We start from the raw sequence: 72,089 nt of genomic DNA, 5'->3' as shown, positions 1-72,089 counted from the left end.
CACTATAGGAAACATCTCTCCCCATCCACTCTATCTGTGTCTTCTGGTCCTAGACTCCCCTCTATAGGAAACATCCTCCACATCCACTCTATCTGTGTCCTCTGGTCATAGACTCCCCCGCTATCGGAAACATCCTCTCCACATCCACTCTCTCTGTGTCCTCTGGTCCTAGACTTCCTCTATAGGAAACGATCCTCTCCACATCCACTCTATCTGTCTGCTGGTCCTAGACTCCCCCACTACAGGAAACATCCTCTCCACATCCACTCTATCTGTGTCCTCTGGTCCTTGACACTCCCACTATAGGAAACATCCTCTCCACATCCACTCTATCTGTGTCTTCTGGTCCTAGACTCCCCCACTACAGGAAAGATCCTCTCCACATCCACTCTATCTGTGCCCTCTGGTCCTAGACTCCCCTACTACAGGAATCATCCTCTCCACATCCACTCTATCTGTGTCTGGACCTTGACTCTCCCACCAGAGGAAACATCCTCTGCACATCCACTCTATCTGTGTCCTCTGGTCTTAGACTCCCCCTCTATAGGAAACATCCTCTCCACATCCACTCTATCTGTGTCTGCTGGTCCTAGACTCCCCCACTATAGGAAACATCCTCTCCACAATCCATTCTATCTGTGTGTTCTGGTCCTTGACTCCACACTGTACGAAACATCCTCTCCACATCGACTCTATCTGTGTCCCCTGGTCCTAGTCTCCCCTACTATAGGAAACATCCCTCTCCACATCCACTCTATCTGTGTCCTCTGGTCCTAGACTCCCCGACTCTTAGAAACATCCTCTCCACATCCACTCTATCTGTGTCCTCTGGTCCTAGACTCCCCCACTGTAGGAAACATCCTCTGAACATCCACTCTATCAGTGTCCTCTGTTCCGAGACTCCCCCACTGTAGGAAACATCCTCTCCACATCCACTCTATTTGTGTCCTCTTGTCCTAGTGTCTCCCACTATAGGAAACATCCTCTCCCCATCCACTCTATCTGTGTCTTCTGGTCCTAGACTCCCCCTCTATAGGAAACATCCTCCACACATCCACTCTATCTGTGTCCTCTGGTCCTAGACTCCCCCGCTATCGGAAACATCCTCTCAAAATCCACTCTATCTGTGTCCTCTGGTCCAAGACTCCCCTGCTATAGGAAACATCCTCTCCACATCCACTCTATCTGTGTCCTTGGTCCTAGACTCCAGCCACTATAGGAAACATCCTCTCCACATCCACTCTATCTGTGTCCTCTGGTCCTAGTCTCCCATACTATAGGAAACATCCTCTCCACATCCACTCTATCTGTGCCCTCTGGTCCTAGACTCCCCCACTATGGGAAACATCCTCTCCACATCCACTCTATCTGTGTCCTCTGGTCCTAGACTCCTCCTCTATAGGAAACATCCTCTCCACATCCACTCTATCTGTGTCTGCTGGTCCTAGACTCCCCCACTACAGGAAACATCCTCTCCACATCCACTCGATCTGTGTCCTCTTGTCCTTGACTCTCCCACTATAGGAAACATCCTCTCCACATCCACTCTATCTGTGTCTTCCGGTCCTTGACTATCCTCACCAGAGGAAACATCCTCTACACATCCACTCTATCTGTGTCTTCTGGTCCTAGACTCCCCACTACAGGAAAGATCCTCTCCACATCCACTCTATCTGTGCCCTCTGGTCCTAGACTCCCCTACTACAGCAAACATCCTCTCCACATCCACTTTATCTGTGTCCTCTGGTCCTAGACTCCCCCACTATAGAAAACATCCTCTCCACATCCACACTATCTGTGTCCTCTGGTCCGAGACTCCCCCACTATAGGAAACATCCTCTCCCCATCCACTCTATCTGTGTCTGGTCCTTGACTCTCCCACCAGAGGAAACATCCTCTCCACTTCCACTCTATCTGTGTCCTCTGAACTTAGACTCCCCCTCTATAGGAAACATCCTCTCCACATCCACTCTATCTGTGTCTGCTGGTCCTAGACTCCCCCACTACAGGAAACATCCTCTCCACATCCACTTTATCTGTGTCCTCTGGTCCTTGACCCTTCCACTATAGGAAACATCCTCTCCACATCCACTCTATCTGTGTCTTCTGGTCCTGGACTCCCCCACTGTAGGACACATCCTCTCCACATCCACTCTATCTGTGTCCCCTGGTCCTAGACTCCCCCACTATAGGAAACATCCTCTCCGCATCCACTCTATCTGTGTTCTCTGGTCCTAGACTCCCCCACTATAGGAAACATCCTCTCCACATCCACTCTATCTGTGTCCTCTAGTCCTAGACTCCCCGACTCTTAGAAACATCCTCTCCACATCCACTCTATCTGTGTCCTCTGGTCCTAGTCTCCCCCACTATAGGAAACATCCTCTCCACATCCACTATATCTGTGCCCTCTGGTCCTAGACTCCCCCACTATAGGAAACATCCTCTCCACATCCACTCTATCTGTGACCTCTGGTCCTTGACTCTCCCACTATAGGAAACATCTTCTCCCCATCCACTCTATCTGTGTCCTCTGGTCCTTGTCTCTCCCACTATAGGAAACATCCTCTCCACATCCACTCTATCTGTGTCCTCTGGTCCTAGACTCCTCCTCTATAGGAAACATCCTCTCCACATCCATTCTATCTGTGTCTGCTGGTCCTAGACTCCCCCACTACAGGAAACATCCTCTCCACCATCCACTCTATCTGTGTCCTCTGGTCCTTGACACTCCCACTATAGGAAACATCCTCTCCACATCCACTCTATCTGTGACTTCTGGTCCTAGACTCCCCCACTACAGGAAAGATCCTCTCCACATCCACTCTATCTGTGCCCTCTGGACCTAGACTCCCCTACTACAGGAATCATCCTCTCCACATCCACTTTATCTGTGTCCTCTGGTCCTAGACTCCCCCACTATAGGAAACATCCTCTCCACATCCACCCTATCTGTGTCCTCTGGTCCGAGACACCCCCCCCCCCACTATAGGAAACATCCTCTCCCCATCCACTCTATCTGTGTCTTCTGGTCCTAGACTCCCCCACTACAGGAAACATCCTCTCCACATCCACTCTATCTGTGTCTGGACCTTGACTCTCCCACCAGAGGAAACATCATCTCCACATCCACTTTATCTGTGTCCTCTGGTCCTAGTCTCCCCCACTATAGGAAACATCCTCTCCACATCCACTCTATCTGTGCCCTCTGGTCCTGGACTCCCCCACTATAGGAAACATCCTCTCCACATCCACTCTATATGTGACCTCTGGTCCTTGACTCTCCCACTATAGGAAACATCCTCTCCACATCCACTCTATCTGTGTCCTCTGGTCCTAGACTCCCCCACTATAGGAAACATCCTCTCCACATCCACTCTATCTGTGTCCTCTGGTCCTAGACTCCACCACTATAGGAAAAATCCTCTCCACATCCACTCTATCTGTGTCCTCTGGTCCTAGTCTCCCATACTATAGGAAACATCCTCTCCACATCCACTCTATGTGTGTCCTCTGGTCCTAGTCTCTCCCACTATAGGAAACATCCTCTCCCCATGCACTCTATCTGTGTCCTCTGGTCCTAGTCTCCCCCACTATAGGAAACATCCTCTCCACATCCACTCTATCTGTGCCCTCTGGTCCTAGACTCCCCCACTATGGGAAACATCCTCTCCACATCCACTCTATCTGTGTCCTCTGGTCCTAGACTCCTCCTCTATAGGAAACATCCTCTCCACATCCACTCTATCTGTGTCTGCTGGTCCTAGACTCCCCCACTACAGGAAACATCCTCTCCACATCCACTCTATCTGTGTCCTCTGGTCCATGACTCCCCCATTATAGGAAACATCCTCTCCCCATGCACTCTATCTGTGTCCTCTGGTCCTAGTCTCCCCCACTATAGGAAACATCCTCTCCACATCCACTCTATCTGTGCCCTCTGGTCCTAGACTCCCCCACTATGGGAAACATCCTCTCCACATCCACTCTATCTGTGTCCTCTGGTCCTAGACTCCTCCTCTATAGGAAACATCCTCTCCACATCTACTCTATCTGTGTCTGCTGGTCCTAGACTCCCCCACTACAGGAAACATCCTCTCCACATCCACTCTATCTGTGTCCTCTGGTCCTTGACTCTCCCACTATAGGAAACATCCTCTCCACATCCACTCTATCTGTGTCTTCTGGTCCTTGACTCTCCCACCAGAGGAAACATCCTCTACACATCCACTCTATCTGAGTCTTCTGGTCCTAGACTCCCCCACTACAGGAAAGATCCTCTCCACATCCACTCTATCTGTGCCCTCTGGTCCTAGACTCCCCTACTACAGCAAACATCCTCTCCACATCCACTTTATCTGTGTCCTCTGGTCCTAGACTCCCCCACTATAGGAAATATCCTCTCCACATCCACTCTATCTGTGCCCTCTGGTCCTAGACTCCCCTACTACAGCAAACATCCTCTCCACATCCACTTTATCTGTGTCCTCTGGTCCTAGACTCTCCCACTATAGGAAACATCCTCTCCCCATCCACTCTATCTGTGTCTGGTCCTTGACTCTCCCACCAGAGGAAACATCCTCTCCACTTCCACTCTATCTGTGTCCTCTGAACTTAGACTCCCCCTCTATAGGAAACATCCTCTCCACATCCACTCTATCTGTGTCTGCTGGTCCTAGACTCCCCCACTACAGGAAACATCCTCTCCACATCCACTTTATCTGTGTCCTCTGGTCCATGACCCTTCCAGTATAGGAAACATCCTCTCCACATCCACTCTATCTGTGTCTTCTGGTCCTTGACTCCCCCATTGTAGGACACATCCTCTCCACATCCACTCTATCTGTGTCCCCTGGTCCTAGACTCCCCCACTATAGGAAACATCCTCTCCGCATCCACTCTATCTGTGTTCTCTGGTCCTAGACTCCTCCTCTATAGGAAACATCCTCTCCACATCCACTCTATCTGTGTCCTCTGGTCCTAGTCTCCCCCACTATAGGAAACATCCTCTCCACATCCACTATATCTGTGCCCTCTGGTCCTAGACTCCCCCACTATAGGAAACATCCTCTCCACATCCACACTATCTGTGTCCTCTGGTCCTAGACTCCCCCGCTATCGGAAACATCCTCTCCACATCCACTCTATCTGTGTCCTCTGGTCCAAGACTCCCCTGCTATAGGAAACATCCTCTCCACATCCACTCTATCTGTGTCCTCTGGTCCTAGACTCCACCACTATTGGAAACATCCTCTCCACATCCACTCTATCTGTGACCTCTGGTCCTTGACTCTCCCACTATAGGAAACATCTTCTCCCCATCCACTCTATCTGTGTCCTCTGGTCCTAGTCTCTCCCACTATAGGAAACATCCTCTCCACATCCACTCTATCTGTGTCCTCTGGTCCTAGACTCCTCCTCTATAGGAAACATCCTCTCCACATCCACTCTATCTGTGTCTGCTGGTCCTAGACTCCCCCACTACAGGAAACATCCTCTCCACATCCACTCTATCTGTGTCCTCTGGTCCTTGACACTCCCACTATAGGAAACATCCTCTCCACATCCACTCTATCTGTGTCTTCTGGTCCTAGACTCCACCACTACAGGAAAGATCCTCTCCACATCCACTCTATCTGTGCCCTCTGGTCCTAGACTCCCCTACTACAGGAATCATCCTCTACACATCCACTCTATCTGTGTCTTCTGGTCCTAGACTCCCCCACTACAGGAAAGATCCTCTCCACATCCACTCTATCTGTGTCCTCTGGTCCGAGACTCCCCCACTATAGGAAACATTCTCTCCCCATCCACTCTATCTGTGTCTGGTCCTTGACTCTCCCACCAGAGGAAACAGCCTCTCCACTTCCACTCTATCTGTGTCCTCTGAACTTAGACTCCCCCTCTATAGGAAACATCCTCTCCACATCCACTCTATCTGTGTCTGCTGGTCCTAGACTCCCCCACTACAGGAAACATCCTCTCCACATCCACTTTATCTGTGTCCTCTGGACCTTGACCCTTCCACTATAGGAAACTTCCTCTCCACATCCACTCTATCTGTGTCTTCTGGTCCTTGACTCCCCCACTGTAGGACACATCCTCTCCACATCCACTCTATCTGTGTCCCCTGGTCCTAGACTCCCCCACTATAGGAAACATCCTCTCCGCAACCACTCTATCTGTGTTCTCTGGCCCTAGACTCCCCCACTGTAGGAAACATCCTCTCCACATCCACTCTATCTGTGTCCCCTAGTCCTAGACTCCCCGACTCTTAGAAACATCCTCTCCACATCCACTCTATCTGTGTCCTCTGGTCCTAGTCTCCCCCACTATAGGAAACATCCTCTCCACATCCACTCTATCAGTGTCCTCTGTTCCGAGACTCCCCCACTGTAGGAAACATCCTCTCCACATCCACTCTATTTGTGTCCTCTTGTCCTAGTCTCTCCCACTGTAGGAAACATCCTCTCCCCATCCACTCTATCTGTGTCCTCTGGTCCTAGTCTCTCCCACTATAGGAAACATCCTCTCCACATCCACTCTATCTGTGTCCTCTGGTCCTAGACTCCCCCACTATAGGAAACATCCTCTCCGCATCCACTCTATCTGTGTCTTCTGGTCCTAGACTCCCCCTCTATAGGAAACATCCTCCACACATCCACTCTATCTGTGTCCTCTGGTCCTAGACTCCCCCGCTATCGGAAACATCCTCTCCACATCCACTCTATCTGTGTCCTCTGGTCCAAGACTCCCCTGCTATAGGAAACATCTTCACCCCATCCACTCTATCTGTGTCCTCTGGTCCTAGTCTCTCCCACTATAGGAAACATCCTCTCCACATCCACTCTATCTGTGTCCTCTGGTCCTAGACTCCTCCTCTATAGGAAACATCCTCTCCACATCCACTCTATCTGTGTCCTCTGGTCCTTGACACTCCCACTATAGGAAACATCCTCTCCACATCCACTCTATCTGTGTCTTCTGGTCCTAGACTCCCCCACTACAGGAAAGATACTCTCCACATCCACTCTATCTGTGCCCTCTGGTCCTAGACTCCCCTACTACAGGAATCATCCTCTCCACATCCACTTTATCTGTGTCCTCTGGTCCTAGACTCCCCCACTATAGGAAACATCCTCTCCACATCCACCCTATCTGTGTCCTCTGGTCCGAGACTCCCCCACTATAGGAAACATCCTCTCCCCATCCACTCTATCTGTGTCTTCTGGTCCTAGACTCCCCCACTACAGGAAACATCCTCTCCACATCCACTCTATCTGTGTCTGGACCTTGACTCTCCCACCAGAGGAAACATCCTCTGCACCTCCACTCTATCTGTGTCCTCTGGTCTTAGACTCCCCCTCTATAGGAAACATCCTGTCCACATCCACTCTATCTGTGTCTGCTGGTCCTAGACTCCCCCACTATAGGAAACATCCTCTCCACATCCACTCTATCTGTGTGTTCTGGTCCTTGACTCCCACACTGTATGAAACATCCTCTCCACATCCACTCTATATGTGTCCTCTGGTCCTAGACTCCCCCTCTATAGGAAACATCCTCTCCACATCCACTCTATCTGTGTCCCCTGGTCCTAGTCTCCCCTACTATAGGAAACATCCTCTCCACATCCACTCTATCTGTGTCCTCTGGTCCTAGACTCCCCGACTCTTAGAAACATCCTGTCCACATCCACTCTATCTGTGTCCTCTGGTCCTAGACTCCCCCACTGTAGGAAACATCCTCTCCACATCCACTCTATCAGTGTCCTCTGTTCCGAGACTCCCCCACTGTAGGAAACATCCTCTCCACATCCACTCTATTTGTGTCCTGTTGTCCTAGTCTCTCCCACTATAGGAAACATCCTCTCCCCATCCACTCTATCTGTGTCCTCTGGTCCTAGTCTCCCCCACTATAGGAAACATCCTCTCCACATCCACTCTAACTGTGCCCTCTGGTCCTAGACTCCCCCACTATGGGAAACATCCTCTCCACATCCACTCTATCTGTGTCCCCTGGTCCTAGTCTCCCCTACTATAGGAAACATCCTCTCCACATCCACTCTATCTGTGTCCTCTGGTCCTAGTCTCCCCCACTATAGGAAACATCCTCTCCACATCCACTATATCTGTGCCCTCTGGTCCTAGACTCCCCCACTATAGGAAACATCCTCTCCACATCCACACTATCTGTGTCCTCTGGTCCTAGACTCCCCCGCTATCGGAAACATCCTCTCCACATCCACTCTATCTGTGTCCTCTGGTCCAAGACTCCCCTGCTATAGGAAACATCCTCTCCACATCCACTCTATCTGTGTCCTCTGGTCCTAGACTCCACCACTATTGGAAACATCCTCTCCACATCCACTCTATCTGTGACCTCTGGTCCTTGACTCTCCCACTATAGGAAACATCTTCTCCCCATCCACTCTATCTGTGTCCTCTGGTCCTAGTCTCTCCCACTATAGGAAACATCCTCTCCACATCCACTCTATCTGTGTCCTCTGGTCCTAGACTCCTCCTCTATAGGAAACATCCTCTCCACATCCACTCTATCTGTGTCTGCTGGTCCTAGACTCCCCCACTACAGGAAACATCCTCTCCACATCCACTCTATCTGTGTCCTCTGGTCCTTGACACTCCCACTATAGGAAACATCCTCTCCACATCCACTCTATCTGTGTCTTCTGGTCCTAGACTCCACCACTACAGGAAAGATCCTCTCCACATCCACTCTATCTGTGCCCTCTGGTCCTAGACTCCCCTACTACAGGAATCATCCTCTACACATCCACTCTATCTGTGTCTTCTGGTCCTAGACTCCCCCACTACAGGAAAGATCCTCTCCACATCCACTCTATCTGTGTCCTCTGGTCCGAGACTCCCCCACTATAGGAAACATTCTCTCCCCATCCACTCTATCTGTGTCTGGTCCTTGACTCTCCCACCAGAGGAAACAGCCTCTCCACTTCCACTCTATCTGTGTCCTCTGAACTTAGACTCCCCCTCTATAGGAAACATCCTCTCCACATCCACTCTATCTGTGTCTGCTGGTCCTAGACTCCCCCACTACAGGAAACATCCTCTCCACATCCACTTTATCTGTGTCCTCTGGACCTTGACCCTTCCACTATAGGAAACTTCCTCTCCACATCCACTCTATCTGTGTCTTCTGGTCCTTGACTCCCCCACTGTAGGACACATCCTCTCCACATCCACTCTATCTGTGTCCCCTGGTCCTAGACTCCCCCACTATAGGAAACATCCTCTCCGCAACCACTCTATCTGTGTTCTCTGGCCCTAGACTCCCCCACTGTAGGAAACATCCTCTCCACATCCACTCTATCTGTGTCCCCAAGTCCTAGACTCCCCGACTCTTAGAAACATCCTCTCCACATCCACTCTATCTGTGTCCTCTGGTCCTAGTCTCCCCCACTATAGGAAACATCCTCTCCACATCCACTCTATCAGTGTCCTCTGTTCCGAGACTCCCCCACTGTAGGAAACATCCTCTCCACATCCACTCTATTTGTGTCCTCTTGTCCTAGTCTCTCCCACTGTAGGAAACATCCTCTCCCCATCCACTCTATCTGTGTCCTCTGGTCCTAGTCTCTCCCACTATAGGAAACATCCTCTCCACATCCACTCTATCTGTGTCCTCTGGTCCTAGACTCCCCCACTATAGGAAACATCCTCTCCGCATCCACTCTATCTGTGTCTTCTGGTCCTAGACTCCCCCTCTATAGGAAACATCCTCCACACATCCACTCTATCTGTGTCCTCTGGTCCTAGACTCCCCCGCTATCGGAAACATCCTCTCCACATCCACTCTATCTGTGTCCTCTGGTCCAAGACTCCCCTGCTATAGGAAACATCTTCACCCCATCCACTCTATCTGTGTCCTCTGGTCCTAGTCTCTCCCACTATAGGAAACATCCTCTCCACATCCACTCTATCTGTGTCCTCTGGTCCTAGACTCCTCCTCTATAGGAAACATCCTCTCCACATCCACTCTATCTGTGTCCTCTGGTCCTTGACACTCCCACTATAGGAAACATCCTCTCCACATCCACTCTATCTGTGTCTTCTGGTCCTAGACTCCCCCACTACAGGAAAGATCCTCTCCACATCCACTCTATCTGTGCCCTCTGGTCCTAGACTCCCCTACTACAGGAATCATCCTCTCCACATCCACTTTATCTGTGTCCTCTGGTCCTAGACTCCCCCACTATAGGAAACATCCTCTCCACATCCACCCTATCTGTGTCCTCTGGTCCGAGACTCCCCCACTATAGGAAACATCCTCTCCCCATCCACTCTATCTGTGTCTTCTGGTCCTAGACTCCCCCACTACAGGAAACATCCTCTCCACATCCACTCTATCTGTGTCTGGACCTTGACTCTCCCACCAGAGGAAACATCCTCTGCACCTCCACTCTATCTGTGTCCTCTGGTCTTAGACTCCCCCTCTATAGGAAACATCCTGTCCACATCCACTCTATCTGTGTCTGCTGGTCCTAGACTCCCCCACTATAGGAAACATCCTCTCCACATCCACTCTATCTGTGTGTTCTGGTCCTTGACTCCCACACTGTATGAAACATCCTCTCCACATCCACTCTATATGTGTCCTCTGGTCCTAGACTCCCCCTCTATAGGAAACATCCTCTCCACATCCACTCTATCTGTGTCCCCTGGTCCTAGTCTCCCCTACTATAGGAAACATCCTCTCCACATCCACTCTATCTGTGTCCTCTGGTCCTAGACTCCCCGACTCTTAGAAACATCCTGTCCACATCCACTCTATCTGTGTCCTCTGGTCCTAGACTCCCCCACTGTAGGAAACATCCTCTCCACATCCACTCTATCAGTGTCCTCTGTTCCGAGACTCCCCCACTGTAGGAAACATCCTCTCCACATCCACTCTATTTGTGTCCTGTTGTCCTAGTCTCTCCCACTATAGGAAACATCCTCTCCCCATCCACTCTATCTGTGTCCTCTGGTCCTAGTCTCCCCCACTATAGGAAACATCCTCTCCACATCCACTCTAACTGTGCCCTCTGGTCCTAGACTCCCCCACTATGGGAAACATCCTCTCCACATCCACTCTATCTGTGTCCCCTGGTCCTAGTCTCCCCTACTATAGGAAACATCCTCTCCACATCCACTCTATCTGTGTCCTCTGGTCCTAGTCTCCCCCACTATAGGAAACATCCTCTCCACATCCACTCTATCTGTGCCCTCTGGTCCTAGACTCCCCCACTATAGGAAACATCCTCTCCACATCCACTCTATCTGTGACCTCTGGTCCTTGACTCTCCCAATATAGGAAACATCTTCTCCCCATCCACTCTATCTGTGTCCTCTGGTCCTTGACACTCCCACTATAGGAAACATCCTCTCCACATCCGCTCTATCTGTGTCTTCTGGTCCTAGACTCCCCCACTACAGGAAAGATCCTCTCCACATCCACTCTATCTGTGCCCTCTGGTCCTAGACTCCCCTACTACAGGAATCATCCTCTCCACATCCACTTTATCTGTGTCCTCTGGTCCTAGACTCCCCCACTATAGGAAACATCCTCTCCACATCCACCCTATCTGTGTCCTCTGGTCCGAGACTCCCCCACTATAGGAAACATCCTCTCCCCATCCACTCTATCTGTGACTTCTGGTCCTAGACTCCCCCACTACAGGAAACATCCTCTCCACATCCACTCTATCTGTGTCTGGACCTTGACTCTCCCACCAGAGGAAACATCCTCTGCACATCCACTCTATCTGTGTCCTCTGGTCTTAGACTCCCCCTCTATAGGAAACATCCTCTCCACATCCACTCTATCTGTGTCTGCTGGTCCTAGACTCCCCCTCTATAGGAAACATCCTCCACACATCCACTCTATCTGTGTCCTCTGGTCCAAGACTCCCCTGCTATAGGAATCATCCTCTCCAGATCCACTCTATCTGTGTCCTCTGGTCCTAGACTCCACCACTATAGGAAACATCCTCTCCACATCCACTCTATCTGTGTCCTCTGGTCCTAGTCTCCCATACTATAGGAAACATCCTCTCCACATCCACTCTATCTGTGTCCTCTGGTCCTAGTCTCTCCCACTATAGGAAACATCCTCTCCCCATTCACTCTATCTGTGTCCTCTGGTCCGCGTCTCCCCCACTATAGGAAACATCCTCTCCCCATCCACTCTATCTGTGTCTTCTGGTCCTAGACTCCCCCACTACAGGAAACATCCTCTCCACATCCACTCTATCTGTGTCTGGACCTTGACTCTCCCACCAGAGGAAACATCCTCTGCACCTCCACTCTATCTGTGTCCTCTGGTCTTAGACTCCCCCTCTATAGGAAACATCCTGTCCACATCCACTCTATCTGTGTCTGCTGGTCCTAGACTCCCCCACTATAGGAAACATCCTCTCCACATCCACTCTATCTGTGTGTTCTGGTCCTTGACTCCCACACTGTACGAAACATCCTCACCACATCCACTCTATATGTGTCCTCTGGTCCTAGACTCCCCCTCTATAGGAAACATCCTCTCCACATCCACTCTATCTGTGTCCCCTGGTCCTAGTCTCCCCTACTATAGGAAACATCCTCTCCACATCCACTCTATCTGTGTCCTCTGGTCCTAGACTCCCCGACTCTTAGAAACATCCTGTCCACATCCACTCTATCTGTGTCCTCTGGTCCTAGACTCCCCCACTGTAGGAAACATCCTCTCCACATCCACTCTATCAGTGTCCTCTGTTCCGAGACTCCCCCACTGTAGGAAATATCCTCTCCACGTCCACTCTATTTGTGTCCTGTTGTCCTAGTCTCTCCCACTATAGGAAACATCCTCTCCCCATCCACTCTATCTGTGTCCTCTGGTCCTAGTCTCCCCCACTATAGGAAACATCCTCTCCACATCCACTCTATCTGTGCCCTCTGGTCCTAGACTCCCCCACTATGGGAAACATCCTCTCCACATCCACTCTATCTGTGTCCCCTGGTCCTAGTCTCCCCTACTATAGGAAACATCCTCTCCACATCCACTCTATCTGTGCCCTCTGGTCCTAGACTCCCCCACTATAGGAAACATCCTCTCCACATCCACTCTATCTGTGACCTCTGGTCCTTGACTCTCCCAATATAGGAAACATCTTCTCCCCATCCACTCTATCTGTGTCCTCTGGTCCTTGACACTCCCACTATAGGAAACATCCTCTCCACATCCACTCTATCTGCGTCTTCTGGTCCTAGACTCCCCCACTACAGGAAAGATCCTCTCCACATCCACTCTATCTGTGCCCTCTGGTCCTAGACTCCCCTACTACAGGAATCATCCTCTCCACATCCACTTTATCTGTGTCCTCTGGTCCTAGACTCCCCCACTATAGGAAACATCCTCTCCACATCCACCCTATCTGTGTCCTCTGGTCCGAGACTCCCCCACTATAGGAAACATCCTCTCCCCATCCACTCTATCTGTGTCTTCTGGTCCTAGACTCCCCCAGTACAGGAAACATCCTCTCCACATCCACTCTATCTGTGTCCTCTGGTCCTAGACTCCACCACTATAGGAAACATCCTCTGCACATCCACTCTATCTGTGTCCCCTGGTCCTAGTCTCCCCTACTATAGGAAACATCCTCTCCACATCCACTCTATCTGTGCCCTCTGGTCCTAGACTCCCCCACTATAGGAAACATCCTCTCCACATCCACTCTATCTGTGACCTCTGGTCCTTGACTCTCCCAATATAGGAAACATCTTCTCCCCATCCACTCTATCTGTGTCCTCTGGTCCTTGACACTCCCACTATAGGAAACATCCTCTCCACATCCACTCTATCTGCGTCTTCTGGTCCTAGACTCCCCCACTACAGGAAAGATCCTCTCCACATCCACTCTATCTGTGCCCTCTGGTCCTAGACTCCCCTACTACAGGAAACATCTTCTCCCCATCCACTCTATCTGTGTCCTCTGGTCCTTGACACTCCCACTATAGGAAACATCCTCTCCACATCCACTCTATCTGCGTCTTCTGGTCCTAGACTCCCCCACTATAGGAAACAACCTCTCCACATCCACTCTATCTGTGTGTTCTGGTCCTTGACTCCCACACTGTACGAAACATCCTCTCCACATCCACTCTATCTGTGTCCTCTTGTCCTAGACTCCCCCTCTATAGGAAACATCCTCTCCACATCGACTCTATCTGTGTCCTCTGGTCCTATACTCCCCGACTCTTAGAAACATCCTCTCCACATCCACTCTATCTGTGTTCTCTGGTCCTAGACTCCCCCAATGTAGGAAACATCCTCTCCACTTCCACTCTATCAGTGTCCTCTGTTCCGAGACTCCCCCACTGTAGGAAACATCCTCTCCACATCCACTCTATTTGTGTCCTCTTGTCCTAGTCTCTCCCACTATAGGAAACATCCTCTCCCCATCCACTCTATCTGTGTCCTCTGGTCCTAGTCTCCCCCACTATAGGAAACATCCTCTCCACATCCACTCTATCTGTGCCCTCTGGTCCTAGACTCCCCCACTATGGGAAACATCCTCTCCACATCCACTCTATCTGTGTCCCCTGGTCCTAGTCTCCCCTACTCTAGGAAACATGCTCTCCACATCCACTCTATCTGTGTCCTCTGGTCCTAGACTCCCCGACTCTTAGAAACATCCTCTCCACATCCACTCTGTTGTGTCCTGTGGTCCTAGTCCCCCCCACTGTAGGAAACATCCTCTCCCCATCCACTCTATCTGTGTCCTCTGTTCCGAGACTCCCCCACTGTAGGAAACATCCTCTCCACATCCACTCTATTTGTGTCCTCTTGTCCTAGTCTCTCCCACTATAGGAAACATCCTCTCCCCATCCACTCTATCTGTGTCCTCTGGTCCTAGTCTCTCCCACTATAGGAAACATCCTCCACTCATCCACTCTATCTGTGTCCTCTGGTCCTGGACTCCCCCGCTATCGGAAACATCCTCTCCACATCCACTCTATCTGTGTCCTCTGGTCCAAGACTCCCCTGCTATAGGAAACATCCTCTCCACATCCACTCTATCTGTGTCCTCTGGTCCTAGACTCCACCACTATTGGAAACATCCTCTCCACATCCACTCTATCTGTGCCCTCTGGTCCTAGACTCCCCCACTATAGGAAACATCCTCTCCACATCCACTCTATCTGTGACCTCTGGTCCTTGACTCTCCCAATATAGGAAACTTCTTCTCCCCATCCACTCTATCTGTGTCCTCTGGTCCTTGACACTCCCACTATAGGAAACATCCTCTCCACATCCACTCTATCTGCGTCTTCTGGTCCTAGACTCCCCCACTACAGGAAAGATCCTCTCCACATCCACTCTATCTGTGCCCTCTGGTCCTAGACTCCCCTACTACAGGAATCATCCTCTCCACATCCACTTTATCTGTGTCCTCTGGTCCTAGACTCCCCCACTACAGGAAACATCCTCTCCACATCCACCCTATCTGTGTCCTCTGGTCCGAGACTCCCCCACTATAGGAAACATCCTCTCCCCATCCACTCTATCTGTGTCTTCTGGTCCTAGATTCCCCACTACAGGAAACATCCTCTCCACATCCATTCTATCTGTGTCCTCTGGTCCTAGACTCCACCACTATAGGAAACATCCTCTGCACATCCACTCTATCTGTGTCCCCTGGTCCTAGTCTCCCCTACTATAGGAAACATCCTCTCCACATCCACTCTATCTGTGCCCTCTGGTCCTAGACTCCCCCACTATTGGAAACATCCTCTCCACATCCACTCTATCTGTGACCTCTGGTCCTTGACTCTCCCAATATAGGAAACATCTTCTCCCCATCCACTCTATCTGTGTCCTCTGGTCCATGACACTCCCACTATAGGAAACATCCTCTCCACATCCACTCTATCTGTGTCCTCTGGTCCTTGACACTCCCACTATAGGAAACATCCTCTCCACATCCACTCTATCTGCGTCTTCTGGTCCTAGACTCCCCCACTATAGGAAACATCCTCTCCACATCCACTCTATCTGTGTGTTCTGGTCCTTGACTCCCACACTGTACGAAACATCCTCTCCACATCCACTCTATCTGTGTCCTCTTGTCCTAGACTCCCCCTCTATAGGAAACATCCTCTCCACATCGACTCTATCTGTGTCCCCTGGTCCTAGTCTCCCCTACTATAGGAAACATCCTCTCCACATCCACTCTATCTGTGTCCTCTGGTCCTATACTCCCCGACTCTTAGAAACATCCTCTCCACATCCACTCTATCTGTGTCCTCTGGTCCTAGACTCCCCCAATGTAGGAAACATCCTCTCCACTTCCACTCTATCAGTGTCCTCTGTTCCGAGACTCCCCCACTGTAGGAAACATCCTCTCCACATCCACTCTATTTGTGTCCTCTTGTCCTAGTCTCTCCCACTATAGGAAACATCCTCTCCCCATCTACTCTATCTGTGTCCTCTGGTCCTAGTCTCCCCCACTATAGGAAACATCCTCTCCACATCCACTCTATCTGTGCCCTCTGGTCCTAGACTCCCCCACTATGGGAAACATCCTCTCCACATCCACTCTATCTGTGTCCCCTGGTCCTAGTCTCCCCTACTCTAGGAAACATCCTCTCCACATCCACTCTATCTGTGTCCTCTGGTCCTAGACTCCCCGACTCTTAGAAACATCCTCTCCACATCCACTCTGTTGTGTCCTGTGGTCCTAGTCCCCCCCACTGTAGGAAACATCCTCTCCACATCCACTCTATCAGTGTCCTCTGTTCCGAGAATCCCCCACTGTAGGAAACATCCTCTCCACATCCACTCTATTTGTGTCCTCTTGTCCTAGTCTCTCCCACTATAGGAAACATCCTCTCCCCATCCACTCTATCTTTGTCCTCTGGTCCTAGTCTCTCCCACTATAGGAAACATCCTCTCCACATCCACTCTATCTGTGTCCTCTGGTCCTAGACTCCCCCACTATAGGAAACATCCTCTCCGCATCCACTCTATCTGTGTCTTCTGGTCCTAGACTCCCCCTCTATAGGAAACATCTTCCACTCATCCACTCTATCTGTGTCCTCTGGTCCTAGACTCCCCCGCTATCGGAAACATCCTCTCCACATCCACTCTATCTGTGTCCTCTGGTCCAAGACTCCCCTGCTATAGGAAACATCCTCTCCACATCCACTCTATCTGTGTCCTCTGGTCCTAGACTCCACCACTATTGGAAACATCCTCTCCACATCCACTCTATCTGTGACCTCTGGTCCTTGACTCTCCCACTATAGGAAACATCTTCTCCCCATCCACTCTATCTGTGTCCTCTGGTCCTAGTCTCTCCCACTATAGGAAACATCCTCTCCACATCCACTCTATCTGTGTCCTCTGGTCCTAGACTCCTCCTCTATAGGTAACATCCTCTCCACATCCACTCTATCTGTGTCTGCTGGTCCTAGACTCCCCCACTACAGGAAACATCCTCTCCACATCCACTCTATCTGTGTCCTCTGGTCCTTGACACTCCCACTATAGGAAACATCCTCTCCACATCCACTCTATCTGTGTCTTCTGGTCCTAGACTCCACCACTACAGGAAAGATCCTCTCCACATCCACTCTATCTGTGCCCTCTGGTCCTAGACTCCCCTACTACAGGAATCATCCTCTCCACATCCACTTTATCTGTGTCCTCTGGTCCTAGACTCCCCCACTATAGGAAACATCCTCTCCACATCCACCCTATCTGTGTCCTCTGGTCCGCGACTCCCCCACTATAGGAAACATCCTCTCCCCATCCACTCTATCTGTGTCTTCTGGTCCTAGACTCCCCCACTACAGGAAACATCCTCTCCACATCCACTCTATCTGTGTCTGGACCTTGACTCTCCCACCAGAGGAAACATCCTCTGCACCTCCACTCTATCTGTGTCCTCTGGTCTTAGACTCCCCCTCTATAGGAAACATCCTGTCCACATCCACTCTATCTGTGTCTGCTGGTCCTTGACTCCCCCACTATAGGAAACATCCTCTCCACATCCACTCTATCTGTGTGTTCTGGTCCTTGACTCCCACACTGTACGAAACATCCTCTCCACATCCACTCTATATGTGTCCTCTGGTCCTAGACTCCCCCTCTATAGGAAACATCCTCTCCACATCCACTCTATCTGTGTCCCCTGGTCCTAGTCTCCCCTACTATAGGAAACATCCTCTCCACATCCACTCTATCTGTGTCCTCTGGTCCTAGACTCCCCGACTCTTAGAAACATCCTGTCCACATCCACTCTATCTGTGTCCTCTGGTCCTAGACTCCCCCACTGTAGGAAACATCCTCTCCACATCCACTCTATCAGTGTCCTCTGTTCCGAGACTCCCCCACTGTCGGAAACATCCTCTCCACATCCACTCTATTTGTGTCCTGTTGTCCTAGTCTCTCCCACTATAGGAAACATCCTCTCCCCATCCACTCTATCTGTGTCCTCTGGTCCTAGTCTCCCCCACTATAGGAAACATCCTCTCCACATCCACTCTATCTGTGCCCTCTGGTCCTAGACTCCCCCACTATGGGAAACATCCTCTCCACATCCACTCTATCTGTGTCCCCTGGTCCTAGTCTCCCCTACTATAGGAAACATCCTCTCCACATCCACTCTATCTGTGCCCTCTGGTCCTAGACTCCCCCACTATAGGAAACATCCTCTCCACATCCACTCTATCTGTGACCTCTGGTCCTTGACTCTCCCAATATAGGAAACATCTTCTCCCCATCCACTCTATCTGTGTCCTCTGGTCCTTGACACTCCCACTATAGGAAACATCCTCTCCACATCCACTCTATCTGTGTCCTCTGGTCCTAGACTCCACCACTATAGGAAACATCCTCTGCACATCCACTCTATCTGTGTCCTCTGGTCTTAGACTCCCCCTCTATAGGAAACATCCTCTCCACATCCACTCTATCTGTGTCTGCTGGTCCTAGACTCCCCCACTATAGGAAACATCCTCTCCACATCCCCTCTATCTGTGTGTTCTGGTCCTTGACTCCCACACTGTACGAAACATCCTCTCCACATCCACTCTATCTGTGTCCTCTTGTCCTAGACTCCCCCTCTATAGGAAACATCCTCTCCACATCGACTCTATCTGTGTCCCCTGGTCCTAGTCTCCCCTACTATAGGAAACATCCTCTCCACATCCACTCTATCTGTGTCCTCTGGTCCTAGACTCCCCGACTCTTAGAAACATCCTCTCCACATCCTCTCTATCTGTGTCCTCTGGTCCTAGACTCCCCCACTGTAGGAAACATCCTCTCCACATCCACTCTATCAGTGTCCTCTGTTCCGAGACTCCCCCACTGTAGGAAACATCCTCTCCACATCCACTCTATTTGTGTCCTCTTTTCCTAGTCTCTCCCACTATAGGAAACATCCTCTCCCCATCCACTCTATCTGTGTCCTCTGGTCCTAGTCTCTCCCACTATAGTAAACATCCTCTCCACATCCACTCTATCTGTGTCCTCTGGTCCTAGACTCCCCCACTATAGGAAACATCCTCTCCGCATCCACTCTATCTGTGTCTTCTGGTCCTAGACTCCCCCTCTATAGGAAACATCCTCCACACATCCACTCTATCTGTGTCCTCTGGTCCTAGACTCCCCCGCTATCGGAAACATCCTCTCCACATCCACTCTATCTGTGTCCTCTGGTCCTAATCTCTCCCACTATAGGAAACATCCTCTCCCCATCCACTCTATCTGTGTCCTCTGGTCCTAGTCTCCCCCACTATAGGAAACATCCTCTCCACATCCACTCTATCTGTGCCCTCTGGTCCTAGACTCCCCCACTATGGGAAACATCCTCTCCACATCCACTCTATCTGTGTCCTCTGGTCCTAGACTCCTCCTCTATAGGAAACATCCTCTCCACATCCACTCTATCTGTGTCTGCTGGTCCTAGACTCCCCCACTACAGGAAACATCCTCTCCACATCCACTCTATCTGTGTCCCCTGGTCCTAGTCTCCCCTACTATAGGAAACATCCTCTCCACATCCACTCTATCTGTGTCCTCTGGTCCTAGACTCCCCGACTCTTAGAAACATCCTGTCCACATCCACTCTATCTGTGTCCTCTGGTCCTAGACTCCCCCACTGTAGGAAACATCCTCTCCACATCCACTCTATCAGTGTCCTCTGTTCCGAGACTCCCCCACTGTAGGAAACATCCTCTCCACATCCACTCTATTTGTGTCCTGTTGTCCTAGTCTCTCCCACTATAGGAAACATCCTCTCCCCATCCACTCTATCTGTGTCCTCTGGTCCTAGTCTCCCCCACTATAGGAAACATCCTCTCCACATCCACTCTATCTGTGCCCTCTGGTCCTAGACTCCCCCACTATGGGAAACATCCTCTCCACATCCACTCTATCTGTGTCCCCTGGTCCTAGTCTCCCCTACTATAGGAAACATCCTCTCCACATCCACTCTATCTGTGCCCTCTGGTCCTAGACTCCCCCACTATAGGAAACATCCTCTCCACATCCACTCTATCTGTGACCTCTGGTCCTTGACTCTCCCAATATAGGAAACATCTTCTCCCCATCCACTCTATCTGTGTCCTCTGGTCCTTGACACTCCCACTATAGGAAACATCCTCTCCACATCCACTCTATCTGTGTCCTCTGGTCCTAGACTCCACCACTATAGGAAACATCCTCTGCACATCCACTCTATCTTTGTCCTCTGGTCTTAGACTCCCCCTCTATAGGAAACATCCTCTCCACATCCACTCTATCTGTGTCTGCTGGTCCTAGACTCCCCCACTATAGGAAACATCCTCTCCACATCCCCTCTATCTGTGTGTTCTGGTCCTTGACTCCCACACTGTACGAAACATCCTCTCCACATCCACTCTATCTGTGTCCTCTTGTCCTAGACTCCCCCTCTATAGGAAACATCCTCTCCACATCGACTCTATCTGTGTCCCCTGGTCCTAGTCTCCCCTACTATAGGAAACATCCTCTCCACATCCACTCTATCTGTGTCCTCTGGTCCTAGACTCCACGACTCTTAGAAACATCCTCTCCACATCCACTCTATCTGTGTCCTCTGGTCCTAGACTCCCCCACTGTAGGAAACATCCTCTCCACATCCACTCTATCAGTGTCCTCTGTTCCGAGACTCCCCCACTGTAGGAAACATCCTCTCCACATCCACTCTATTTGTGTCCTCTTTTCCTAGTCTCTCCCACTATAGGAAACATCCTCTCCCCATCCACTCTATCTGTGTCCTCTGGTCCTAGTCTCTCCCACTATAGTAAACATCCTCTCCACATCCACTCTATCTGTGTCCTCTGGTCCTAGTCTCTCCCACTATAGTAAACATCCTCTCCACATCCACTCTATCTGTGTCCTCTGGTCCTAGACTCCCCCACTATAGGAAACATCCTCTCCGCATCCACTCTATCTGTGTCTTCTGGTCCTAGACTCCCCGTCTATAGGAAACATCCTCCACACATCCACTCTATCTGTGTCCTCTGGTCCTAGACTCCCCCGCTATCGGAAACATCCTCTCCACATCCACTGTATCTGTGTCCTCTGGTCCAAGACTCCCCTGCTATAGGAAACCCTGTCCACATCCACTCTATCTGTGTCCTCTGGTCCTAGACTCCACCACTATAGGAAACATCCTCTCCACATCCACGCTATCTGTGTCCTCTGGTCCTAGTCTCCCATACTATAGGAAACATCCTCTCCACATCCACTCTATCTGTGTCCTCTGGTCCTAATCTCTCCCACTATAGGAAACATCCTCTCCCCATCCACTCTATCTGTGTCCTCTGGTCCTAGTCTCCCCCACTATAGGAAACATCCTCTCCACATCCACTCAATCTGTGCCCTCTGGTCCTAGACTCCCCCACTATGGGAAACATCCTCTCCACATCCACTCTATCTGTGTCCTCTGGTCCTAGACTCCTCCTCTATAGGAAACATCCTCTCCACATCCACTCTATCTGTGTCTGCTGGTCCTAGACTCCCCCACTACAGGAAACCTCCTCTCCACATCCACTCTATCTGTGTCCCCTGGTCCTAGTCTCCCCTACTATAGGAAACATCCTCTCCACATCCACTCTATCTGTGTCCTCTGGTCCTAGACTCCCCGACTCTTAGAAACATCCTGTCCACATCCACTCTATCTGTGTCCTCTGGTCCTAGACTCCCCCACTGTAGGAAACATCCTCTGCACATCCACTCTATCTTTGTCCTCTGGTCTTAGACTCCCCCTCTATAGGAAACATCCTCTCCACATCCACTCTATCTGTGTCTGCTGGTCCTAGACTCCCCCACTATAGGAAACATCCTCTCCACATCCCCTCTATCTGTGTGTTCTGGTCCTTGACTCCCACACTGTACGAAACATCCTCTCCACATCCACTCTATCTGTGTCCTCTTGTCCTAGACTCCCCCTCTATAGGAAACATCCTCTCCACATCGACTCTATCTGTGTCCCCTGGTCCTAGTCTCCCCTACTATAGGAAACATCCTCTCCACATCCACTCTATCTGTGTCCTCTGGTCCTAGACTCCACGACTCTTAGAAACATCCTCTCCACATCCACTCTATCTGTGTCCTCTGGTCCTAGACTCCCCCACTGTAGGAAACATCCTCTCCACATCCACTCTATCAGTGTCCTCTGTTCCGAGACTCCCCCACTGTAGGAAACATCCTCTCCACATCCACTCTATTTGTGTCCTCTTTTCCTAGTCTCTCCCACTATAGGAAACATCCTCTCCCCATCCACTCTATCTGTGTCCTCTGGTCCTAGTCTCTCCCACTATAGTAAACATCCTCTCCACATCCACTCTATCTGTGTCCTCTGGTCCTAGACTCCCCCACTATAGGAAACATCCTCTCCGCATCCACTCTATCTGTGTCTTCTGGTCCTAGACTCCCCCTCTATAGGAAACATCCTCCACACATCCACTCTATCTGTGTCCTCTGGTCCTAGACTCCCCCGCTATCGGAAACATCCTCTCCACATCCACTCTATCTGTGTCCTCTGGTCCAAGACTCCCCTGCTATAGGAAACCCTGTCCACATCCACTCTATCTGTGTCCTCTGGTCCTAGACTCCACCACTATAGGAAACATCCTCTCCACATCCACGCTATCTGTGTCCTCTGGTCCTAGTCTCCCATACTATAGGAAACATCCTCACCACATCCACTCTATCTGTGTCCTCTGGTCCTAATCTCTCCCACTATAGGAAACATCCTCTCCCCATCCACTCTGTCTGTGTCCTCTGGTCCTAGTCTCCCCCACTATAGGAAACATCCTCTCCACATCCACTCTATCTGTGCCCTCTGGTCCTAGACTCCCCCACTATGGGAAACATCCTCTCCACATCCACTCTATCTGTGTCCTCTGGTCCTAGACTCCTCCTCTATAGGAAACATCCTCTCCACATCCACTCTATCTGTGTCTGCTGGTCCTAGACTCCCCCACTACAGGAAACATCCTCTCCACATCCACTCTATCTGTGTCCTCTGGTCCTTGACTCTCCCACTATAGGAAACATCCTCTCCACCTCCACTCTATCTGTGCCCTCTGGTCCTAGACTCCCCTACTACAGCAAACATCCTCTCCACATCCACTTTATCTGTGTCCTCTGTTCCTAGACTCCCCCACTATAGGAAACATCCTCTCCCCATCCACTCTATCTGTGTCTGGTCCTTGACTCTCCCACCAGAGGAAACATCCTCTCCACTTCCACTCTATCTGTGTCCTCTGAACTTAGACTCCCCCTCTATAGGAAACATCCTCTCCACATCCACTCTATCTGTGTCTGCTGGTCCTAGACTCCCCCACTACAGGAAACATCTTCTCCACATCCACTTTATCTGTGTCCTCTGGTCCTTGACCCTTCCACTATAGGGAACATCCTCTCCACATCCACTCTATCTGTGTCTTCTGGTCCTTGACTCCCCCACTGTAGGAAACATGCTCTCCACATCCACTCTATCTGTGTCCCCTGGTCCTAGACTCCCCCACTATAGGAAACATCCTCTCCGCATCCACTCTATCTGTGTTCTCTGGTCCTAGACTCCCCCGCTATAGGAAACATCCTCTCCACATCCACTCTATCTGTGTCCTCTAGTCCTAGACTCCCCGACTCTTAGAAACATCCTCTCCACATCCACTCTATCTGTGTCCTCTGGTCCTAGACTCCCCCACTATAGGAAACATCTTCTCCACATCCACTCTATCTGTGCCCTCTGGTCCTAGACTCCCCCACTATAGGAAACATCTTCTCCACATCCACTCTATCTGTGACCTCTGGTCCTTGACTCTCCCACTATAGGAAACATCTTCGCCCCATCCACTCTATCTGTGTCCTCTGGTCCTAGTCTCTCCCACTATAGGAAACATCCTCTCCACATCCACTCTATCTGTGTCTTCTGGTCCTAGACTCCTCCTCTATAGGAAACATCCTCTCCACATGCACTCTATCTGTGTCTGCTGGTCCTAGACTCCCCCACTACAGGAAACATCCTCTCCACATCCACTCTATCTGTGTCCTCTGGTCCTTGACACTCCCACTATAGGAAACATCCTCTCCACATCCGCTCTATCTGTGTCTTCTGGTCCTAGACTCCCCCACTACAGGAAAGATCCTCTCCACATCCACTCTATCTGTGCCCTCTGGTCCTAGACTCCCCTACTACAGGAATCATCCTCTCCACATCCACTTTATCTGTGTCCTCTGGTCCTAGACTCCCCCACTATAGGAAACATCCTCTCCACATCCACCCTATCTGTGTCCTCTGGTCCGAGACTCCCCCACTATAGGAAACATCCTCTCCCCATCCACTCTATCTGTGACTTCTGGTCCTAGACTCCCCCACTACAGGAAACATCCTCTCCACATCCACTCTATCTGTGTCTGGACCTTGACTCTCCCACCAGAGGAAACATCCTCTGCACATCCACTCTATCTGTGTCCTCTGGTCTTAGACTCCCCCTCTATAGGAAACATCCTCTCCACATCCACTCTATCTGTGTCTGCTGGTCCTAGACTCCCCCTCTATAGGAAACATCCTCCACACATCCACTCTATCTGTGTCCTCTGGTCCTAGACTCCCCTGCTATAGGAAACATCCTCTCCAGATCCACTCTATCTGTGTCCTCTGGTCCTAGACTCCACCACTATTAGAAACATCCTCTCCACATCCACTCTATCTGTGTCCTCTGGTCCTAGTCTCCCATACTATAGGAAACATCCTCTCCACATCCACTCTATCTGTGTCCTCTGGTCCTAGTCTCTCCCACTATAGGAAACATCCTCTCCCCATCCACTCTATCTGTGTCCTCTGGTCCTAGTCTCCCCCACTATAGGAAACATCCTCTCCACATCCACTCTATCTGTGCCCTCTGGTCCTAGACTCCCCCACTATGGGAAACATCCTCTCCACATCCACTCTATCTGTGTCCCCTGGTCCTAGTCTCCCCTACTATAGGAAACATCCTCTCCACATCCACTCTATCTGTGTCCTCTGGTCCTAGACTCCCCGACTCTTAGAAACATCCTCTCCACATCCACTCTGTTGTGTCCTGTTGTCCTAGTCCCCCCCCACTGTAGGAAACATCCTCTCCACATCCACTCTATCAGTGTCCTCTGTTCCGAGACTCCCCCACTTTCGGAAACATCCTCTCCACATCCACTCTATTTGTGTCCTCTTGTCCTAGTCTCTCCCACTATAGGAAACATCCTCTCCCCATCCACTCTATCTGTGTCCTCTGGTCCTAGTCTCCCCCACTATAGGAAACATCCTCTCCACATCCACTCTATCTGTGCCCTCTGGTCCTAGACTCCCCCACTATGGGAAACATCCTCTCCACATCCACTCTATCTGTGTCCCCTGGTCCTAGTCTCCCCTACTCTAGGAAACATCCTCTCCACATCCACTCTATCTGTGTCCTCTGGTCCTAGACTCCCCGACTCTTAGAAACATCCTCTCCACATCCACTCTGTTGTGTCCTGTGGTCCTAGTCCCCCCCACTGTAGGAAACATCCTCTCCACATCCACTCTATCAGTGTCCTCTGTTCCGAGACTCCCCCACTGTAGGAAACATCCTCTCCACATCCACTCTATTTGTGTCCTCTTGTCCTAGTCTCTCCCACTATAGGAAACATCCTCTCCCCATCCACTCTATCTGTGTCCTCTGGTCCTAGTCTCTCCCACTATAGGAAACATCCTCTCCACATCCACTCTATCTGTGTCCTCTGGTCCTAGACTCACCCACTATAGGAAACATCCTCTCCGCATCCACTCTATCTGTGTCTTCTGGTCCTAGACTCCCCCTCTATAGGAAACATCCTCCACACATCCACTCTATCTGTGTCCTCTGGTCCTAGACTCCCCGCTGTCGGAAACATCCTCTCCACATCCACTCTATCTGTGTCCTCTGGTCCAAGACTCCCCTGCTATAGGAAACATCCTCTCCACATCCACTCTATCTGTGTCCTCTGGTCCTAGACTCCACCACTATTGGAAACATCCTCTCCACATCCACTCTATCTGTGACCTCTGGTCCTTGACTCTCCCACTATAGGAAACATCTTCTCCCTATCCACTCTATCTGTGTCCTCTGGTCCTAGTCTCTCCCACTATAGGAAACATCCTCTCCACATCCACTCTATCTGTGTCCTCTGGTCCTAGACTCATCCTCTATAGGAAACATCCTCTCCACATCCACTCTATCTGTGTCTGCTGGTCCTAGACTCCCCCACTACAGGAAACATCCTCTCCACATCCACTCTATCTGTGTCCTCTGGTCCTTGACACTCCCACTATAGGAAACATCCTCTCCACATCCACTCTATCTGTGTCTTCTGGTCCTAGACTCCCCCACTACAGGAAAGATTCTCTCCACATCCACTCTATCTGTGCCCTCTGGTCCTAGACTCCCCTACTACAGGAATCATCCTCTCCACATCCACTTTATCTGTGTCCTCTGGTCCTAGACTCCCCCACTATAGGAAACATCCTCTCCACATCCACCCTATCTGTGTCCTCTGGTCCGAGACTCCCCCACTATAGGAAACATCCTCTCCCCATCCACTCTATCTGTGTCTTCTGGTCCTAGACTCCCCCACTACAGGAAACATCCTCTCCAAATCCACTCTATCTGTGTCTGGACCTTGACTCTCCCACCAGAGGAAACATCCTCTGCACCTCCACTCTATCTGTGTCCTCTGGTCTTAGACTCCCCCTCTATAGGAAACATCCTGTCCACATCCACTCTATCTGTGTCTGCTGGTCCTAGACTCCCCCACTATAGGAAACATCCTCTCCACATCCACTCTATCTGTGTGTTCTGGTCCTTGACTCCCACACTGTACGAAACATCCTCTCCACATCCACTCTATATGTGTCCTCTGGTCCTAGACTCCCCCTCTATAGGAAACATCCTCTCCACATCCACTCTATCTGTGTCCCCTGGTCCTAGTCTCCCCTACTATAGGAAACATCGTCTCCACATCCACTCTATCTGTGTCCTCTGGTCCTAGACTCCCCGACTCTTAGAAACATCCTGTCCACATCCACTCTATCTGTGTCCTCTGGTCCTAGACTCCCCCACTGTAGGAAACATCCTCTCCACATCCACTCTATCAGTGTCCTCTGTTCCGAGACTCCCCCACTGTAGGAAACATCCTCTCCACATCCACTCTATTTGTGTCCTGTTGTCCTAGTCTCTCCCACTATAGGAAACATCCTCTCCCCATCCACTCTATCTGTGTCCTCTGGTCCTAGTCTCCCCCACTATAGGAAACATCCTCTCCACATCCACTCTATCTGTGCCCTCTGGTCCTAGACTCCCCCACTATGGGAAACATCCTCTCCACATCCACTCTATCTGTGTCCCCTGGTCCTAGTCTCCCCTACTATAGGAAACATCCTCTCCACATCCACTCTATCTGTGCCCTCTGGTCCTAGACTCCCCCACTATAGGAAACATCCTCTCCACATCCACTCTATCTGTTACCTCTGGTCCTTGACTCTCCCAATATAGGAAACATCTTCTCCCCATCCACTCTATCTGTGTCCTCTGGTCCTTGACACTCCCACTATAGGAAACATCCTCTCCACATCCACTTTATCTGTGTCCTCTGGTCCTAGACTCCCCCACTATAGGAAACATCCTCTCCACATCCACCCTATCTGTGTCCTCTGGTCCGAGACTCCCCCACTATAGGAAACATCCTCTCCCCATCCACTCTATCTGTGACTTCTGGTCCTAGACTCCCCCACTACAGGAAACATCCTCTCCACATCCACTCTATCTGTGTCTGGACCTTGACTCTCCCACCAGAGGAAACATCCTCTGCACATCCACTCTATCTGTGTCCTCTGGTCTTAGACTCCCCCTCTATAGGAAACATCCTCTCCACATCCACTCTATCTGTGTCTGCTGGTCCTAGACTCCCCCTCTATAGGAAACATCCTCCACACATCCACTCTATCTGTGTCCTCTGGTCCTAGACTCCCCTGCTATAGGAAACATCCTCTCCAGATCCACTCTATCTGTGTCCTCTGGTCCTAGACTCCACCACTATTAGAAACATCCTCTCCACATCCACTCTATCTGTGTCCTCTGGTCCTAGTCTCCCATACTATAGGAAACATCCTCTCCACATCCACTCTATCTGTGTCCTCTGGTCCTAGTCTCTCCCACTATAGGAAACATCCTCTCCCCATCCACTCTATCTGTGTCCTCTGGTCCTAGTCTCCCCCACTATAGGAAACATCCTCTCCACATCCACTCTATCTGTGCCCTCTGGTCCTAGACTCCCCCACTATGGGAAACATCCTCTCCACATCCACTCTATCTGTGTCCCCTGGTCCTAGTCTCCCCTACTATAGGAAACATCCTCTCCACATCCACTCTATCTGTGTCCTCTGGTCCTAGACTCCCCGACTCTTAGAAACATCCTCTCCACATCCACTCTGTTGTGTCCTGTTGTCCTAGTCCCCCCCCCACTGTAGGAAACATCCTCTCCACATCCACTCTATCAGTGTCCTCTGTTCCGAGACTCCCCCACTGTAGGAAACATCCTCTCCACATCCACTCTATTTGTGTCCTCTTGTCCTAGTCTCTCCCAGTATAGGAAACATCCTCTCCCCATCCACTCTATCTGTGTCCTCTGGTCCTAGTCTCCCCCACTATAGGAAACATCCTCTCCACATCCACTCTATCTGTGCCCTCTGGTCCTAGACTCCCCCACTATGGGAAACATCCTCTCCACATCCACTCTATCTGTGTCCCCTGGTCCTAGTCTCCCCTACTCTAGGAAACATCCTCTCCACATCCACTCTATCTGTGTCCTCTGGTCCTAGACTCCCCGACTCTTAGAAACATCCTCTCCACATCCACTCTGTTGTGTCCTGTGGTCCTAGTCCCCCCCACTGTAGGAAACATCCTCTCCACATCCACTCTATCAGTGTCCTCTGTTCCGAGACTCCCCCACTGTAGGAAACATCCTCTCCACATCCACTCTATTTGTGTCCTCTTGTCCTAGTCTCTCCCACTATAGGAAACATCCTCTCCCCATCCACTCTATCTGTGTCCTCTGGTCCTAGTCTCTCCCACTATAGGAAACATCCTCTCCACATCCACTCTATCTGTGTCCTCTGGTCCTAGACTCACCCACTATAGGAAACATCCTCTCCGCATCCACTCTATCTGTGTCTTCTGGTCCTAGACTCCCCCTCTATAGGAAACATCCTCCACACATCCACTCTATCTGTGTCCTCTGGTCCTAGACTCCCCGCTGTCGGAAACATCCTCTCCACATCCACTCTATCTGTGTCCTCTGGTCCAAGACTCCCCTGCTATAGGAAACATCCTCTCCACATCCACTCTATCTGTGTCCTCTGGTCCTAGACTCCACCACTATTGGAAACATCCTCTCCACATCCACTCTATCTGTGACCTCTGGTCCTTGACTCTCCCACTATAGGAAACATCTTCTCCCTATCCACTCTATCTGTGTCCTCTGGTCCTAGTCTCTCCCACTATAGGAAACATCCTCTCCACATCCACTCTATCTGTGTCCTCTGGTCCTAGACTCATCCTCTATAGGAAACATCCTCTCCACATCCACTCTATCTGTGTCTGCTGGTCCTAGACTCCCCCACTACAGGAAACATCCTCTCCACATCCACTCTATCTGTGTCCTCTGGTCCTTGACACTCCCACTATAGGAAACATCCTCTCCACATCCACTCTATCTGTGTCTTCTGGTCCTAGACTCCCCCACTACAGGAAAGATTCTCTCCACATCCACTCTATCTGTGCCCTCTGGTCCTAGACTCCGCTACTACAGGAATCATCCTCTCCACATCCACTTTATCTGTGTCCTCTGGTCCTAGACTCCCCCACTATAGGAAACATCCTCTCCACATCCACCCTATCTGTGTCCTCTGGTCCGAGACTCCCCCACTATAGGAAACATCCTCTCCCCATCCACTCTATCTGTGTCTTCTGGTCCTAGACTCCCCCACTACAGGAAACATCCTCTCCAAATCCACTCTATCTGTGTCTGGACCTTGACTCTCCCACCAGAGGAAACATCCTCTGCACCTCCACTCTATCTGTGTCCTCTGGTCTTAGACTCCCCCTCTATAGGAAACATCCTGTCCACATCCACTCTATCTGTGTCTGCTGGTCCTAGACTCCCCCACTATAGGAAACATCCTCTCCACATCCACTCTATCTGTGTGTTCTGGTCCTTGACTCCCACACTGTACGAAACATCCTCTCCACATCCACTCTATATGTGTCCTCTGGTCCTAGACTCCCCCTCTATAGGAAACATCCTCTCCACATCCACTCTATCTGTGTCCCCTGGTCCTAGTCTCCCCTACTATAGGAAACATCGTCTCCACATCCACTCTATCTGTGTCCTCTGGTCCTAGACTCCCCGACTCTTAGAAACATCCTGTCCAGATCCACTCTATCTGTGTCCTCTGGTCCTAGACTCCCCCACTGTAGGAAACATCCTCTCCACATCCACTCTATCAGTGTCCTCTGTTCCGAGACTCCCCCACTGTAGGAAACATCCTCTCCACATCCACTCTATTTGTGTCCTGTTGTCCTAGTCTCTCCCACTATAGGAAACATCCTCTCCCCATCCACTCTATCTGTGTCCTCTGGTCCTAGTCTCCCCCACTATAGGAAACATCCTCTCCACATCCACTCTATCTGTGCCCTCTGGTCCTAGACTCCCCCACTATGGGAAACATCCTCTCCACATCCACTCTATCTGTGTCCCCTGGTCCTAGTCTCCCCTACTATAGGAAACATCCTCTCCACATCCACTCTATCTGTGCCCTCTGGTCCTAGACTCCCCCACTATAGGAAACATCCTCTCCACATCCACTCTATCTGTTACCTCTGGTCCTTGACTCTCCCAATATAGGAAACATCTTCTCCCCATCCACTCTATCTGTGTCCTCTGGTCCTTGACACTCCCACTATAGGAAACATCCTCTCCACATCCACTCTATCTGCGTCTTCTGGTCCTAGACTCCCCCACTACAGGAAAGATCCTCTCCACATCCACTCTATCTGTGCCCTCTGGTCCTAGACTCCCCTACTACAGGAATCATCCTCTCCACATCCACTCTATCTGTGTCTGCTGGTCCTAGACTCCCCCACTACAGGAAACATCCTCTCCACATCCACTCTATCTGTGTCCTCTGGTCCTTGACACTCCCACTATAGGAAACATCCTCTCCACATCCACTCTATCTGTGTCTTCTGGTCCTAGACTCCCCCACTACAGGAAAGATCCTCTCCACATCCACTCTATCTGTGCCCTCTGGTCCTAGACTCCCCTACTACAGGAATCATCCTCTCCACATCCACTTTATCTGTGTCCTCTGGTCCTAGACTCCCCCACTATAGGAAACATCCTCTCCACATCCACCCTATCTGTGTCCTCTGGTCCGAGACTCCCCCACTATAGGAAACATCCTCTCCCCATCCACTCTATCTGTGTCTTCTGGTCCTAGACTCCCCCACTACAGGAAACATCCTCTCCAAATCCACTCTATCTGTGTCTGGACCTTGACTCTCCCACCAGAGGAATCATCCTCTGCACCTCCACTCTATCTGTGTCCTCTGGTCTTAGACTCCCCCTCTATAGGAAACATCCTGTCCACATCCACTCTATCTGTGTCTGCTGGTCCTAGACTCCCCCACTATAGGAAACATCCTCTCCACATCCACTCTATCTGTGTGTTCTGGTCCTTGACTCCCACACTGTACGAAACATCCTCTCCACATCCACTCTATATGTGTCCTCTGGTCCTAGACTCCCCCTCTATAGGAAACATCCTCTCCACATCCACTCTATCTGTGTCCCCTGGTCCTAGTCTCCCCTACTATAGGAAACATCGTCTCCACATCCACTCTATCTGTGTCCTCTGGTCCTAGACTCCCCGACTCTTAGAAACATCCTGTCCACATCCACTCTATCTGTGTCCTCTGGTCCTAGACTCCCCCACTGTAGGAAACATCCTCTCCACATCCACTCTATCAGTGTCCTCTGTTCCGAGACTCCCCCACTGTAGGAAACATCCTCTCCACATCCACTCTATTTGTGTCCTGTTGTCCTAGTCTCTCCCACTATAGGAAACATCCTCTCCCCATCCACTCTATCTGTGTCCTCTGGTCCTAGTCTCCCCCACTATAGGAAACATCCTCTCCACATCCACTCTATCTGTGCCCTCTGGTCCTAGACTCCCCCACTATGGGAAACATCCTCTCCACATCCACTCTATCTGTGTCCCCTGGTCCTAGTCTCCCCTACTATAGGAAACATCCTCTCCACATCCACTCTATCTGTGCCCTCTGGTCCTAGACTCCCCCACTATAGGAAACATCCTCTCCACATCCACTCTATCTGTTACCTCTGGTCCTTGACTCTCCCAATATAGGAAACATCTTCTCCCCATCCACTCTATCTGTGTCCTCTGGTCCTTGACACTCCCACTATAGGAAACATCCTCTCCACATCCACTCTATCTGCGTCTTCTGGTCCTAGACTCCCCCACTACAGGAAAGATCCTCTCCACATCCACTCTATCTGTGCCCTCTGGTCCTAGACTCCCCTACTACAGGAATCATCCTCTCCACATCCACTTTATCTGTGTCCTCTGGTCCTAGACTCCCCCACTATAGGAAACATCCTCTCCACATCCACCCTATCTGTGTCCTCTGGTCCGAGACTCCCCCACTATAGGAAACATCCTCTCCCCATCCACTCTATCTGTGTCTTCTGGTCCTAGACTCCCCCACTACAGGAAACATCCTCTCCACATCCACTCTATCTGTGTCCTCTGGTCCTAGACTCCACCACTATAGGAAACATCCTCTGCACATCCACTCTATCTGTGTCCTCTGGTCTTAGACTCCCCCTCTATAGGAAACATCCTCTCCACATCCACTCTATCTGTGTCTGCTGGTCCTAGACTCCCCCACTATAGGAAACATCCTCTCCACATCCACTCTATCTGTGTGTTCTGGTCCTTGACTCCCACACTGTACGAAACATCCTCTCCACATCCACTCTATCTGTGTCCTCTTGTCCTAGACTCCCCCTCTATAGGAAACATCCTCTCCACATCGACTCTATCTGTGTCCCCTGGTCCTAGTCTCCCCTACTATAGGAAACATCCTCTCCACATCCACTCTATCTGTGTCCTCTGGTCCTAGACTCCCCGACTCTTAGAAACATCCTCTCCACATCCACTCTATCTGTGTCCTCTGGTCCTAGACTCCCCCACTGTAGGAAACATCCTCTCCACATCCACTCTATCAGTGTCCTCTGTTCCGAGACTCCCCCACTGTAGGAAACATCCTCTCCACATCCACTCTATTTGTGTCCTCTTTTCCTAGTCTCTCCCACTATAGGAAACATCCTCTCCCCATCCACTCTATCTGTGTCCTCTGGTCCTAGTCTCTCCCACTATAGTAAACATCCTCTCCACATCCACTCTATCTGTGTCCTCTGGTCCTAGACTCCCCCACTATAGGAAACATCCTCTCCGCATCCACTCTATCTGTGTCTTCTGGTCCTAGACTCCCCCTCTATAGGAAAGATCCTCCACACATCCACTCTATTTGTGTCCTCTGGTCCTAGACTCCCCCGCTATCGGAAACATCCTCTCCACATCCACTCTATCTGTGTCCTCTGGTCCAAGACTCCCCTGCTATAGGAAACCCTGTCCACATCCACTCTATCTGTGTCCTCTGGTCCTAGACTCCACCACTATAGGAAACATCCTCTCCACATCCACTCTATCTGTGTCCTCTGGTCCTAGTCTCCCATACTATAGGCAACATCCTCTCCACATCCACTCTATCTGTGTCCTCTGGTCCTAATCTCTCCCACTATAGGAAACATCCTCTCCCCATCCACTCTATCTGTGTCCTCTGGTCCTAGTCTCCCCCACTATAGGAAACATCCTCTCCACAACCACTCTATCTGTGTCCTCTGGTCCATGACTCCCCCATTATAGGAAACATCCTCTCCACATCCACTCTATCTGTGTCCTCTGGTCCTAGTCTCCCCTACTATAGGAAACATCCTCTCCACATCCACTCTATGTGTGTCCTCTGGTCCTAGTCTCCCCCACTGTAGGAAACATAGTCTCCATATCCACTCTATCTGTGTTCTCTGGTCCTAGACTCCCCCACTGTAGGAAACATCCACTCCACATCCACTCTATCAGTGTCCTCTGGTCTGAGACTCCCACAGTGTAGGAAACATCCTCTCCACATCCACTCTATCTGTGTCCTCTGGTCCTAGTCTCTCCCACTATAGGAAACATCCTCTCCCGATCCACTCTATCTGTGTCCTCTGGTCCTAGTCTCTCCCACTATGCGAAACATCCTCTCCGCATCCACTCTATCTGTGTCCTCTGGTCCTAGACTCCCCGACTCTTAGAAACATCCTCTCCACATCCACTCTATCTGTGTCCTCTGGTCCGAGACTCCCCCACTATAGGAAACATCCTCTCCCCATCCACTCTATCTGTGTCTTCTGGTCCTAGACTCCCCCACTACAGGAAACATCCTCTCCACATCCACTCTATCTGTGTCCTCTGGTCCTAGACTCCACCACTATAGGAAACATCCTCTGCACATCCACTCTATCTGTGTCCTCTGGTCTTAGACTCCCCCTCTATAGGAAACATCCTCTCCACATCCACTCTATCTGTGTCTGCTGGTCCTAGACTCCCCCACTATAGGAAACATCCTCTCCACATCCACTCTATCAGTGCCCTCTGGTCCTTGACTCCCACACTGTACGAAACATCCTCTCCACATCCACTCTATCTGTGTCCTCTTGTCCTAGACTCCCCCTCTATAGGAAACATCCTCTCCACATCGACTCTATCTGTGTCCCCTGGTCCTAGTCTCCCCTACTATAGGAAACATCCTCTCCACATCCACTCTATCTGTGTCCTCTGGTCCTAGACTCCCCGACTCTTAGAAACATCCTCTCCACATCCACTCTATCTGTGTCCTCTGGTCCTAGACTCCCCCACTGTAGGAAACATCCTCTCCACATCCACTCTATCAGTGTCCTCTGTTCCGAGACTCCCCCACTGTAGGAAACATCCTCTCCACATCCACTCTATTTGTGTCCTCTTGTCCTAGTCTCTCCCACTATAGGAAACATCCTCTCCCCATCCACTCTATCTGTGTCCTCTGGTCCTAGTCTCTCCCACTATAGTAAACATCCTCTCCACATCCACTCTATCTGTGTCCTCTGGTCCTAGACTCCCCCACTATAGGAAACATCCTCTCCGCATCCACTCTATCTCTGTCTTCTGGTCCTAGACTCCCCCTCTACAGGAAAGATCCTCCACACATCCACTCTATCTGTGTCCTCTGGTCCTAGACTCCCCCGCTATCGGAAACATCCTCTCCACATCCACTCTATCTGTGTCCTCTGGTCCAAGACTCCCCTGCTATAGGAAACCCTGTCCACATCCACTCTATCTGTGTCCTCTGGTCCTAGACTCCACCACTATAGGAAACATCCTCTCCACATCCACTCTATCTGTGTCCTCTGGTCCTAGTCTCCCATACTATAGGCAACATCCTCTCCACATCCACTCTATCTGTGTCCTCTGGTCCTAATCTCTCCCACTATAGGAAACATCCTCTCCCCATCCACTCTATCTGTGTCCTCTGGTCCTAGTCTCCCCCACTATAGGAAACATCCTCTCCACAACCACTCTATCTGTGTCCTCTGGTCCATGACTCCCCCATTATAGGAAACATCCTCTCCACATCCACTCTATCTGTGTCCTCTGGTCCTAGTCTCCCCTACTATAGGAAACATCCTCTCCACATCCACTCTATGTGTGTCCTCTGGTCCTAGTCTCCCCCACTGTAGGAAACATAGTCTCCATATCCACTCTATCTGTGTTCTCTGGTCCTAGACTCCCCCACTGTAGGAAACATCCTCTCCACATCCACTCTATCAGTGTCCTCTGGTCTGAGACTCCCCCAGTGTAGGAAACATCCTCTCCACATCCACTCTATCTGTGTCCTCTGGTCCTAGTCTCTCCCACTATAGGAAACATCCTCTCCCGATCCACTCTATCTGTGTCCTCTGGTCCTAGTCTCTCCCACTATGCGAAACATCCTCTCCGCATCCACTCTATCTGTGTCCTCTGGTCCTAGACTCCCCGACTCTTAGAAACATCCTCTCCACATCCACTCTATCTGTGTCCTCTGGTCCTAGACTCCCCCACTGTAGGAAACATCCTCTCCACATCCACTCTATCAGTGTCCTCTGTTCCGAGACTCCCCCACTGTAGGAAACATCCTCTCCACATCCACTCTATTTGTGTCCTCTTGTCCTAGTCTCTCCCACTATAGGAAACATCCTCTCCCCATCCACTCTATCTGTGTCCTCTGGTCCTAGTCTCTCCCACTATAGTAAACATCCTCTCCACATCCACTCTATCTGTGTCCTCTGGTCCTAGACTCCCCCACTATAGGAAACATCCTCCACACATCCACTCTATCTGTGTCCTCTGGTCCTAGACTCCCCCGCTATCGGAAACATCCTCTCCACATCCACTCTATCTGTGTCCTCTGGTCCAAGACTCCCCTGCTATAGGAAACCCTGTCCACATCCACTCTGTCTGTGTCCTCTGGTCCTAGACTCCACCACTATAGGCAACATCCTCTCCACATCCACTCTATCTGTGTCCTCTGGTCCTAATCTCTCCCACTATAGGAAACATCCTCTCCCCATCCACTCTATCTGTGTCCTCTGGTCCTAGTCTCCCCCACTATAGGAAACATCCTCTCCACAACCACTCTATCTGTGTCCTCTGGTCCATGACTCCCCCATTATAGGAAACATCCTCTCCACATCCACTCTATCTGTGTCCTCTGGTCCTAGTCTCCCCTACTATAGGAAACATCTTCTCCACATCCACTCTATGTGTGTCCTCTGGTCCTAGTCTCCCCCACTGTAGGAAACATAGTCTCCATATCCACTCTATCTGTGTTCTCTGGTCCTAGACTCCCCCACTGTAGGAAACATCCTCTCCACATCCACTCTATCAGTGTCCTCTGGTCTGAGACTCCCCCAGTGTAGGAAACATCCTCTCCACATCCACTCTATCTGTGTCCTCTGGTCCTAGTCTCTCCCACTATAGGAAACATCCTCTCCCGATCCACTCTATCTGTGTCCTCTGGTCCTAGTCTCTCCCACTATGCGAAACATCCTCTCCGCATCCACTCTATCTGTGTCTTCTGGTCCTAGACTCCCCCACTACAGGAAACATCCTCTCCACATCCACTCTATCTGTGTCCTCTGGTCCTTGACTGTCCCACCAGAGGAAACATCCTCTCCACATCCACTCTATCTGTGTCCTCTGGTCCTAGACTCACCCTCTACAGGAAACATCCTCTCCACATCCACTCTATCTGTGTCCTCTGGTCCTTGACTCTTCCACCGGAGGAAACATCCTCTCCACCTCCACTCTATCTGTGTCCTCTGGTCCTTGAGACTCCGAGTATAGGAAACATCCTCTCCACATCCACTCTATCCGTGTCCTGTGGTCCACGACTCAGCCACTATAGGAAACATCCTCTCCACATCCACTCTATCTGTGTCTTCTGGTCCTAGACTCCCCCACTATAGGAAACCACCTCTCCGCATCCACTCTATCTGTGTCCTCTGGTCCGAGACTCCCCCTCTATAGGAAACATCCTCTCCACATCCACTCTATCAGTGTTCTCTGGTCCCAGACTCCCCCACTATAGGAAACATCCTCTCCACATCCACTCTATCAGTGCCCTCTGGTCCTAGACTCCCCATCTATAGGAAACATCCGCTCCACATCTACTCTATCTGTGTCCTCTGGTCCTAGTCTCCCCCACTATAGGAAACATCCTGTCCACATCTACTCTATCTGTGTCCTCTGGTCCTAGTCTCCCCCACTATAGGAAACATCCTCTCCACATCCCCTCGATGTATTCCAATGAGCTCCTTCCTCAGTTTTCCGATGTTCCGGGGCCATCAAGTGCTCTTTGTATGGAGCAAGCTGCCAGAGGATGTGATTGAGGCCGGGGCATTAACAACCCTTGGACAGAGACACAGACAGGAAAGGTTTAGAGGGATACTGGTGGGCCGTCTATGGAACAAACTGCCAGAGGAAGTGGTTGAAGCAGGTACGCTGACAACATTTAAAACATTCTTGGACAGGTACAGTTTAGTGCGTGGGATCCAATGTCTTTTGGTGCCATTGCTCCTTACCGTTTAAGCCAGGTGTCTATGGACCCCAGGTTGGGAATCCCTGCTTCGATGGGATATGGCCAGCACATCTGTAGTTGTGAACTTCTCACAATTCAGGACATCTACAAAGACAGGTGTGTAAAAAGGGCCCAAAGGATGATTGGGGACCCCAGTCACCCCAACCACAAACTCTTCCAGCTTCTACCACCCGGGAAATGGTACCGCAGCATAAAAACCAGGATCAGGCTCTGGGACAGCTTCTCCCAGCAGGCCATCAGACTGATTAACTCATGCTGATCTGAGTGTATTTCTATGTTACATTGACTGTTGTATTTATTTCAAATTATTACAAATTGCACATTGCACATTTACACAGAGATATAATGTAAAGAATTTTACCCGTCCTGTATGTGAAGGATGTAAGAAATAACGGCAATTCAATTCAATTCATTTCATTTCAATGAACCAGAATGGAATAGAGAGCTTAAGGTAAAAAACCCTTGAGGGAAAGTGATCATAATATGCTCAGAGCAAACATGCGGAAATCTGCAGATGCTCGGCCCGAAACGTCGACTGTGCTTCTCCCTATCGATGCTGCCTGGCCTGCTGTGTTCCACCAGCATTTTGTGTGTAATATGCTCAGATTCACCCTGAAATTTGTGGAGAAGCTAAAGTCAGTATTAGAGTGGAGAAAAGGGAATTACAGAAGCATGAGAGAGGAGTTGGTCAGAATAGATTGGAAGGGAACACTGGCAGGGATGACAGTACAGCAGGAATGGCTGGAATCTCTGGAAGCAATTCGGAAGGCACAGGAAATATACCTCCCAAAGAGGAAGAAGTATTCTAAAGGGAAGATGATACAACCATGGCTGACAAGAGAAGTCAAAGCCAACATTAACACCAAAGAGAGGACATTAAATAGAGCAACGATTAGTGGGAAATAGAGGATTGGGAAGCTTTTAGAAACCAATATAAGGCAACTAAAAATGTCATTAAGAAGGTAACGATGGAATATGAAAGCGAAGTAGCCAACAATATGAAAGAGGATACAAGGACTTTCCTCAGATAGATGAAGTGTAAAAGAGAGGCGAGAGTGGATATTGGATCACTGGAAAACAATACTGGAGAGATAGTAATGGGAAACAATGAAATGGCAGATGAATTGAAGAAGTATTTTGCATTGCTCTTCACTGTAGAAGATACTAGCTGTATGGTGGATGTTCTAGGTGTCAGGGGTCATGAAGTGTGTGAAGTTGTCATTACAAGGGAGAAGGTTCTTGGGAAACTGAAAGATCTGAAAGAAGATAAGTCACCTGGACCAGATGGTGTACAGCCCAGAGTTCTGAAAGAGATGGTTGGAGATCGTGGAAGTATTAGTAATTCAGATTCAGATTTCGTTTATTGTCATTTATAAACCACAATGTACAATGCTGTTAAAAAATGAGACAACATTCTCCGGAATGATATCACGAAAAAGCACAAAACAGACCACACAAGAAAAACCACATAACGTTTGGTAATCCCCAATCCAGAGTCCGGAGAGGCTGCTGTGTATCGATATCGCGCTACCATCTTAGCACGTTCCCCGGAAAGGAACTACAAACCCATCAGACAAACCTAAAGCTACAAGACCTACACAAAACCACATAGTTACGTATAGTTATAGTTAACATATAGTTTCAACTGTGCAGACAATACCATAATTGTTAAAAGACTAACTGACAAAGACCACATAATTATAACACATAGTTTCAACAGCGCAAAGCAATACCGTAATCTGATAAAGAGCAGTCCATGGCACAGTTTAAAAGAAAGTCACAAAGTCCCGACAGCCCATCATCTCACGCAGATGGTAGAAGGAAGAAAAACTCTTCCTGCCATGAACCTCCAGGGCCGCAGCTTGCCGATACAGCACTCTGTGGGCCCCAACCACAGCCAACTCCGAGTCCGTCCGAAAACTTCGAGCCTCCGACCAGCCCTCCGACACCGAGCACCATCTCTACCGAGTGCTTCGACCCCGGCACCGGCCGCCAGGCAACAGGCAAAGCCGAGAATTCGGGGCCTTGCTCCTGGAGATTTCTCCGATCGCACAGTAGCAGCGGCAGCGAAACAGGCATTTCAAAAGCTCCACCAGATGTTCCTTCATGCTTCACACGTCCATCTCCATCAAATCAGGATTGTACACGGCCCCTACTTACAGATAACAGATATTCATTCCTGGAGTGGCCGCTGTGCGCCGCGTTGCACCGCCATCTTGCCATCTAATGATCTTTCAAGAATCATTAGATTCTAGAATGGTTCCAGAAGACTGGAAAATTGCAAATGTCACTCCACTCTTCAAGCAGGGAGAGAGGCAGAAGGAAGAAAACTATGGGCCCGTTTGTCTGACCTCAGTTCTTGGGAAGATGTTGGAGTTGAAGTCTCAGGATACCTGAGGCACATAATAAAACTGGCCAAAGTCAGCATGGCTTCCTCAAGGGAAAACTGGCCGTAGTCAGCACGGCTTCCTCAAGGGAAAATCTTGCCTGGCAAATCAGTTGGAATTCTTTGAAGAAATAACAAGCAAGATAGACAAAGGAGAATCGGTGGACGTGGTGTACTTGGATTTTCAGAAGGCCTTTGACAAGGTGCCACACATGAGGCTGCTTTAGAAGCTACGAGCCCATGGAATTACAGGAAAGATACTAGCATGGATAAAGCAGTGGCTGATTGGCAGGAGTCAAAGAGTGGGAATAAAGGGAGCCTTTTTCTGTTTGGCTGCTGGTGACTAGTGATGTTTCACAGGGGTCTGAGTTGGGACCGATTCTTTTTACATTATATGTCAATGATTTGGACAATGGAGTTAATGGCTTTATTGCAAAGTTTGCAAATGATATGAAGATAGGTGGAGGGGCGGGTGGTTTTGAGGGAGCAGAGAGGCTATAGAAGGACATAGACAGGTTAGGAGAATGGGCAAATAAATGGCAGATGGAATACAGTGTCAGGAAGTTTATGGTCATGCACTTTGGTAAAAGAAATGAAAGGGTTGACTGTTTTCTAAATGGAGAGAAACTGCAAATATCTGAGACACAAAGGGACTTGGGAGTCTTTGCAAATGAAAATAACTGCAGACGCTGGAAATCCAAGCATCACACACAAAATGCTGGAGGAACTCAGCAGGCCAGGCAGCATCAAGGCAAAGAGTACAGTCGACATTTCAGGACAAAAGCTGCCAAAGGATTGAATGGCCTGTCACATGAAGAGTGTTTGATGGCTCTGGCCCGAAACGTCATGATGAAATGGAAGAGCAGATTTGATGGGATAATGGCCTAATTCTGGTCTTATGGTCTCCCCCTCTTTTTCCTCTCTCTTCTCTCTCTCTCCTTCTGTCTAATTCCTCTCCCCCTCTCTTTCTCTCTCCCCCTCTCTTCTCTTCCCTCTCATTTCTTTCTCTTTTCCCCTCCCCTTCTCTCTCTTCTCCCTCTCCCCTCTGTCACTCCCCCTCTCACACTCTGAATCTCTCCCCTCTTTCTCTTTCCCTCTCCCCCTCCCTTCCTCTCTCTTTCTCACTCTCTCTATCTCTCTCTCATCCTCTCTCTCAACCCCTCTCTCTCCCTCTTTCTCAACCCTCTCTTCCCCCTCTACCACAATCTCTCTCACTCTCTCTCTTTCTCCCTTTCTCTCCCCCTTCCACATTCTCTCTCCATCTCTCCCTCCTTTCTCTCTCCCTCCATCCCTCTCTGTTTCACTCTCTCTCTCCATCTCCCTCTCTCTCTGTCTCTCCCTCTATCTTTCTCTCTCTCTGTCTCTCTCTCTCTCCCTCTGTCTCTCTCTCTCTCCCTCTGTGTCTGTCTGTCTCTCTCCCTGTGTCTCTCTCTCCCTCCCTCTGTCTCTCTCTCTCTCTGCCTCTCTCTCTCCCTCTCTGTCTGTCTGTCTCTCTCCCTGTGTCTCTCTCCCTCTATCTTTCTCTCTCTCTCTCTGTCTCTCTCTCTCTCCCCCCCTCTCTCTGTCTCTCCCTCTATCTTTCTCTGTGTGTGTGTGTCTCTCTCTCTCCCCCCCCCCTCTCTCTCTCTCTCTCGCTCTCTGTCTCTGTCTCTCTCTCTCCCTCTCTCTCTCTCTCTCTCTCTCTCTCCCACTCTGTCTCTGTCTCTGTCTCTCTCCCCTGTCTCTCTCTCTCTCTCCCCCCTCTCTCTCTCTCTCGCTCTCTGTCTCTGTCTCTGTCTCTCTCTCTCTCTCTCTCTCCCCCCCACTGTCTCTGTCTCTGTCTCTCTCTCTCTCCTCTCTCTCTCCCTCTCTCTCTCTCTCTCTCCCACTGTCTCTGTCTCTGTCTCTCTCTCTCTCTCTCTCTCTCTCTCTCTCTCTCCCACTCTGTCTCTCTCCCCTGTCTCTCTCTCTCTCTCCCCCCAGCCTGTAATCACACAGTTCACTGTGGGCAGATGAGGCCGATCCCTCCCCCACTGGCAGCTGCTGTGGTCAGCTTGTTTCAGCACGACTGCTCTGTTTCTGGGACAGAGTGTCACTCCTCATTCAAAAGCCCGGAATGTCACAAGTTAAGATCGGCTTTCTTTGTCTGAAGCTGGCTTCTGGTTTGGTCTCATTGGAGACTACTGGCGCAGTCTGCGGCCCCAGACTTCTGAAAGAAAATTAACAGTCTGGTGGAAAGCAGGCCAGGAGAGGACGTTACTGACGGACAGGGATGTAGACTGGGATTGCTTGCTGGCCCAGGCAGCTGGGACTGGAACCTCCTTTAATTACAGATTTCAAAGTGATGTGGAGGCCGGCACAGGAGCCTACACTCCCAAATATGACAATGGGACAAGTGAGGCATCGCTGTAAACAGAGTGAATGGAAACATTCAATAAGAAAGGGATATTAATAGACGGGCGGTAGGACTGTGGGAACTGTGAGTTCACACTCTGAACTGCACGAATGCAAGAGTTCTTCCATCATTAAGGAGTCCTACAGCACGGAATACGGCCCTTTGAGCCACAGCATCCGTGCTGACCCATTTGCCTGATTTGCAGGCATAGAATCCTATGGAATGGAAACAGGCCCTTTGGCCAGCTGGTCTCTGCTGTCTCATCACTGGACACAAGCTATCAGAATCAGGTTTATTATCACTGATGTAGAAGATGTGAAATTTGTTGTTTTACAGCAGTGGTACGGTCATCATTATCATCATCATCATCAACATCGTCATCATCAACATCATCATCATCAACATCATCATCATCAACATCATCATCATAGTCACCATTATGTGCTATGTTGCTTGAAATGGGCGATCATAGTGTTTTGGTACAGAGGGAGTGTCACACTGTGGGAGGGGCAGTACTGAGGGAGGGTCACACTGTGGGAGGGTCACTCTGAGGGAGAGTCACACTGAGGGAAAGTCACACTGTGAAGGGGTGGTACTGAGGGAGGATGGCACTGTGGGAGGGTCACACTGAGGAAGGGGAGGTACTGAGGGAGGGGTGGTACTGTGGGAGAGTCGCACTGTGGGAGGGGTGGTACTGAGGGAGGCTCACACTGAAGGAGGGTCACACCGTGGGAGGGGTGGTACTGAGGGAGTGTCACATTGTGGGAGGGGTGGTACTGAAGGAGGGTCACACTGTGGGAGGGGTGGTACTGAGGGAGGGTCACACTGTGGGAGGGGTGGTACTGAAGGAAGGGGTCACACTGTGGGAGGGGTGGTACTGAGGGAGAGTCACAGTATGGGAGGGTGGTGCTGAGGGAGAGTCACACTGTGGAGGGGTGGTACTGAGGGAGGGTCACACTGTCGGAGGGTTGCACTGTGGGAGGGGTGGTACTGAGGGAGGCTCACACTGAAGGAGGGTCACACCGTGGGAGGGGTGGTACTGAGGGAGTGTTACACTGTGGGAGGGGTGGTACTGAGGGAGAGTCACAGTATGGGAGGGTGGTGCTGAGGGAGAGTCACACTGTGGAGGGGTGGTACTGAGGGAGGGTCACACTGTCGGAGGGTCGCACTGTGGGAGGGGTGGTACTGAGGGAGGCTCACACTGAAGGAGGGTCACACCGTGGGAGGGGTGGTACTGAGGGAGTGTTACACTGAGGGAGGGGTGGTACTGAAGGAGGGTCACACTGTGGGAGGGGTGGTACTGAGGGAGAGTCACACCGTGGGAGGGGTGGTACTGAGGGAGTGTCACACTGTGGGAGGGTCACACTGAGGGAGGGTCACACTGATGTGGCGGGGAGAAGAAGGGAGAATATCTGTGGTGAGTGGGAGGTTTGATTATGTTGAATCAGTGGGATGTGTCGACAGAGCCCCTGGATGGTTGCTAAAGACTGGCCATAACTCTGTGCAGCTTCTCGCAGTGCTGGGCAGAACAATTGCCAATAAACCTGATTCTGATGGCTTATATGTGTTGTATCAGTCAGCACAGATCTGGATAGGAGGCTTTCTGTGGTACATTTACCTGAGTAGGATTGCGCAGTGTCCAGCACTTTCCACAGAAAAGCCCCACCATACAGGCCTTGCTTTCTTCTCTCCACTACCATTGGACAGGAAGTACAGAAAGTTTAGATCCCACCCCTGACAATTCTGTAAGAGGTGTATTTGTTGTTCAGATCAGACATCAGAATGGGGACGAAATGTGATCTAAGTTACTTTGACTGTGGAATGATTGTTGGTGCCAGATGGGGTGGCCTGAGTATCTCAGAAGCTGCTGATCTCTGTAAGACCATAAGACACAAGTGCAGAATTATGCCAGTTGGAACACCGAGACTGCTCTGCCATTTCATCATGGCTGATCCATTTCCCTCTCATAGTCATTCTCCTGCCTTCTCCCTGTGACCTTTCACTGCTTGACCAACGAAGAACCTATCAACCTCTGCCTAAGTACACCCAGTGACCTGACCTCCACAGCCACCTGTAGCAACAAATCCCATAGATTTACCACCTTAGAGAAATTCCTCCTCATCTCCATTCTAAATAGATGTCCCTCTATTCTGATCCTGCCCTTTGGTCCTGGACTTCCCCACCATAGGGACCATCCTTCCCATGTCCAGTCTATCGACAGGTTTCAATGCAATCCCCCCCCCCCCAATTCTTCCAAATTCCAGCGAGTTCAAGCCCAGAGCCATCAAAACCCCTCATATGATAAGCCTATCAATTCTGGAATCACTTTCACGAACCCCCTCTGAACCCTCTCCAATGTCAGCACATCCTTCCTTAGACAAGGGGCCCAAAACGGATCAGAACACTCCAAGTGAAGCCTGACCAACCCTTCATAAAGCCTCAACATTACATCCTTGCTTTTATACTCTAGTCCTCTCGAAATGAATGCCACATTGAATTTGCCTTCCTCGCCACAGACTCAACCTGCAAATTAACCCTTAAGGAATCCTGCACAAGGTCTCCCAAGTCCCTTTGCACCTCAGTTTTGAATTCTCTCCCCTTTTAGAGAATAGTCTATGCGTTTATTATTTCTACCAAAGTGCATGACACAGTATTCCATCTGCCACTTCTTTGCCTAATCTGTGTAAGTCCCCCTGCTTCCTCAGCACCACCTGCCCCTCCACCTTCCTTCATATGGCCTGCAAACTTTGCAATAAAGCCATCAATTCCATCATCCAAATTATTGACATATAACGTGAAAAGAATCGGTCCTAACACAGACCCCTGTGAAACATCACTAGTCACAGGCAGCCAATCAGAACAGGCCTCCTTTATTCCTATTCTTTGCCTCCTGCCAATCATCCAATGCTCCATCTATGGTAGTATCTCTCCTGTAATATCCTCATGTTGTTTAGTGGCCTCATGTGTGGCACCTTGTCAAAGGCCTTTTGAAAATCCAAGTACACAACATCCACCAATTCTCCTTTGTCTATCCTGCTTTTTATTTCTACAAATTATTCAACAGATTTGTCAGGCAAGATTTTCCCTTCAGGACACCATGCTGACTTTGGCCTATTTTACCAAGTGCCTCTAAATACCCTGAGACCTCATCCTTAACAATCAACTCCAACATCTTCCCAACCACTGAGATCAGGCTAACTGGCCTAGAATTTCCTTTCTTCTGTCTCCCTCCCTCTTGAAGAGTGGAGTGACATTTGCAATTTTCCAGTCCAGCTGAAGCATGTCAGAAACTAGTGATCCTGGAAAGATTATTACTAATGTCTCCATGATCTCTTCAGCTCCCTCTTTCAGAAACTTGCAGTGAGGTCCAACTGGCCCAGGTGACCTATCTACCTTCAGACCTTTCAACTGCCCAAGCACCTTCTCCCTAGTAATAGCAACTGCCCCCTGACACTCTCAAACTGCCTACATGCCTTCCATGGTGAAGACTGATGCAAAATATTTATTTAGTTTGTTCTCCATTTCCTTGTACCCCATTACCACTTCTCCAGCATCACTTTCCAACAGTTTGATACTTACTGTCACCTCTCTTTTACTCTTTGTGTATCTGAAAAACTTTGGTATCCTCCTTCACCTTTCATCTTCTCCCTGCTTATGGCTTTTTAATTGGCTTATAAAAGCTTCCCAATCCTCTAACCCCGTCAATTTTTGCTCTATTATCTGCCCTCCCTTTGGCTTTTACATTGGCTTTGTCAACCACGGTTGTGACATCTTGCCTTTAGCATGTTTCTTCTTCTTTGGGATGTACCTATCCTGCACCTTCTGAACTGCTCCAGAAACTCCAGCCATTGCTGCTCTCCCATCAACTGTCCCCTTCCAATAAACTTTGGCCAGCTCTCCTCTGTGCCTCTGTATTTCCCTTAACTGCACTGCAGTACTGACACATCGACTTCAGCTTTCCCCTTCTCAAATTGAAGCTGAATTCTATTATATTATGATCATTGTACTCTTAAGGGTTCCTTTCCCTTAAGCTCCCTCATCAAATCTGCTTCATTTCTACAACATCCAATCCAGGATAGCTGATTCCCTAGTCGGCTCAACCACAAGCTGCTCTAAAAAGCCGTCTCATAGGCATTCTACAAATTCTCTTTCTTGGGATCCAAAATCAGCACCAACCTGATTTTCCCAATCCACCTGATTATTAAAGTCGTCTCCTGACAATCATTGCATTGTTCTTTCACGTGCATTCTCTATCACCCATTGTAATTTGTAGCTCAATTCCTGGCTACTATTTGGAGGCCTTTATATAATTCCCATCAGGGTCTTTTTACCCTTGCAAATTTTTAACTCTACCCTCAATTCTACATCTTCTGATTCTATGTCACTTGTTTCTGAGGATTTGATTTAATGATTTTACCAACAGAACCACCTCACCCCCTCAGCCTTCTTGCCTGTCCTTTTAATACAATGTATAACTTTGGATGTAAGCTCCCAGCTATAATCTTCCAGTCGCGATCAGTGATGCCCACATCAGATCTGCTAATCTGTAACTGTGCTACAAGTTTATCTACCTTTATACTGCATGCATTCAAATACACCTTCAGTCTTGTACTGTCACCTGTTACACTGCACCTCATCCCAATTTCTACCTGTCCTTCCTCACAGTCTCACTACACACTGCCTCTGCTTGTAAACCAACAGCCCTATCACTCCAGTTCCCATCTCCCTGTCACATTAGTTTAAACTCACACTAACAGCTCTAGCAAATCTGCCTGCAAGGATATTGGTCCCCCCTCTGGTTCAGGTGTAACATGTCACTTTTGTACAGTTCCTACCTTCCCTGGAAGAGACCCCAATGATTCAGAAACCTGAAACGGTGCCCCCGGTACCTGTTCCTCAGCCATGCACTCACCTGCCAGATCATCCCATGCTTACCCTCACTGGTGTATAAAACTGGAGATACTACTCTGGTGATCCTGCTTTTCAGCTTTCTACCAAGCTCCCTGACTTCTCTCTTCACCCTATTCCTACCTCTGTCATTGGTGCCAATATTTGACTGCTCATCCCCTCCCCTAGAATGCCACAGACCCCATCCGAGACATCCCTGACCGTGGCACCTGAGAGGCAGCGTCCACAGAATGTCGTGTCTAATCCTCTGACTACGGACACTACTGCAGTGTTCTTCTTCCCCCTTCCCTTCCCCTCTGAGCTGCAGAGCCAGGGACCCCGTCACTGTCACCCGAACACCCCCCCCCAGTGGTACCCGATGTGGTGTACTTTCTGTTGAGGGAATGGCCACAGGGGTACTCTGTACTGACAGCCACCCCAGATACCTGCTTCCCGCAACCTAGGAGTGACTCCTATCTATCAACTCCTCAGTTTCTGGTATGAGCTGCAGCACAGTTTCCTTAACACCTTCCCCGAGGAGCTGTGACTCAATGAACCTGGTGCAGACCTGGTTTTCCGGGAGGCTGGAGGTCTCCCAGAATTCCCACAGCTCACACACAGAACACAACACAGACCCTGGAGCCAATCTCACTGCTCTAACTCTTCACTAACAGGTGAAGAATGAAGAAGAAACTTGACAGATACGTACTTTGCCAAAGCCTCCCTCCCCACTCTAACACTGGTCCACTCATCCAATGGCACAGCCTCGTTCGACAACCACACAGGGTTGGAACACCACACTGGGTTAGAACACCACACTGGGTTAGAAAAGCACCCTGGGTTAGAACATTACACAGGGTTAGAATACCACACTGGGTTTCAAGATCAATAATGAGCGCAGAATGCAACCATGCATAGATTGACTAAGGGGCCCTTTGTCTAGTAACTGGAATAAAGAAGACCCACCACTACCTCTACCACTTGTCCCTGCCTTTGCTAATAAATTGCCAAAGACCCACAAACTCTCCTTTTGAAAATCTCATTGACGGGTGGTTCTGATTTGATTGGAGCCCTGGAAGGCCGGACTGGGTCAAGCTGACAGAAGGTGCCAGCCACACATCACAACAGTGGTGTGCAGGAGAGCATCTCTGAATGTGCCACATGTACAAACGATGCCTAATAAAGCAGCCACAGAGAGCAGAACACAACACAGGCCATTCAGTCCACTGTGCCTGTGCTGAACACAATGTTAAACTAGATCTCTCCTGCCTGCACATGACCCATACTCCTCCGTTCATGTGCCTAAAACCTCTTGAAACCCATCACCTCCCCTGGCGACACATTCCATGCACCCTCCTCTCTGTCCAGTCCTGCAGAAGGGTTTCGGCCCGAAACATTGACTTTTTACTCTTTTCCTAGAAGCTGCCTGGCCTGCTGAGCTCCTCCAGCATCTTGTGTGTGTTGCTCCACATCTCCTTTAAGCTTTGCCTCCCTCACCTGAAATAGATGTGAACTAGCATTTGATATCTTGACCCTGGGATAAAGATCCCATCTGTTGTCAGATCTCTGTTTAACGTCTGATGCTTGGGGTCTTTCTGGAAGTCAGGAGTGACGAGCAGTCCAAACGGTAAGATTTTCATTTATCTCAGAGTATAAACCAGCTTACAAATGCTAAGCAAACTGAATAAGGGGCCAGGAAACGATGCTGAGAGGGGACACCGTTGTGAAGACAAGGGAATAAAGAAGCCAAGAAGGTTCCTCGGAAACATCCACCACTTGTCCCTTCGATAGGTATAAGCTAGTTATCGGCAACATAATTAAAGCAATAACAGCCCGTGGGTCACGTGCTAACACGTCGCCAATGAAAACTGAGAAAGGAGATAAACAGTAGGTTTAAAAACGTAAACACGAGGAAATCTGCAGACGCTGGAAAGTCAAAATGCTGGTGGAATGCAGCAGGCCAGGCAGCATCTATAAACCGTGAGTTTAGCTGCTATACTGCTTTCTGCCAGTGAGAGTGAAAAATCCATGAGTTTGTTAAAAACTATAAATTTCATAGAAATATTATTTTAAAAACAGTGGTATCCAATACTGTCTACTCTAACTATGCCTCTCATGATATCATAAACCTGCATCAGGCCTCTGCCACTCCAGAGATTGTCCATTCTCTATCACCATAGTTTCATAACAGGGTTTGCAACACCTCATCACTCCTACAGTCAGGCTGATGCTTAACAAACATTGGTCAGACTGCATTTGGAGCATTGTCAGCAGTTTTGATCCCCTTAACTAAGAAAAGATGTGCTGGCGTTGAAGAGGGTCCAGAGGAGGTTTACAGAATGATCCTGGGAATGAAAGGGTTAATGCATGAGGACCATTTGACAGCTCTGGGCCTGTACTCGCTGGGGTTTAGAAGAATGAGGGGGGATTTCATTGAAATCTATTGAATATTGAAAGGCCTCGATAGAGTGGATGTGGAGAGGATGTTTCCTATAGTGGGGGAGTCCATGACCAGAGGACACAGGTAGAGTGGATGTGGAGAGGATGTTTCCTATAGTGGGGGAGACTAGGACCAGAGGACACAGGTAGAGTGGATGTGGAGAGAATGTTTCCTATAGTGGGGGAGTCGTGGATCAGAGGACACAGATAGAGTGGATGTGGAGAGGATGTTTCCTATAGTGGGGGAGACTAGGACCAGAGGACACAGATAGAGTGGATGTGGAGAGGATGTTTCCTATAGTGGGGGTGTCTAGGACCAGAGGACACAGATAGAGTGGATGTGGAGAGGATGTTTCCTATAGTGGGGGTGTCTAGGACCAGAGGACACAGATAGAGTGGATGTGGAGAGGATGTTTCCTATAGTGGGGGAGACTAGGACAAGAGGACACAGTCTGAGAATAGAGGGACGTCCATTTAGAACAGAGATGAGGAGGAATTTCTTTAGCCAGAGAGTGGTAAACCTCTGGAATTCATTGCCACAGATGGCTATGGAGGCCAAGTCATTGGGTATATTTAGAACAGAGGTTGATAGATTCTTGATTAATCAGTGTTGTAAACCATGACTGGACACGCCCCTGCTGACTGCTCCTGTGGCTCCTCCCACAGACCCCTGTATAAGGGCGATTGGGGCACTGCTCCCCCCCTCAGTCTTCGACATGGTTGTGCTCCCTTTTCGCTGTTAATCAAAGCCTATCGTTCACTTCCAGTCTCCTCTAGTTATTGATGGTGCATCAGTCAGGGCATCAGAGGTTATGGGGAGAAGGCAGGAGAATGGGGTTGAGAGGGAAACCCCCGCGATCATGGGTTAAGAGTGAAAGATGACATATTTAAGCGGAGCACCTCGCACAAAATGCTGAAGGAACTCTGCAGGCCAGGTAGCAACTGTGGAAAAGAGTAAACAGTCGATATTTCAGGCTGAAACCCATCATCAAGAGTCCTGCTTGGTCCAAAATGTCGACTGTTTATTCTTTTCCATAGATGCTGTCTGGCCTGCTGAGTTCCTCCAGCATTTTGTGTGTGTTGCTTGGATTTCCAGCATCTGCAGATTTTCTCTTGTGTTATATTTAAGAGGAAATAATTTTTATGAGGGTTGCATGATTTTAAGTTGACTGGAGCAACTATAGGGGGACGGTCAGGGAGTGGGTGGGGGATGTGGTAGAGGCGGGTACATTTAGGAGTCTCCCAGACAGGCAGATGGATGATAGAAAAATAGAGGGTTATGTGGAAGGGAAGGGCTGGGTTAATTTTAAAGTTAAAAGGTCTGCACAACATTGTGGGCTGAAGGGCCTGGACTGTGTGGTAATGTTCCATATTCTGTGGAGCTGATGGGGGCCCATTTATCCAGAGGAAGGTGTAATTGTGGAATGAGCTACGAGCGGAAGTGGTGGGTGTGGGTTTGATTTCAACATTTAAGAGAAGTTTGGATTGGTAAATGGATATTGGAGGTGTGGAAACTACGGTCCAGGTGCAGGTCGAATGGACTAGGCGGGTTAATAGTTTGGCACGGCCAAGGTAGGTGAAAGGCCTGTTTCTGTGACTCTGTGATTCTACGACAGGAAGTCCTGACTATCTACTTTTTTTCTTTATTTATTATTATCTACAAAAATTCTTGCAGTTTAGTAACTTCCTCGTTTATTTCTTGCCCCATTTTCCTGTCAATATTTCCTTGTTTGTTTCTGCCTCGCACTACTCTGTCCCTGCAGTAGGTGGCAGTGTTGCCTCCTTCCTGCTGGCAGATTTCTGCAGCTTGAAGCAATGGTGTTGTTGTGATCTTGGTTTTGTTTTATCTTACTTATAACATGGCTTTGTCTGTTGTGGTATTTTTATTCTGTTTATTTATTTACAGGATATTGACATCACTGGTTATGCCAGCATTTTTTGCCTATTCCCAATTGAGACTGTATTGAGTGTCAACTGCTTTGATGAGCCTGGCCATTTTGTTAGGCCGCTCCTGTATGCTCCCTGAGAGTATGTTTGTGGTCTTCTGCTGCTGTGGCCCGTCCACTTCAACGTTCAACAAGCTGTGCATTCAGAGATGCCATTATGCACACCACTGTTACTACATGTGGTTATTTGAGTTACTGTCACCTTCCTGTCAGCGTGAACCAGTCTGGCCATTCTCCTCTGACCTCTCTCAGTAACCAGGCACTTTTGCCCACTGAACTGCTGCTCACTCGATGTTTTTTTTTAAAAAAAAAATTCTCTCCACTCTCTGTAAACTTTAGAGACTGTTGTGTGTGGAAATCCCAGGTGATCAGCAGTTTCTGAGATACTCAGACCACCCCGTCTGGCACCAACAATCATTCCACAGTTAGTCACTTAGATCACATTTCTTCCCCATTCCGATGTTTGGTCTGAACTCTTGACCATGTCTACACGCTTTCATGCATTGAGTTGCTGCCACATGATTGGCTGATTAGATATTTGCATTAATGAGCAGGTGTCCTGGCGTACCTGATAAAGTGGCCATTGAGTGTAGACACGGGCTCCGGGTGAGCTCTGTCTGAGACCTCGACCTTCAAAGGAGACTTTGAAGTGGGGTTCAGACTTCCTCAGACAGTCAGTATGGTTAGCGTTAATGCTATGCAGTCTCCGTGACCCAGGTTCAATTCTGGATGCACCTGTTACCCCCAATCTTCTGAAGATGAATGGGTTAGAGTCGGTAAGCTGTGGGATGCTGTGTTGGTGCCGGTAGCCTGGGCTGCCCCCACCATATCCTTGGGCTGTGTTGGTCATCGATGCAAAAACGTACTTCATTGTATGTTTCGATATACTTGTTAGACACTTTATGTATTTTATGTCGACACTTCACAGATATTGACAAAGGATCTAGTCTGACCTTAACCCCTCAGCCAACATCACACTGCAGTGGGCTACCCGCCTCTGTCATATAGTCACAGAGAGCTACAGCACTGAGCCAGGCCATTCAGCCCATCTGGTGCTCGCCAACTCTTACTCTGCCTTGTCCCATCGATCTGCATCAGGACCTTCGCTCTGCAAACCCCTCCCATCCATGTCCTTATCCAAACTTCTGTTAAATGTTGTAATCAAACTCACCTCCACTGGCAGCTCGTCCACACTCTCCCCACCCTCTGAGTGAAGCTCGTTCCACACTCTCCCCACCCTCTGTGGGCAGCTTGTTCCACACCCACACCACCCTCTGAGTGAAGCTCGTTCCACACTCTCCCCACCCTCTGATTGAAGCTCGTTCCACACCCACACCACCCTCTGAGTGAAGCTCGTTCCCCACTCTCCCCACCCTCTGATTGAAGCTCGTTCCACACCCACACCACCCTCTGTGGGCAGCTCGTTCCACACTCTCCCCACCCTCTGTGAAGCTCGTTCCACACTCTCCCCACCCTCTGAGGGCAGCTCGTTCCACACTCTCACCCTCTGAGGGCAGCTCGTTCCACACTCTCCCCACCCTCTGAGTGAAGCTCGTTCCACACTCTCCCCGCCCTCTGAGGGCAGCTCGTTCCACACTCTCCCCACCCTCTGATTGAAGCTCGTTCCACACCCACACCACCCTCTGAGTGAAGCTCTTTCCACACTCTCCCCACCCTCTGAGTGAAGCTCGTTCCACACTCTCACCACCCTCTGAGTGAAACTCGTTCCACACTCTCCCCACCCTCTGTGGGCAGCTCGTTCCACACTCTCCCCACCCTCTGTGAAGCTCGTTCCACACTCTCCCCACCCTCTGAGGGCAGCTCGTTCCACACTCTCACCCTCTGAGGGCAGCTCGTTCCACACTCTCCCCACCCTCTGAGTGAAGCTCGTTCCACACTCTCCCCGCCCTCTGAGGGCAGCTCGTTCCACACTCTCCCCACCCTCTGAGTGAAGCTCGTTCCACACTCTCACCCCCCTCTGAGGGAAGCTCATTCCACACTCTCACCACCCTCTGAGGGCAGCTCGTTCCACACTCTCCCCACCCTCTGAGTGAAGCTCCTTCCACACTCTCCCCACCCTCTGAGGGCAGCTCGTTCCACACTCTCCCCACCCTCTGAGGGCAGCTCGTTCCACACTCTCCCCACCCTCTGAGGGCAGCTCGTTCCACACTCTCCCCACCCTCTGAGTGAAGCTCCTTCCACACTCTCACCACCCTCTGAGTGAAGCTCGTTCCACACTCTCCCCACCCTCTGAGGGCAGCTCGTTCCACACTCTCACCACCCTCTGAGTGAAGAAGTTCCCTCTTAGATACCCCTTAAACATTTCACCTTTCAACTTTAACCTATGCCATCTAGTTCTAGTCTCACCCACCCCAGTGGAAAAAGCCTGCTTGCATTTACCCCATCTATACCCCTCATAATTTTGTATACCCTATCAGTCTCCTCTCATTGCCCTACGCTCCAGGGAATAAAACCCTAACCTATTCAACTTTCCCCTATAATGCAGATCCCTACATTTCTGCCAGTGGGATCTGTACTCACAGAACATCCTCGGACCGTGTTGGTCGTTGACCCATGTTTGGGTGTTGATGTACATGTGACAAATAAAGTAAATCTTTTCTTTGACAGTGACAGCTCTGCAGCGAGCGTAGGGACACATGTCAAGTCTGTGGTGAGAAAGGCAAATGCAATGTTGGCTTCATTTCAAGGGGAACAGAATATAAAAACAAGGAGATAATGCCTAGGCTTTATAAGACTGAGCTTGGAGTATTGTCAACAGTTTTGGGCCCCATATCTCAGAAAGGATGTGTTGTCGGAGGTTCACAAGGATGAATCTGGGAATGAAGGGGTTAACATATGAGAGCATTTGGCAGCTTTGGGCCTGTATAACTGGAATTTAGAAGACTGCATGGAGATCTCATTGAATTGAATGTTGAGAGGACTAGATAGGGTGGATGCGGAGAGGATGTTTCCTATGTTGGGGGTATTTTTTTGAGGGGTGACCTTTTAGAATTCAGGTAAGGAGGATTTTTTTTTTCCGCCAGAGAGTAATGAATATGTTGAATGCTCTGCCAAGTCCATGGGAATATTTTAAATGAAAATTGATCATTTCCTGATTGGTCAGGGCATAAAAGGTTATGGTGGGAAAGCAGGTGTACGGGGTTGAGTGGGATCCGGGATCAGCCATGATGGAATGACGGAGCAGACTCGATGGGCTGAATGGCCTATTGTCTAATGGTCTTACGTACACTCTCTGGAGTTCTGATGGGTCATAGGGTTTGATGGACTGAACAATCTTCCCCCCCCCCCTTTCCCAACAGAGGGAAGAAGATGGGAACCAGCTTGGTACAGCATCTGCTTTGCATGTGACCACGAGGAAACACATGGGCACATCATAGAATCCCATCTCCCCCCCTTGGAATCCGTCTACACCTAGTAAAACAGCCAGTAAAATCAAACCCAGACATTCCCTCTTCTCCCCTCTCAAAAGCCTGATATCACGTCCCAGCAGACTCAAGGTGCTTCTATCCCTGTGTAATAAGACTATTAAGCAGTTCCCTAGTTTGATAAGATGGACTCTTGACCCTGCTATGATTTTGCAACGTATTGCCAGCCTGCACCTCACTCTCTCTGTGACTGCGACACTTCAATCCGCATTCTGTTACTGTTTTCCCTTGTTCTACCACAGGGGTTCCCAAGCTGGGGTCCATGGACCCCTCCGTTAATGATAGAGGTCCACGGCAAAGATTGGGAACTTCACTGTGTAATAGAACATGGAACTGTACCTCACAGGAATAGGCCCTTCAGCCCACAATATTGTACTGACCCAATTAAAATGAGTTGATCTATTATGAAGAAAAGCTTTTCACTGTATCTCAGTTCATGTGCCAATAACAATCCAATGCCAATAGTTTCGGTAGGCAGGTACATGAGGAAGGAAACTATTTCAGAGATTAAATTCAGGGTTAATAATTGATTCAGTCGAGATTACACAATGATTGCCACCAGCTGTTGTAAAAACCCATTGGGTTCAGTCACAGTATTGTACAGCACAGGAAGAGGTCGTTTGGCCCATCTTGTCCATACTGAGCTTTTTGTCTATCTGCTCTGATCCAATTTGCCTGCACCATGAATGCACCCTCAAGTTCAGCCCCAGACTCGTGGTTACGGAGACCCAGTACGTGAGGGAGCGAGTCGTTTGGAGGGGTACTGGTGGGCTTACTCCTGGGCCTAGCTAAGATGGCCATTCTCGAGGGCTCTGCCTGCCCCTCCTCTGGCGTTACATTCATTCCCGGGTGTCCGTGGAGAGGGGGATTTCCGGGAGTGGCGGGCCCTCCAGTGAACTGAGTGCATTATAATGATAATAATTGTATTTTGATTTGAATTCAGTAACCATATTGTAACCCCTGACCTTTGTATTTCTTTTGTATTAGAATAAAGTTTTGTATGTTTGTTAAAAGAAGGGGATATATTCCTGAGTCAGGACAGTGTATGGTTTGGCAGGCATTACCAGGAAGCCCTGTTCCTCGTGCTTTAATACCCTTGTCCTTCCAGCTGGCAGAGGTGGTGGGTTTGCGAGGTGCTGTCAGAGGAGTAACGTCAGGGTCAGAAGTTTTGGGAATCAACAACAAATGCTAGCATGTCAGCAAGTAATCTCTAATAGTTGTAGAGCAAACACGAAGAAATCTGCAGATGCTGGAAATTCAAACAACACACACAAAGTGCTGGTGGAACACAGCAGGCCAGGCAGCGTCTACAGGGAGAAGCACTGTCGACGTTTCGGGCCGAGACCCTTCGTCAGGATGTATTAGGGTCTGTCTCGGCCCGAAACGTTGACAGTGCTTCTCCCTGTAGATGCTGCCTGGCCTGCTGTGTTCCACCAGCATTGTGTGTGTGTTGTTCTAATAGTTGTACTTCCTTTTTGTGCAGTTGAAGGCAGCGCGCAAGGCAAAAATAAAGACTGACTTTCTGTGTCAGGTGCGCACGCTGAAACGGAAACATCCGATGAAGTGTGTCGTTTGTGTCAACAACCAACACAGTCCGAGGATGTGCAGGGGGCAGCCACACTCCTGTCGCCAACGGAGCACACCCACAACTCGCTAACAATAACCCACACACCTTCGGAATGCGGGAGGAAACTGGAGCACCCAGAGGAGATCCACGTGGTCACGAGGACAACGTACAAGCTCCTTACAGACAGCAGTGGGAATTGAACCCGGGTCACTGGCACATAACAACGTTGTGCAACGGAGTTGCCCCAACAACCAGCACCCCCTCAGCCATTGCAGACAGCTCCTGTCTGACTGCTGTCATTCTTTAAAGAACCCTCTCCTTATCCTGAGCTGAGGTTTCAACACATACAGGCTTTTGGTGTGGGTGCCAATGGAAGGGGAAGGTTGAAGGAAGTGAGATACTACCTGCGACGGAGAGTGTGAGTCGGTTCAGAGAAGTCCACCCACACACTGTCTGAAAAACAGACCTTGGTCCCACGGCTGGCCGCTTCAATGTCACCTCTCCCTCCCAGGAGCACGAGGGCCTTGTACCCCCTAGCACAGCAGGCAGAGCCCCAGAGACAAGGCTTGGGTCCTGTCTGTGTGGTGTTTGCACGCTCTCCCTGTGACCACATGAGGGCTTCGGTTTCCTCCCTCATCTCGACGATGTGTGGGTTGCTGGTTAACAGGCTGCTCACTTAAACTGTCCCCGGAGTGTCGGAGTCTGGGCAGGGGGTTGGAGTCTGTGAGGATGTTTGTTTGTTATGAGCCTTGTTGTACGACGTGGGCGATCACAAACTTTCCATGACCATGATTGCTTTCTGCAAAATTTTCCACAGAAGTGGTTTGCCAGTGCCTTCCTCTGGGCAGAGTCTTTACAAGACAGGTGACCCCAGCCATTATCAATATTCTTCAGAGATTGTGTGCCTGGTGTCAGTTGTGGCATAACCAGGGCTTGTGATCTGCACCGGCTGCTCATACGACCATCCACCACCTGCTCCCACGGCTTCACGTGACCCTGATCAGGGGCTCAGCAGGGGCTACACCTTGCCCAAGGGTGACCTGCAGGCTAGCGGAGGGAATGAGTGACTTACACCTCCTTTGCTAGAGAGGCATCTCCACTCCACCACCCATATGAGAGTGTGGGGAGAATGAAATGGGAATAGAGAAACAGGTTGGTTGGTCAGCATGGACACGGTGGGTCAGAGGGCCTGTGTCCTTCACAATGAGAAGCTAGGAGTTTGGGAGCCAATTAACAACACGGTTAGATTGATCCTGGTGTCGGTTAAAAGTTTGGCACAACATTGTGGGCCAAAGGGCCTCTTTCTGAGCTTAATGAGTCTCTGACCCTATGGCGGTGGGTGTTGGGGAACACGTGTCCATCTGACCTGTGACCCTATGACTGTGGGTGTAGGGGAACACGTGTCCATCTGACCTGTGACCCTATGACTGTGGGTGTAGGGGAACACGTGTCCATCTGACCTGTGACCTTATGGCTGTGGGTGTTGGGGAACACCAGTGCCCTTTGACCCAGCAACAGTGGGTATATGGGAACACGTGTCCATCTGACCTGTGACCCTATGGCAGTGGATATATGGGAACACGTGTCCATCTGACCTGTGACCCTATGGCAGTGGATATATGGGAACACGTGTCCATCTGACCTGTGACCCTATGACTGTGGGTGTAGGGGAACACGTGTCCATCTGACCTGTGACCCTATGGCTGTGGGTGTTGGGGAACACCAGTGCCCTTTGACCCAGCAACAGTGGGTATATGGGAACACGTGTCCATCTGACCTGTGACCCTATGGCAGTGGATATATGGGAACACGTCCATCTGACCTGTGACCCTATGACTGTGGGTATATGGGAACACGTGTCCATCTGACCTGTGACCCTATGGCTGTGGGTGTTGGGGAACACCAGTGCCCTTTGACCCAGCAACAGTGGGTATATGGGAACACGTGTCCATCTGACCTGTGACCCTATGGCAGTGGATATATGGGAACACGTCCATCTGACCTGTGACCCTATGACTGTGGGTATATGGGAACACGTGTCCATCTGACCTGTGACCCTATGGCTGTGGGTGTTGGGGAACACCAGTGCCCTTTGACCCAGCAACAGTGGGTATATGGGAACACGTGTCCATCTGACCTGTGACCCTATGGCAGTGGATATATGGGAACACGTGTCCATCTGACCTGTGACCCTATGGCGGTGGGTGTTGGGGAATACCAGTGTCCATCTGACCAGCTCATTGGAAGTCACTCTCCAATGCTAGCTTGGGATTGGTTGGCCCGTGTAAGGAGTATTGTAGCCCCTCCCACTTGCTGCTCTTTAGCTGGTGATGTCACGATGCTGGGAGAGTTTAAAGCTCGCGCACAGTGAAAGAGGCTTCATCTTTTCCCTGGGTCACCGAGGATGGTGCCGTGGAAACGGTGACCAGTGGAGGTGTGCTGCAGTGCAGAGGGCCTAGGCGCAGTTTCTCGATAAGTATTTGCCGCTGTTTAGCGTCCGTTTTCTCCTGCCCCTTCAGATACTCAGTCCAAGTGCAACTCAAAGGGTTTGCTAAATGTTTAGTGTCTGAATTCTCCTGTAAATCAACCATTAAGTTACTAACCAGTCCCCACTCATGGAACCCGGGAACCCAATTTCACAGAACACACCACCCTGTCTGGGAAGTTTATCCCAGTTCCTTCACTGTCACTGGCTCAAAACGCTGGAACTGCATCCTCCCAGCACCACAGGTACCCCTTCACCAAAGGGCTGTGATGGTTTGAAGAGGTGGCCTAACCCCCAGCTTCACAGGGGCAGTTGGTGGTGCGTGGCCACACTTTGGTAAGAATAGACAGGAAGCTGTTCGGTTCACATTGCCCCACAGGGCTGAACTGTGACCTTTCACCTCACTGTCAGATAATCAGGGTAGCCAGGGAAACTGGGGCCAACTGGGAGCCATGATGTTAAGTGGGCTGTATAAAATGATGGTTAAACCACAGAGTGTATTGTGTTCAGATCCGCTCTCCTCATATACAGGGAGGATGTGGAAGCTTTAGAGAGGGTGCAGAGGAGATTTACCAGGATGCCGCCTGGATTAGAGAGGGTGAGGAGATTCACCAGGATGCTGTCTGGATTAGAGAGGGTGCAGAGGAGATTGACCAGGATGCTGTCTGGATTAGAGAGTGTGCAGAGGAGATTCACCAGGATGCTGCCTGAATTAGAGAGTGTGCAGAGGAGATTCACCAGGATGCTGTCTGGATTAGAGAGGGTGCAGAGGAGATTCACCAGGATGCTGTCTGGATTAGAGAGGGTGCGGAGGAGATTCACCAGGATGCTGTCTGGATTGGAAAGGGTGCAGAGGAGATTCACCAGGATGCTGCCTGAATTAGAGGGTGTGCAGAGGAGATTCACCAGGATGCTGCCTGGATTAGAGAGAGTGCGGAGGAGATTGACCAGGACACTGCCTGGATTAGAGAGGGTGCAGAGGAGATTCACCAGGATGCTGTCTGGATTAGAGAGAGTGCGGAGGAGATTGACCAGGACACTGCCTGGATTAGAGAGGGTGCAGAGGAGATTCACCAGGATGCTGTCTGGATTAGAGAGGGTGCAGAGGAGATTCACCAGGATGCTGCCTGGATTAGAGAGGGTGCAGAGGAGATTTACCAGGATGCTGTCTGGAATCGAGAGGGTGCAGAGGAGATTCACCAGGATGCTGTCTGGATTAGAGAGGGTGCAGAGGAGATTCACCAGGATGCTGTCTGGATTAGAGAGGGTGCAGAGGAGATTCACCAGGATGCTGTCTGGATTGGAGAGGGTGCAGAGGAGATTCACCAGGATGCTGTCTGGATTAGAGAGGGTGCAGTGGAGATTCACCAGGATGCTGCCTGGATTAGAGAGGGTGCAGGGGAGATTCACCAGGATGCTGCCTGGATTAGAGAGGGTACAGAGGAGATTTACCAGGATGCTGTCTGGATTGGAGAGGGTGTCTGATGAGGAGAGGCTGAGTGAGCTGAGGATTTTCTCCTTGGAGTGAAGGAGGATGCGAGCAGACCTCGGGGAGCTTTACACAATGACAGGAGGCAGAGCCAAAGCCTTTTTCCCAGGATGGGAATGGCTAATACGAGGGGACATAATTGTAAAGAGGTTGGAGGAAAGTATAGGGGGATGTCAGAGGTAGGTTTTTTACACAGAGAGTGGTGAGTGTATGGAACACATTGCCGGGGATGGTGGTAAAGGCAGATACATTAGGGGCATTTAACAGACTCTTATGCAGACACATGGATGATAGAGAATGGAGGGATTGCGTAGGACTGAAGCACTAGATTGAACTTAGATTAGGTTAAAAGGACAGTACAACACGATGAGCCAAAGGGCCTGCTCTATGTCCTATACCCTGACACCTAGGATCTGTGGAGGTGAGGGAAGTCCCACAGAGGACTGGCAAGGAGAAGATTCTGGAAGGACAGAGATGGGGCAGGAATGTTGGTTGGGGTGGCAATGTTTGGTCAGAAGGGGAATCATTGCAAGGAGACAGTGTTGTTATGCAGTAACATAAGATTACAGGCTGGTCATAGAGTCATCATCATACAGCATGCAAACAGGCCACTTGGCCCAACTTGACAATGCCAATCAAGGTGCCCAATTGAGCCAGTCTCATTTGCCTGTATTTGCCCCACATCCCTTGTTCCTATCAATGAAGGGTCCAAATTCTTTTAAATGTTATATACAACACAAGAAGGATCCAGTGCTTTCCTGGCATAGCTGAAGGATAAATGATTCTCCGGCTTCAGGTACTGAGTATAACTGACAAACTCTGCCATCTTCATTAGTGGCGATCCCTGGGCATGTCTAGTCTGGTGGTATTTATACCCCCACCGTCTATCCCTTCTGATTGGTCAGTCCTCATCCAATCAGGTTTCTGGTGTCCCACCTTGTTTACAATCAAATTCCAGTTCTTATTTAGAGTGAGCCCTTTGTCTTTGTTAAACTTCTTATTCTCTAGTTTTATTTCAATGGTTTCCTTCACCAGGCGGTTCCAAAAGCCACTGGCGCAGGGCACAGTAGTTTTGTGCCATCGAAGTCAATCCTATGGGCATTGCAAAGGCTATCGTCCATTTCTCCAAGAGCGCGGCCATTCTGTAAACTGGATGGAAACCGGATGGGAACTGGAGTGATAGTGTTGAGGATGAGTTAGTTGGTTTACCAACAGAGGCAGTGCGTAGTGAGACTCCTAACAAGGAGAGTCTGATGATAGGGCCAAATTACAGTCAACAGGGTTACAAAATAAATGGTGGCCAAGTACACAGATATGCAAATATCACAAGAGAAGGAAGAAAGAATAAAACATAAGACCATTATACACGGGAGTGGAAGTAGGCCATTTGGCCCATCGAGTCTGCTCCACCATTCAAACATGGCTGATCCTTTTCTCCCCTCCTCAGCCCCAGTCCCTGGCCTTCTCCCTGTAACCTGTGATGCTGTGGCCAATCAAGAACCTATCAAGCTTTGCCTTAAATACGCCCAAATGACCTGGCCTCCACAGTTGCCTGCGGTAATAAATTCCACTAAGTTACCACCCTCTGGTAAAAGAAATTTCTCCACATCTCTGTTTTAAATGGATGCCCCTCTATCCTGAGGCTGTGCCCTCTTATCCTAGACTCTCCCACCATGGGAAACATCCTCTCCACATCTACTCTGTCTACCCTCTCCCATGCCAGCACATCTTTTCGAAGATGAGGGGCCCAAAACTGTTCACAACACTCAAGATGAGGCCTCACCAGTGCTTTATAAAGCCTCAGCATCACATCCGTGCTCTTGTACTCTAGACCTCTTGAAATGAATGCTAACACAGCATTTGCCTTCCTCACCACTGACTCGACCTGAAAGTTAACCTTTAAGGTGATTTGCACAAGGGCTCACAAATCCCTTTGCGTCTCAGAGTTTTGGATTTTCTCCTCATTTACAAAATAGTCTGCACATTTATTTCTTCTACCAAAGTGTGTGACCATGCATTTTCCAACATTGTGTTTCATTTGCCACTTTCTTGCCCATTCTCCTAATCTGTCTAAGTCCGTCTGCATCCTACCTGTTTCCTCAACACTACCTGCCCCTCCACCAATCTTCATATCATCTGTAAACTTGGCAAAAAGCCATCTATTCCATCATCTAAATCATTTATACACAGCATAAAAAGAAGTGATCCCAACACTGACCCCTGTGGAACACCACTAGTCACTGGCAGCCAACCAGAAAAGGATCCTTTTATTCCCACTCACTGCCTCCTACCAATTAGCCAATGCTTTAACCATGCCAGTAACATTCCTGTAATATCACGGGCTCTGAACTTGGTAAGCAGCCTCATGTGTGGCACCTTGTCAAAGGCCTTCCGAAAATCCAAACATGCAACATCCACTACATCCCCTTTATCTATCCCACTTGTGATCCCTTCAAAGAATTCCAACATGTTCGTCAGGTAAGATTTTCCCTGAAGGAAACCATGCTGACTCTGTCCTATCTTGTCCTGTGTCACCAAGTACTTCATAATCTCATCCTTAGCAATTGACTCCAACATCTTCCCAACCACTGAGGTCAGGCTAACTGGTCTATAATTTCCTTTCTGCTGCCTCCCTCCTTTCTTAAAGAGTGGAGTGACATTTGCAATTTTCCAGTCCTTTTGCACCATGCCAGAGTCCTATGATTTTTGATAGATCATTGCTAATGTCTCTACAATCTCTATGGCAACCTCTTTCAAAACCCCTAAGGCGTAGTTCATCTGATTTATGTACCCTTAGGTCTTTCAGCTTTTTGAGCACCTTCTCCCTTGCAACAATAATTGCACTCACTTCTCTTCCATAAGACATAGGAGCAGAATTAGGCCATTCAGCCCATCGAGTCTGCTCTGCCATTCCATCATGTCTGATCCCACATTTAAAATATTCCCATGGACTTGGCCTCCACTGCAGTCTGTGGCAGAGCATTCCACAGATTCACTACCCTCTGGCTAAAAATTCTTCCTTACCTCTGTTCTAAAGGGTTATCCCTCAATTTTGAGGCTGTGGATACGCCCATCATAGGAACCATCCTCTCCACATCTACCTTAACCAGTCTTTTCAACATTCAGTAGGTTTCAATGAGATCCAACCCACATACTTCTAAGTTCCAGTGAGCACAGGCCCAAAGCTGCCAAACACTCCTGATATGTTAACCCCTTCATTCCTGGAAGCATCCTTGTGAACCTCCTTGTGAACTCTCTCCAATGACAACACATCCTTTCTGAGATATGGGGCCCAAAACTGTTGACAATACTCCAGATGTGGCCTAACTAGTATCTTATAAAGTCTCAGCATTATCTCCTTGTTTTCATATTCTGTTCCCCTTGAAATAAAAGCCAACATTGCATTTGCCTTCTTTACCACAGACTCAACCTGTAAATTAACCTTCTGGGAGTCTTGCATGAGGAATCCTAAGTCCCTCTGTACCTCTGATGTTTGAACTTTCTCCCCATTTAGATAACAGTCCGCACTATTGTTCCTTTTACCAAAATGCATTATCATACATTTCCCAACACTGTATTCCATCTGCCACTTTTTTGCCCATTCTTCCAATTTGTCCAAGCCCTGCTGCAATCACATTGCTTCCTCAACACTACCTACCCCTCCACCTATCTTCATATGATCTGCAAATTTTGCCACAATGTCATCAATTCCATTATCCAAATCACTGACAAACAATGTGAAAAGTAGCGGTCCCGATACTGACTTCCTTCTCACACCTTCAACATCTGGCACACTGCTAGTGTCTTCCACAGTGAAGACTGATGCAAAATACCCATTCAGTTCATCTGCCATTTCCTCGTCCCCCATTATTATTTTTCCAGCCTCATTTTCAAGTGGTTCTATAATCACTCTGATCTCTCTTTTATTTTTTACATACTCGAAAAAGCTTTTACTATCCACTTTGATATTGTTTGCTAGCTTGCTTTCATATTTCATAAAGAAATATGAAATATGAAATTAGGAGGGAAAAGTCCCTCCTAATGATTCTTCTCGTTGCTTTCTGTTGGTTTTTAAAAGCTTCCCAGTCCTCTGTCTTCCCACTAATTTTTGCTTTGTTGGATGCCCTCTCTTTTGCTTTTACATTAACTTTGACTTCCCTCATCAGCCACTGTTGTACTATTTTGCCATTTGAGTATTTCTTTGTTTTTGGAATACTTCTATCTGCACCTTACACAGTTTTCCCAGAAACTCACACCATTGCTGCTCTGCTGTCATCCCTGCCAGCTGCTCCTTAAGATTTACTTTGGTCAATTCCTCTCTCATAGCACTGTAATTTCTTTTACTCCATTGAAATATTGCTATGGCAGATTTTACTTTCTCTCTACCCCTTAGTAGGCTCAACCACAAACTGTTCATCTCGTAGACATTCTACAAACTCACTCTCTTGAGATCTATTCCAACCTAATTTTCTTGATCAACTTGCATGTTGAAATCTCCAATGACAATCGGAACATTACTCTTTTGACATACCTTTTTCATTACTTGTTGTAACCTGCGGTCCACATTTCAGCTGCTGTTGAGAGGCCTGTAAATAACTGCCATCAGGGTTCTTTTACCCTTGCACTTTCTTAACTCAACCCACAAGCATCTTCCCATCCAATGTCACATCTTCCTACTGATTTGATGCTGTTCTTCACCAGCAGAGCCACACCACTCCTTTGCCTACCCTCCTATCCCTCCGATACACTGTGTAACCTTGGACATTCAGCTCCCAACTACAACCACAATTCAGTGATGGCCACAACATCATACCTGACAATCTGTAATAGTGCAACAAGATCATCCACTTTGGTTTCTGTACTCCGTGCATTGAGATTTAACACTTTGAGTACTGTATTTGCTACCCTTTTTGATTCTGCATCCCTAATGCACTGATACTCATCCTGCTGGCTGCAATTTTGTCCTATCATCTGCCTGCCCTTCCTGACAATCTGACTGTAAGCTACCTTTGCTCTTTTATCCATCCAATCTATCCTGAGTCCCTTCACTCTTGTTCCAACCCTCCTGCCAAATTAGTTTAAACCCTCCCCAACAGCTCTAACAAACCTGCCCCTGAGAATGTTTGCCCCCCTCGGGTTCAGGTTCAACCTGCCACTTTTGTACAGGTCATACCACCCCTAGAGCATTGATCCAAGAACCTAAGCCCTGACTCCTGTACCAGCTTCTCAGCCACACATTAATTTACCAAATCATCCTGATTCTGTCCTCCCTGGCAATCCAGAACTTTCTACCCAGGAGCTTCTGTTTTCCAGCTTTCTGTCTAGCTCTTTAAATTCTCTTTTCAGGAGAAAATAAGTTACCTCAGTCTAACAGGAGGGAGTCATCGCTTCCCCAGCTATAGGCTCACTCATTATAGGGCCTAGTTTCCAAGGGTAAGAATGACCTCATCTAGCGCTCTTTGGAGCAGTGCAGTTGTCTCAGTCTATGACTAGAAGCCCTCCTCTGTTCAATCAAGGTGAGAAACATTGTCAGGATTTTCCATAGGGTCCAATAGAAGGCAGAGAGCTGGTATAAATGCATGTTTCTCCAGTTGGCAGTCAGTGGGGTGCCGCAGGGGTCGGTGCTGGGCCCGCAGGTGTTTACCATTTACGTTGATGATTTGGAAGAGGGGACTGAGTGTAGTGTAGCAAAATTTGCTGATGACACTAAACTGAGTGGAAAAGCAAATTGTACAGAGGATGTGGAGAGTCTGCAGAGGGATATAGATAGGTTACGTGAGTGGGCCAAGGTCTGGCAGATGGAATACAACGTTGGTAAATGTGAGATCATCCACTTTGGAAGGAATAATAGAAGAGCAGATTATTATTTAAATGGTGAGAGATTGCAGCATGTTGTTGTGCAGAGAGATTTGAGAATGCTTGTGCGTGAATCGCAAAAAGTTGGTTAGCAGGCACAACAGGTTATTAAGAAGGCAAATGGAATGTTGGCCTTCACTGCTAAAGAGATTGAATTTAAGAGCAGGGAGGTCATGCTGCAACTATACAGGGTACTGGTGAGGCCGCACCCAGAGTACCGTGTGCAGTTCTGGTCTCCGTACTTGAGGAAGGATATACTGGCTTTGGAGGCAGTGCAGAGGAGGTTCACCAGGTTGATTCCAGAGATGAAGGGGTTAACCTATGAGGAGGGATTGAGTCACCTGTGACTATACTCTCTGGAATTCGGAAGAATGAGAGGGGATCTTATAGAAACATACAACATTTTGAAAGAGATAGATAAGATGGTAGGAAAGTTGTTTCCATTGGTAGGTGAGACTAGAACTAGGGGACACTGCCTCAAGATTCAGGGGAGAAGATTTAGGAAGGAGATTAGGAGAAACTGTTTTTCCCAGAGTGTGGTGAATCTGTGGAATTCTCTGCCCAGGGAAGCAGTTGAGGGTTCCTCACTGAATATATTTAAGAAACAGATAGGTTTTTACATAGTAAGGGAATTAAGAGTTATGGGGAAAAGGCAGGTAGATGGAGCTGAGTTTACGAACAGACTCGATGGGACAGATGGCCGACTCCTGCTCCTACTTCTTATGTTCGTATGTGGTTCTACCACAGTTCTATTGTAACTATATTGCAAAAGTCATGGATGATTTCAATATGCAGGTTGACTGGAAAATCAGCTAGTGCTGGATCCCAAGAGAGTGAATTTTGAAAATGCCTGCAAGATTGCCTTTTAGAACAGCTGGGGCTCAGCTATTCTGGATTGTGTGTTGGTCAAAGAACCAGAATTGACTAGAGAGCTTAAGATAAAGGAACCGGTATGGGCCAGTGATCATAATATTACAGAATTCACTGTGCAATTTGAGAGGGAGGAGCTAGAGTCAGATGTATCAGTGTTACAGTGGAGTAAAGGGAATTACAGAAGCCTGAGAGGGGAGTGGTCAGAATTGACTGGAAGGGAACACTGGCAGGGATGACGGCAGAGCAGCAATGGCTGGAATTTCTGGGAGCAATTCAGAAGGCGCAGGGTAGATACATCCCAAAGAAGAAGAAATGTTCTAAAGGTGGGAAGGTGGATGATGAACATAAGACCCAAAGAGAGGGCATGTAATGGAGCAAAGATCCGTGGGAAGTTAGAGGATTGGAAAGGTTTTAAAAACCAACAGAAGGCAACTAAAGAAGTCATTAAGAAGGAAAAGATGGAACACAAAGCCAATAGTATTAAAGAAGACACCAAAAGTCTCTTCAGATATGTAAAGTGTAAAAGAGAGGGGAGAGTGGATATCAGACCACTGGAAAGTGATGCTGGGGAGGTAGTAACGGGGGACAAAGAAATGGCGGACAAACTGAATAATTATTTTTCATCAGTCTTCACTGTGGAAGATATGAGCAGTATGGTGGAAGTTCCAGGTGTCGGGGGTCACGAAGTGTGTGAAGTTACCATTACTAGGGAGAAGGTTCTTGGGAAACTGAATGTAGATAAGTCACCTGGACCAGATGGTGAACACCCCAGGGCTCTGAAAGAGGTTGCTGAAGAGATCTTGGAGGCAATGATAATGATCTTTCAAGAATCACTAGATTCTGGAATGGTTCTGGAAGACTGGAAAATTGCAAATGTCACTCCACTCTTCAAGAAGGGAGAGAAGCAGAAGAAATGAAACTATAGGCCTGTTAGTCTGACCTCAGTGGTTGTGCAATGATTGAGTTGATTATTATGGATGAGGTCTCAGGATACTTGGAGGCGCATGATAAAATAGGCCACTGTCAGCATGGTTTCCTCAAGGGAAAATCTTGCCTGGCAAATCTGTTGGAATTCTTTGAAGAAATAACTAGCAGGATAGAGAATTGGTTGATGTTGTGTACTTGGACTTTCAGAACGCCTTTGACAAGGTGCCACACACGAAGCTGCTTAGCAAGTTAAAAGCCCATGGTATTCCAGAAAAGATACAACCAAGGATAAAGCAGTGGCTGATTGGCAGGAGGCAAAGAGTGGGAATAAAGGGAGCCTTTTTTTTTGGAATTAACAGCTTTGTGGCCAAGTTGGCAGACAATACCAAGATAGGTGGAGGGGCAGGTAGTTTTCAGGAAGTAGGGAGGCTACAGAAAAACTTAGATAGATTAGGAGAATAGGCAAAGATGTGACAGATGCAATGCAGTGTTGGGAAGAGTATGGGAGAAGAAATAAAAGTGCAGACTTTTTGCTAAATGGAGAGAAAATTCATAAATCTGAGATGCGAAGGGACTTGGGAGTCCTTGTGCAGGATTCCCTAAAGGTTAATTTGCAGGTTGAGTCTGTGGTGAGGAAGACAAATGTGATGTTAGCATTCATTTCAAGAGGACTAGAATATAAAAGCAAGAAGGATGAGGGGTGACCTCATTGAAACCTATTGAATGCTGAAAGGCCTGGATAGAGTGGATGTGCAGAGGATGTTTCCTATAGTGGGAGAGACTAGGACCAGAGGACACAGATAGAGTGGATGTGGAGAGGATGTTTCCTATAGTGGGGGAGTCTAGGACCAGAGGACACAGATAGAGTGGATGTGGAGAGTATGTTTCCTATAGTGGGGGAGTCTCGGACCAGAGGACACAGAGTGGATGTGGAGAGGATGTTTCCTATAGTGGGGGAGTCTCGGACCAGAGGACACAGAGTGGATGTGCAGAGGATGTTTCCTATAGTGGGGGAGTCTCGGACCAGAGGACACAGATAGAGTGGATGTGGAGAGGATGTTTCCTATAGTGGGGGAGTCTCGGACCAGAGGACACAGATAGAGTGGATGTGGAGAGGATGTTTCCTATAGTGGGGAGTCTAGGACCAGAGGACACAGACAGAGTGGATGTGGAGAGGATGTTTCCTATAGTGGGGGAGTCTAGGACCAGAGGACACAGATAGAGTGGATGTGGAGAGGATGTTTCCTATAGTGGGGGAGTCTAGGACCAGAGGACACAGATAGAGTGGATATGGAGAGGATGTTTCCTATAGTGGGGGGAGTCTCGGACCAGAGGACACAGATAGAGTGGATGTGGAGAGGATGTTTCCTATAGTGGGGGAGTCTAGGACCAGAGGACACAGACAGAGTGGATGTGGAGAGGATGTTTCCTATAGTGGGGGAGTCTAGGACCAGAGGACACAGATAGAGTGGATGTGGAGAGGATTGTTTCCTATAGTGGGGGAGTCTAGGACCAGAGGACACAGATAGAGTGGATATGGAAGAGGATGTTTCCTATAGTGGGGGAGTCTCGGACCAGAGACACAGATAGAGTGGATGTGGAGAGGATGTTTCCTATAGTGGGGGAGTCTAGGACCAGAGGACACAGATAGAGTGAATGTGGAGAGGATGTTTCCTATAGTGGGGGAGTCTAGGACCAGAGGACACAGACAGAGTGGATGTGGAGAGGATGTTTCCTATAGTGGGGAGTCTCGGACCAGAGGACACAGATAGAGTGGATGTGGAGAGGATGTTTCCTATAGTGGGGGAGTCTAGGACCAGAGGACACAGACAGAGTGGATGTGGAGAGGATGTTTCCTATAGTGGGGAGTCTAGGACCAGAGGACACAGACAGAGTGGATGTGAGAGGATGTTTCCTATAGTGGGGGAGTCTAGGACCAGAGGACACAGATAGAGTGGATGTGGAGAGGATGTTTCCTATAGTGGGGGAGTCTAGGACCAGAGGACACAGATAGAGTGGATGTGGAGAGGATGTTTCCTATAGTGGGGGAGTCTCGGACCAGAGGACACAGACAGAGTGGATGTGGAGAGGATGTTTCTATAGTGGGGGAGTCTAGGACCAGAGGACACAGACAGAGTGGATGTGGAGAGGATGTTTCCTATAGTGGGGGAGTCTCGGACAGAGGACACAGATAGAGTGGATGTGGAGAGGATGTTTCCTATAGTGGGGGAGTCTCGGACCAGAGGACACAGACAGAGTGGATGTGGAGAGGATGTTTCCTATAGTGGGGGAGTCTAGGACCAGAGGACACAGATAGAGTGGATGTGGAGAGGATGTTTCCTATAGTGGGGGAGTCTAGGACCAGAGGACACAGACAGAGTGGATGTGGAGAGGATGTTTCCTATAGTGGGGAGTCTAGGACAGAGGACACAGATAGAGTGGATGTGGAGAGGATGTTTCCTATAGTGGGGGAGTCTCGGACCAGAGGACACAGATAGAGTGGATGTGGAGGGGATGTTTCCTATAGTGGGG

The sequence above is a fragment of the Hypanus sabinus genome, chromosome 19 (assembly GCF_030144855.1).
Source record: "Hypanus sabinus isolate sHypSab1 chromosome 19, sHypSab1.hap1, whole genome shotgun sequence".
Classification (NCBI taxonomy): Eukaryota; Metazoa; Chordata; class Chondrichthyes; order Myliobatiformes; family Dasyatidae; genus Hypanus; species Hypanus sabinus.
Note: the sequence above shows the minus strand (reverse complement) of the source record.